This window comes from Papio anubis, chromosome 18 (assembly GCF_008728515.1).
Source record: "Papio anubis isolate 15944 chromosome 18, Panubis1.0, whole genome shotgun sequence".
Classification (NCBI taxonomy): domain Eukaryota; kingdom Metazoa; phylum Chordata; class Mammalia; order Primates; family Cercopithecidae; genus Papio; species Papio anubis.
The window spans coordinates 358,896-427,438 of record NC_044993.1 but is presented as its reverse complement, the minus strand read 5'-3'; the positions used below and the strand labels follow the sequence as shown (position 1 = coordinate 427,438).

Genomic DNA, 68,543 nt, shown 5'->3' with positions numbered 1-68,543 from the left:
TACAGGCATGAGCCACCCGCGCGCAGCATTCTTTTTTTTTTTTTTTTTTTTTTTTTGAGACAGAGTCTTGCTCTGTCACCCTGGCTGGAGTGCAGTGGCACGATCTCAGCTCACTGCAACCTCCGCCTCCCGGGTTCAAGTGATTCTCCTGCCTCAGCCTCCCAAGCAGTTGGGATTATAGGCGCCCACCACACCTGGCTAACCTTTGTATTTTTAGTAGAGACAGGGTTTCACTGTATTGGCCAGGCGGGTCCTGACCTCAAGCAATCCACTCTCCTCGGCCTGCCAAAGTGCTGGGATTACAGGCGTGAGCCCCTGTGCCCGGCCCCAGCGTGGATTCTGACGCTCTGCGGTAAGGATGCTGGGCGCTGCTCCCATGCTCAGGAGACGGGGCTCCCGGGAACCTCACTGTGCTGCCGGCAAGTCCAAGCACCCCCCACCCCAGCTGAGCTCCCGGCTGGCAGCCAGTGCCAGGGCCACCATGTGTGTGCACCACCTCGAGCAGCTCCTGCCTTCTGGGGGCCGCAGCCCTTCCTGCACCCTCATGAGAGGCCTGAGCCAAAGCCCGAGCCACACAGCAAGTCCTCGTGCGGATTCCTGGCCCAGGTCGTGGCCCGGGCTAACCCGTGGTTGCTGTTTGAAGCCACTCAGTTTGGGGGTGCTCAGGCGTAGGGCAGGAGTAACAGACGCATCTTCTTTCCCAGGGATCCTGTAAGGACTGAATGAGGGATGCAGAGCCCGGCTTGACAGATAGGTGTCAATTTCACAAGCAGAGTCGACGTCTCCTCATTCTCAGGGACTGCCAGTCACAGCTGCATCCTTTTATGCTGAACTCCCCCACCCTGTCCTGCTGGACACCGGCTGCCCGGGCCTCACAGGCTGAGGACTCAGGGCCAATCCCTGTCCACCCATTCGCAGAGTGGGACCGGGGCTCTGACTGGAGGGGGGGGGCAGCTGGAGGGAGTGGGAAGAGCAGCAGCTCCGCGTGCAGGCTGTTCTTTCTCCCGCTGCTGAGGGGAGCACAGGCAGGAAGTTGTGACTAAGTGCTTGTAATTGGTGCGGGGGCTGTGGCAGGGCTGTCAGACAGGAGCACCGCCAGCCCCTGGCACAGCAGGGCCGTGGGCGAAAGCTGTCTTCCTTGCCACCTCACGCCTCACCTGTCCCTGCACTGGGGCCCCACCCCCATCGGAGCCCACCCAGGACCCCTGTCCAGCAGGTGCCTCCCTGCCCCCACCCCACCAAGACCCACCACAGCCCAGGAGTACTGAGTATTCCAGTACTCACTGAGCTAAGTTCCCACAACAGCCCCACCTGGCTGACTGGTGAGTGCATCTCACTGAAGGGACAGCCGACCTCAGAGAAACCCTAGGTGCACTGTGGGGAGGCAGGGCAGGGTGGCGAGCTGGGCCTGCTCCCTGGGTTCCCAGGACTCAGCCTGGAGCCCCCAGGTCCTGGCTGAGCACATGTACGTGTGTTTGTTAGACGTGTGTGTGTGTGCATAGGCATGTATGTGTGCCTGGATGCATGGGTGCATACGTGTGCACAGGTGTACATGTGTTGCTCTGTGTGCATAGGCGTGTGCGTGTGTGTGTGCATGCATGTGCATGGGTGTATGGTGCATACGTGTGCACAGGTGTAGATGTGCTGCTCTGTGCATGTGGGAGAGGCTGGAGTGGGGGTTTTTGTCCTCACTGCTTTACTGAAACCTCTTTAGGAGCCCCCGCTGCACTGGGACTTGGCTGCACTGCCAGCCCTCCCCATCCCAGGCAGTCAGCATCCAGACCCCACATAGAGCATGTGACGTGCAAGGTCTGGGTGCTCCCTTACTGCACGGGGACAGTATGTTACCATCCCACTGTGCAGGGAAGCCCTGGGGGATTCTGGGAGGCACTGGGGGCGGGAGGGAAGCCCTGGGGGATTCTGGGAAGCAGTGGGGGCGGGAGGGAAGCCCTGGGGGATTCTGGGAAGCAGTGGGGGCGGGAGGGAAGCCCTGGGGGATTCTGGGAAGCACTGGGGGTGGGAGGGAAGCCCTGGGGGCTGGAGGCCAAGGCTGGAAGGGACTGTTCTCTCATCCCGTGGGTGAAAGCCAGGGCCTCAGGTTGGGCACACAGGGCCTTCCTCGGACAGCCACAGCCCAAAAAGTTTCCATTTCACAGCCACAGGTGGAACCCCATGCCCGCTGGGACCCCCGATTCTGGGCACACACCCAGTTCACGTCCTTCCTGCAGACACACAGATACACGTCCATGTCCACACAAAAGTCCAGACAGACTTATGGGCCAACAGACACACAGGAGCGGGTCGGGTGGGGAGCAGGGGCTGCTGGTGGCCCGGGGTGAGGATATTGCGGCCGTAGAGTCGGGCCTCGGCGGCCAGGTTGGTGGGGACGTGCTGCCAGGGAGACCGCGAAGGCTCTGGAGGCCCTGGGTGCTGACTGGTGCCTGACATTGACCACGGCAGACGTCCTGCCTTACGTAGAACGCCCTTCTGTTATAAGGCTGGAGAGGCAGCCCTTGGGCTCCCGTTGGCTGCACAGACGCCTATGAGGGGGTTTGGGTGGTGGGGTTCACTCCCCAGTGTCTGGGGGGACTGAGGCCTGCTGGGGCGGTGTGGATGGTGGAGTAGTGTGAGCCGTCCTGCCCAGGCCCCACCCCAGCCGCCGCGCCTCACCCGACTTGAGCAATGTCAGCAGGTGGATGTTGGTGTGCTGGATCAGAAGTTACGTGCGTCCTCCCAGGACTCCTGGGCGCGCACGTTCTCTGGCAAGCAGGTGTGGGTGAGGGCCTGGACCACGTCCCTGTCTGCTGCATCCTCTGCCGGGGGTCGGTTCCTGCTGGGCGGTACAGGCTGGGAGTGCCGCCGGAGGGCTCTGTGGGGGGTCTCTGGGCGAGTGCCTGCTAGGCCCCAGGGCTGTGGGATTCCGCCGCTGGCACCACCCACGGCCCCTGTAGGCTGCTCTTCAGTGGCCAACGGGAGTGGCTGGGATGTGTGGGCCTCTTGTGGGAAGGGCCCTTGGGAGTGCCTGTCTCCCTCCCAGAAACCTCAAAGCCACGGTGGGGCGGCCGTCGTACATTCTACCACAGTCCTCACCTCCCAGGCAGAAAGCTCCATTCCATCTTCGAGTAGCCGCTGCCCGGCCTGGGCTGGCGTGAGGGGGTCCTGCAGCCAGTGGTGGATCTGGAGCCCCAGGCAGCCCCTACCATCAGGCCTCATCCTGTTTTGCCTTCCCCTTCCCCTGCCTCCAGGGAGGAGAGCAAAACAGCCCGGGCGCCTGAGGTCGGGTCCCCACACTCAACACCAGGTCACCTCCACCGGCCGTGCCAAGAAAGCTCGTCTCTGGAACCGTCTGTGCCACAAAGCCCTAGAGCAGGTGGTGGCCGAGGCAGGGGCAGGGCCAGAGTGGGGAGGGATGGGATTGGACTGACCTGGGTCAGAAGGCTCGGTGGCGGGGCGCGGGGGGAGGATCTGTGATGCCTCCGGGGCCAATCCCCTAGCCCTGGGTGTCAGCTCTGCTCCAGGAGGGGCAAAAAACAGACCCGCCTGCCAGGATGAGGTAAGAATTATTTATTATTTATTTATTTAGAGACAGAGTCTCACTCTGTCACACAGGCTGCAGTGCAGTGGCGTGATCTCGGCTCATGTCAACGTCCACCTCCTGGGCTTAAACGATTCTCTTTTCTCAGCCAAAGCAGCTGGGATTGGCTGGACACGGTGGCTCACGCCTGTAATCCCAGCACTTTAGGAGGCCGAGGCGGGTGCATCACAAGGTCAGGAGTTTGACAGCATCCTGGCCAACATGGTGAAACCCCGTCTCTACTAAAAATACAAAAATTAGCTGGGCGTGGTGGTGGGCGCCTGTAATCCCAGCTACTTGGGAGGCTGAGGCAGGACAATCCTTGAACCGTGAGCTGAGATCACGCCACTGCACTCCAGCCTGGGTGACAAGAGTGGGACTCTGTCTCAAAAAAAAAAAATGTAGCTGGGATTATGGGCACACACCACCACACCCGGCTAATTTTTTTGCATTTTCAGTAGAGACGGGGTTTCACCGTGTTGTCCAGGCTGGTCTCGAACTCCTGACCTCAGGTGATCCACCCGCCTTGGCCTCCCAAAGTGCTGGGATTACAGGCGGGAGCCACGCCACCCGGCCGAAGGTGAAAATTATTAAATCACAAGGGACACCAGGCCTGAAGAATCCTGCACCGAGAGAACCAATTAGGCCTCATAAGTAACCTCAATGTTGTTTGATTTGTAAACATAATTGAAACTTTACTTGAGCTAGAAGAATAGGACTTAGGCTTAACGCATCAGAAGCAGCCAGTATGTGTATACAGTGGTGTTGGGAACAGAGACCCTAAGCCTATCATAAACAGGCCTTAAAGAAATGGCCATAAACAGGATTTCTGCAGCAATGTGACATGCTCGTGGTGACGGTCATGCACACTGATGAAAGTTGTTGGTTTACTTGAGCAGGTCAAGGAACACCGGGCCTCACCCGGAGCAGAAAACTGCTCAAACCACAAACGACAGCAGGCGTGGCCTGGGCTTAACAACATGTTTTTGCTGCAGATAATCGGCCAGAGCCTGTTTCTCTGTTCCTCGCTGAGAATGCTTTGTGTCCCATAAGGAATGCTTTTAGCTAATCTATAATCTATAGAAGCAATGTTTATCAGTGGCTTTCTGTCAATAAATGCGTGGGTCAAGCTCTGTTCAGGGCTCTCAGCTCTGAAGGCTGCTGGCCCCCTGATCCCCACTTTATACGATATTCCTGTGTCTTTGTCTTAATTCCTCTAGTGCCGCTGGGTTAGGGTCTCCGCGACAGAGCTGGTCTCGGCACAGGGGGCCCTTGGTGTTTGTGGGGACGGGTTCCAGGACCCCAGTGGATCATACAATCCGTGGCTGCTCAAGTCCCTGACAGAAACTGTGCCATTTTTGCACGTAACTGTCTCTGTGTGTCCCGTCATCTTCAGATCAGAGGTGCTCATGGCCAGCGGGACACCCGCACGGCACTTTCGGACGGATATGCAGCAAATTCAAATTTTGCTTTTTGACACTTTCTGGAATTTTTTCCCAAAAGTTTCAATCTGTTGGTTGACTCCACACATGGGGAACCCTCAAACTCAGAGGGTCAATTGGAACCGCGTGGCCTCCAAGGGAACCAAGCAACGCAGCCACTGCCACCTTTGCCAGCCAAGTGTTGTCTTAGCTCTGCCCTGTCCATCCTGGCTCCCTCTGCAGTCGCTCAGAGACATCCGGGACCACTGCTGGTTTGGAGCTGCCCGGGTCATTAATTGCTGTTTGCTAAACAAACACTTTAAAAATTATTGTGGGCCGGGTGCAGTGGCTCATGCCTGTAATCCCAGCACTTTGGGAGGCCGAGGCGGGCGGATCACCTGAGATCAGGAGTTTGAGACCAGCCTACCAACATGAAACCTGCCTCTAAAAGCTGTGGCGCGTGCTCACGCCTGTAATCCCAGCACTTTTGGGAGGTCGAGGCAGGTGGGATCACAAGGCAGTCAGGGAGATCGAGACCATCCCGGCTAACACGTGAAAACTCCTCGCCTCTACTAACAATACAAAAAACAGCCGGCGAGGTGCATGGGCGCCTATAGTCCCAGCTACCAGGGAGGCTGAGGCGTGAGAACGACGTGGAACCCGGGAGACGGAGCTTGCAGTGAGCCGAGATCGCGCCACTGCACTCCAGCCTGGGCAACACAGCGAGACTCCATCTCAAAAAAAAAAAAGTTATTGTGCCTCAGTTTACTCATTAACACAAAGTGACCCCTCCTAGGACAATTAAGCAGAGCAACCCAGAGCCCGGGACACCCAGAGCCAGGCCAAAGTGCAGGTGTTGTGTTAGCAACGCTTGAGTGTCTTTGATTTCTAAAAGATAACACTGGTTTCCTGTTAGGAAAATGCTGCTGACTCAGGGTGGCGTGGGCGTCAGAGGTGGGTCCACCTCCTCGGTGTCCTCAGGACAGACGCAGGTTTGCCTCTGCCATCCTAGAACCATGATTTTTATATAATTTTTAGGCCGGGCGCGGTGGCTCAAGCCTGTAATCCCAGCACTTTGGGAGGCCGAGGCGGGTGGATCACGAGGTCAGGAGATCGAGACTATCCTGGCTAACATGGTGAAACCCCGTCTCTACTAAAAATACAAAAAATTAGCCGGGCACGGTGACGGGCGCCTGTAGTCCCAGCTACTTGGGAGGCTGAGGCGGGAGAATGGCGTGAACCCGGGAGGCGGAGCTTGCAGTGAGCCGAGATCACGCCACTGCACTCCAGCCTGGGAGACACAGTGAGACTCCGTCTCAAAATAAATAAATAAATAAATAAATAAATAAATAAATAAATAAAACCAGCCTGGCCAATATGGTGAAACCCCATGTCTACTAAAAATACAAAAACTAGCCAGGTTTGGTGGCTCATGCCTGTTTTTCCAGCTACTTGGGAGGTGGAGGCAGGAGAATTGCTTGAACCCGGGAGGTGGAGGTTTCAGTGAGCCGAGATCACGCCACCGCAGTCCAACCTGGGTGACAGAGTGAGACTCTGTTTCAAAAAAAAAAAAAAAAAAAAAAAAAGGGGAAAGTGCTGGGATTAAAGACGTGAGCCAGTGGATCCAACCCATGGGTTGTTTTTTTTTTTTTTACCAATTATCCTCCAGATGGACCTTGGTGGTTCACACTCTTTTCCTCTTATACATGTGTTAGTTTATTATCTTTTTTATGTTATCTCCTTTATTTGCCTTTGAAATCTTTATTGTCACTTTGGTTAAACAGATAACGAAATATTGTTTCACAATGACATATGATCCTATTGAGTTTTCACATCTTTTGATATCTTTGACCACTTCCCAAAATCAAAATCAAATTCTAAATTAAATCTTCTGACCTCAAACTGACTTTGAAGTTTTCTAGAGGGTCCCTGGAAAATCTCAAACCTCAAATCTTTGACCATTTCAAAGGATTTGTTTTACCACCTTGTTAAAAGAGAGATGTTAAACTAATTCGGTTTATTTGGTAGAACATTGTGAAAGAAGAATCACTTCACCTTCCCTACATTATATTTATATAGTTAAAATGTTGCTCTTTCAGAAATTATATAAATTTCCTAAACATTTGTCAATGCCCTTGTTATCTGATCTGTTCTATGTTACTGTTCGTGATTTCAGTTTTTAAAACATCGTATGTCACAAAAACCACCAGAATTTGTTGTGTGTTGTTTTTATAATGAACTCTCATCAGATCTTTCATTATTTTCAGGTTTGCTTGTTTTTTTTTTTTTTTTTTTGAGACGGAGTCTCGCTCTGTCACCCAGGCTGGAGTGCAGTGGCCGGATCTCAGCTCACTGCAAGCTCCGCCTCCCGGGTTTACGCCATTCTCCTGCCTCAGGCTCCCGAGTAGCTGGGACTACAGGTGCCCGCCACCATGCTAATTTTTGTATTTTTAGTAGATATGGGGTTTCACTGTGCTAGCCAGGCTGGTCTTGAACTCCTGACCTTAGGTGATCCACCTGCCTTGGCGTCTCAAAGTACTGGGATTACAAGCGTGAGTCACCACACCTGGCCCATAATTTCTTTTTTTTATTTTTATGTATTTGTTTATTTTGAGACAGAGACTTACTCTGTTGCCCAGGCTGGAGTACAGTGGCACGATTTCAGCTCACTGCAACCTACACTTCCTGGGTTCAAATAATTCTCCTGCCTCAGCTTCCTGAGTAGATGGGACTACAGGTGTCTGTCACCACATCTGGCTAAATTTTGCATTTTTAGTAGAGATGGGGTTTCACCATGTTGCCCAGGCTGGTTTCAAATTCCTGACTTCAAGTGATCTGCTCACCTCGGCCTCCCAAAGTGCTGGCATTACAGGCGTGAGCCACTGCACCCAGCCTCTTTTTTATTTTTTTTTTATTTTTTATTTTTTTTTTTTTATTTTTTTTTTTTTTTTTGAGACGGAGTCTTTGCTCTGTAGCCCGGGCTGGAGTGCAGTGGCCGGATCTCAGCTCACTGCAAGCTCCGCCTCCCGGGTTTACGCCATTCTCCCGCCTCATCCACCCGAGTAGCTGGGACTACAGGCGCCTGCCACCTCGCCCAGCTAGTTTTTTGTATTTTTTAGTAGAGACGGGGTTTCACCGTGTTAGCCAGGATGGTCTCGATCTCCTGACCTCGTGATCCGCCCGTCTCGGCCTCCCAAAGTGCTGGCATTACAGGCGTGAGCCACTGCACCCAGCCTCTTTTTTATTTTTTTGTTTTTTAATACTGCTCCTTGCGGAGCAGGGCTACTGGCCAGAATACCCCTAAACCATCATTTATTTTTTATTTTTTATTTATTTATTTTTTTTGGACAGGAAGTAGAATTTATTGGTGAGTATTAAGTGGGGGCAGCATATTGGAAGCCCTCATGAGTGCAGGGCCCGCCATTTGTCCAGAGGACCACGATTGGGGATGTACTTGACCCCACAGCCATCTGGGATGAGCCGCTTTTCAGCCACCATGTCTTCAAATTCATCAGCATTGAACTTGGTGAAGCCCCACTTCTTTGAGATGTGGATCTTCTGGCGGCCAGGAAACTTGAACTTGGCCCTGTGCAGGGCCTCAATCACATGCTCCTTGTTCTGCAGCTTGGTGCGGATGGACATGATAACTTGGCCAATGTGAACCCTGGCCACAGTGCCCTGGGGCTTTCCAAAAGCACCTCCATGCCTGTTTGGAGCCTGTCAGCCCCAGCACAGGACATCTTGTTGATGCGGATGACGTGGAAGGGGTGGAGCCGCACCCGGATATGGAAGCCATCCTTGCCACAACTTTTTACCATGTACTTATTGGCACAAATTCGGGCAGCCTCCAGGGCTTCGGAGGACAGCTGCTCATATTCATCTGACACCATGTGGCCACAGAGCGGAAACTCATCCACTTTTGCCTTCTTCCGCCCCAGGTCAAAGATGCGAATCTTGGCATCAGGGACACCTCGGCAGAAGCGAGACTTTGGGTACGGCTTGTTCTTACAATACCGGTAACAACGGGCGGGGCGGCGGCCCATGGCGACACCAGGATCTTCAGTGGTCACCGCGCCGAAGGGAAAGAGCTATTTTTTATTTTTTGGGGGAGAGGGGGATGGAGTTTTGCTCTTGTCGCACAGGCTGGAGTGCAGTGGCGCAATCTCGGCTCACTGCAACCTCCACCTTCCAGGTTCAAGCGATTCTCCTGCCTCAGCCTCCTGAGTAGCTGGGATTAGAGGCATCTGTCACCACACCTGGCTAATTTTTTGTATTTTGAATAGACACTGGGTTTCACCATGTTGGCCAGGCTGGTCTTGAACTCCTGACCTCAGGATATAAGGATATTAATTCTAGTGTGAGACTCCACCCTCATAACCTGATCACCTCCCGAAGGCCTCATCTCCAGACGCCATAAAGCTGAGGACCTGAGCATCCATGCATGGATTTTGGAGAAGCACAAGCATTCCATCCATAGCACAGGCTCTGCCTTGATACTGGGAGTCAATCCTTCCACATCCTACAGGCTACAGGCAAGTCGCAAACCCACACAGAGGGACACAGACTCTCTCCCCCATGGAGGAGTGTCAAGGTTCCCTACAGGTGCACGGCTGGGACGGGTGATGTGGCTGTGGTCACCCTCGCTCACCCGAAGGTCCAGCATCAGAGACCAGACAGCACAAGAATGTCCGGACCATGGACTGTAGCTCAGCACCCAACACGAACAGCTCTAGTCTCATGGAACCACAAAGAAAATCAGAGACGGGGCTGGGCACGGTGGCTCACGCCTGGAATCTCAGCACTTTGGGAGGCTAAGGCAGGTGGATCACCTGAGGTCGGGAGTTCAAGACCAGCCTGACCAAGATGGTAAAACCCCATCTCTACCAAAAATACAAAAATTAGCCAGGCATGGTGGCCGGCGCCTGTAATCCCAGCTGCTTGGGAGGCCGAGGTAGAGAAGTGCTTGAAGCCGGGAGGCGGAGGTTGCAGTGAGCCGAGATTGCACTACTGCACTCCAGCCTGGATGATGGAGGAAGACTCCATCTCAAAAAAAAAAAAAAAGAAAAAAAGAAAATCAGGGAGGGGGAGATACGAACGGAAAAAAAACAATCAGGGAGGGGGGAGTTACAAACAGAAAAAAAAATCAGGGAGGGGGGAGTTACAAAAGGTAAAGGGTCATGGAGGGCTCCAGGGGCTAGTGACTGTGTCTTGACTTGGGTAATAGCTCACCCTAATAACTCCTTAAACTGTGTGTGTGTGTGTGTGTGTGTGTGTGTATATATATTTTTTTTTTTTGAGACAGAGTCTTGCTCTGTCACCTAGAGTGGAGTGCAGTGGCGCAATCTCGGCTCACGGCAAGCTCTGCCTCCTGGGTTCACGCCATTCTCCTGCCTCAGCCTCCCGAGTGGTGGCTGGGACTACAGGCGCCTGTCACCACGCCTGGTTAATTGCTTTTGTATTTTTAGTGGAGACTGGGTTTAACTGTGTTAGCCAGGATGGTCTCAATCTCCTGACCTCGTGCTCCACGCGCCTTGGCCGCCCAAAGTGCTGGGATTACGGGTATGAGCCACTGTGCCCAACCAACTGTACTTATATTTTTATGGAAGCTTTATTGAGACAATTCACACACCGTAAAATCCGTCCCTTTAGTGTGTACAGTTGAATGTTTTTAGAACATTCAGAATTGCACAGTCATCACCACTATTTAATTCCAGATTTTTAATTTAAAAATTTTCATTTCATTCATTTCATGTTTCTTCATGTTATAGCATGTGTCAGCATGTCACTCTTTTTTTTTTTTTTTTTTTTTTGAGACGGAGTCTTGCTCTGTAGCCCGGGCTGGAGTGCAGTGGCCGGATCTCAGCTCACTGCAAGCTCCGCCTCCCGGGTTTACGCCATTCTCCTGCCTCAGCCTCCCGAGTAGCTGGGACTACAGGCGCCCGCCACCTCGCCCGGCTAGTTTTTTGTATTTTTAGTAGAGACAGGGTTTCACCGTGTTAGCCAGGATGGTCTCGATCTCCTGACCTCGTGATCCGCCCGTCTCGGCCTCCCAAAGTGCTGGGATTACAGGCTTGAGCCACCGCGCCCGGCCAATGTCACTCTTCTTTATGGCTAATGCTCCACTGCATGAAGAGACACATTTTATTTATCTGTCCCTCTGTGGGCATCTGGGCTCTTTCCACATTTTGGCTATATTAAATTGTCCTGCTACAAACACCGGTATTGTTTCTGTGTAAATGTACGTAGCTATGTGTTGGGGTGATGAGACCCAACACAGGTCGTGGGGGTGACAAAGTCCGGCGGACTCAAAGAATTGAGCAAAACTTTGAGACAGAAAAAGGCGGGACACCAGGGGACCATCGCTATCACGGAGGCGAGCTGTGGGAGCCCACGGTATTTTCTGGTAATCCAACAAAGAAACAGGTGGTGAGAACGTGGAGATCAAAAGAGCACGCTGCATTAAGCACATGACTTACAGCTGAGACGGTTTAGCATTTATATGGAGCAGGTTCTGCTACTTGAGATAACGGGAACAGGAGCCTAGGAGGGCTAGAAGCAAGGAGCCAGCAAGTCTAGACACATTCCAGAGGGCTTTATGCAAGCCTTGCCTCAGTTTCCCTCCCAACACCTATCTGTCTTACTTGTTGGTATATATGTTGTATTTTCACCACTAAAATGCATAAGAAAAGGACACGGATGGCTTACGTGTCTTGGTGTGCAGCATTCTCTAAGCTCTGACATCACAGAGCTGAACAGCACAGCTGTGCACACACGGCCCTGGCTGTGAGGTGGCACGTCCACACGAGGGAAAAACACTGCCGGGACATCTCAGGGCACTCTCAGGAAATGAGGAACCTGCTGAAGAAGTTTCTAGCCTTGGGGGAGGTCAAGACATCGAGTCATCTCCTGGAGCCAAGTTCCCTCCTCCTCTCTCCCTCCTCCGGCCCTTCCTTCCGACCCCTGGCCCTTTCTCTCCAACCTTCCCCTCCCCTCCTCCATTTCCCTCCTCTTTCTACTTTCAGAGAACACAGGGTTCCTGCAGGAAATGGGGCAGTTTCACCTTCCTGAGGAGGGGCCTGGGAGGGGCAGCAGGTGGCCGAGTAGGGCCAGCCCAGCTGTGAGGCTGGCGTGGGAGCTGCCTAGGCTGGGGCCTTGCTGGGGAGCAAGCCTGCATCGCAGAGGCCAGGGTGAGTGGACTGGGGAGTTGGTGGGTCAGGGTACTGGGGTGCCCACCTGGGGTGGTACAGGCCCGGGGACCCCAGGACACCACTCAGGGTGGAAGCTGGGATCAGGTGTTTGGGGCAGGGGACGCGGCGGCTTCCCGGGATTCTAGGAGGCTGGGACCAGGTGTGCGGGGCAGGGGACGCGGCGGCTCTCTGGGATTCTAGGAGGTGAGAGAGCTGCTCTCAGACCCGCTGCTGTCCTCTCACTGGCCCTCCCCGTGGTCCCTAGGATGAGGTCTGGACCCGCCGGGCCCTCCAGAGGCCCCACACCCCCGCTTGTCCACTGTGCCGGCTGTTCCTTTCTTGCGGACCCCGGTGCAGTCCTAGGCACCCTTGGGACTCAGCTCACGTGCCCCTTCCTCCAGGGAGCTCCCAGAGGCTGTGTGAGGAGCGCCCAGGCCCCGGACTTACTCTCTGTTTTGGAATCCTGTGCGCAGTCATCTGCCCTCCTGCCCAGCTGAGAGCAGGGCCCCGTTGTCCGGACCCACATTTTTCTTCCAGGTGGAAAGAATTTGCTGAATGAAAATCAAAGCTGTGGCCGGGCGCGGTGGCTCAAGCCTGTAATCCCAGCACTTTGGGAGGCCGAGGCGGGTGGATCACGAGGTCAGGAGATTGAGACCGTCCTGGTTAACACGGTGAAACCCCGTCTGTACTAAAAATACAAGAAATTAGCTGGGCGCGGTGGCGGGTGCCTGTAGTCCCAGCTACTTGGGAGGCTGAGGCAGGAGAATGGCGGGAACCCGGGAGGCGGAGGTTGCAGTGAGCTGAGATCGCACCACTGCAGTCCAGCCTGGGGGAAAGAGCGAGACTCTGTAACCAAAAAAAAAAGAAAAAGAAAAAAAAAAAATCTGCGCCCTGGTTGGGGTTGGGGGAGCTTCAGGGTTATCACAGGACATTCTAGAGAGAAAGCCTCGGGCACGGGGGACGTTGGAGTCTGGAGTTGTGGCGGGAGTAGTGAAGGGCAGACCCTGCTTCGGCCAATGGCTCTCATACAGCAAAGCCATTTTCATGGTGAGGGTCAAGTAGCCCGTACATCTCTTGGTGAATTCTTGCTGATTGGCGTCTGACCCCCATGGAGCCTCTCAGTGGGTGTCATGGGGCCTCCAAATGTGTACCTGTCTCTAAAACGCCTCCCGCTGGGCCTCAGCTTCGACTGACGAATCCCCAGGTGGAGGCCAGCAGCAGACGGGGAGGGTCCCTCCGTCCCTGCGAGCAGCTTCACGGGGAGGACGTCGCTGCGGTGGACGGGCAGCTTCACGGGGAGGACGTCGCTGCGGTGGACGGACACTGAGCCCCAGAGCAGCCTCTCAGAGCTGCCCCGAGGGGTGGCTTCAGAGGTGGGGCTGAGGCTCCCAGCTCCCACTGGGGACAGAGCGGGCAGGCGGGCCTGGCAGGGCAGTGGTGCCTGTCTACACGCAGCCCTGGAGTCTCTGGACCTGTGTCCAGTGTGTGCATCCCGGCTCCGTCTTCCATGAGCCAGGCGGGCTGGGCCTGGCTTCTCTGCCTCAGTTTCCAAGACTAGGGGACAGGTAGCAGCTGCCTTGCTCTCGGGGGTGGCAGGGTGTGAGTTAAAGGGCAGGACAGCCATGGAGGCAGTGGTGACTCCGAGCACCTGCTCCACCTTCCCAGGTCCTCGGAGCCCGCTCTGAGGGATGAGCAGCTGGTTCTTGGGTGAAGGGAGCCCCTAGGACTCTGCCTTGCAGGACCCCGCCTTGCAGGACCCCGCCAGGCCCCAGCGAACCGGCCCCACGGAGGCTGGTTGGGATTTGGCCACCAGAGGGCAGCAGCTGCAGCAGCCAGGCAGGCGGTCAGCACGGGGGCCACCCGCTGTCCTGGCCAGCCGTGGGGTGTGAATGGGAGAGGAGGGGGACCAAGCCCGAGGCCCGCCTTGGCCCCTGAGTGTCCACCCCTTTCACAGATACTGAGGCCCAAAGGCGTGGGGCTCAGGCATCCCCCACGTGTCCTGTCCCCAGGCAGGAGAATCGCTTGAACCTGGTGGGGCAGAGGTTTCAGTGAGCTGAGATCACACCACTGCACTCCAGCCTGGGTGACAGAGCAAGACTTATCTCAAAAAACAAAACAAAACAAAAAAACTGAATTTAAAATGCTCCCTAACATCCAGCTGGGGTGTGCAGCAGGAGGCTGGGTCCACGGGGCTTCGGCGACTGGGCTGGGGGTTCAGGTGGGTGAGGAGTCAGTGCTGTGGGGATGGGGCTCAGAGCCTGGAGACAGGCAAGCCAGGAGAGGCTGGGACCTGTGCCCTGGAAGGACGGAGGCAGCGGGTCCAGGGGTCACCCACTGAGAGGCTGACTGAGCACAGTTTCAGGGAGCAGTATGGCCCAGCCTCCTGTGAGAGGATCAGAGAGAGACGGGCGGAGAGGAGGGGAGACAGCGGCTGTGCTGGGAGCTGTGCCACGAGGGGTCGTTGGATGGAGGAGGGGGTCGCCATGAGGCATCCGCACCCCCGGGACAGTGAAGACCCAGCGTGCGCAGCTGACCTTGAGGACAGGGCAACTGCTCCACCAGAATGTTCCCAGAGGGCGCGGATGCTTCTAGTCCTAGCACTGGGAGCTGCAGCAGGATTCTCAGGTGGTTTAAAGAGGTTCCTTGAGGTTTGTGATCCTGAATTCAAAGTAGCACCCATCGGGACAGCTGGGCCTTCCCTCAGCACACTCAGTGAAGGGCAGTGCAAACGCAAAGCTGGCAAGAAGTGGGCAGGAAGCGGGCAGGAAGCGGCCAGGTTTTACCGAGAGGCCTGACGGCTCCAGAGGAGATGATGGAGTCTGGCAGGGAATGGGGCAGGCGGCTGGAGGTCCCGGGCGGGCCCTGGAGCAGAAGGGGAAAGGAGGGGTGGGCTGTAGGGACTGCAGTGAAGGTCAGGCCCCGCCCGAGCAAGGTGGGAGTAGCACAGGTCATTGCAGGTCAGGGAATTGCTTGGCCAGGGCTGGGGACAATTCTTTCTTACTGAAATTGCCAGGAGTTGAGACGGGGTGGAGCTAGAACAAGGGAGAGGGGCAGCAGAGAGGTGGGGTGCTTAGGGCTCACACGTGAAGCCCCAGGGGCACGGCATGGAGACTTGTGGCTGAGGTAGGAGAGGGAGGTGGGCACCAAGGCCCGGGGGCCCTGAGAGGTGAGGGGGAAACTGCTCGTACCTCACGAGGCCACAGGAGCTCCCTCAGCACGGTCCCTGTGTAGAGGAACTGCTCAGGTAATGTGAGCTCTGAGGCTTGTGCACGTGTTGCACAGAATGAGGTGGAAACATCCATGCTGGGAGGTCTCCAGGCCATCTGGTCAACAGAAACCAACAGCATGCAAAGGCCAGGAGCCCACACCCGTGCCGGTCTGTGCCTGGAAACGCTGGAAGGCGCCCGGGCGCTGTGGCTGACGCCTGTAATCCCAACGCTTTGGGAGGCTGAGGCGGGCAGATCACTTGAGGTCAGGAGTTTGAGACCAGCCTGGCCAATATGGTGAAACCCTGTCTCTACAAAAAATACAAAAATTAGCTGGGTGTGGTGATGCGCGCCTGTAATCCCAGCTACTCGGGAGGCTGAGGCACAAGAATCACTTGAACCCGGGAGGCGGAGGTTGCAGTGATCTGAGATTGCACACTCCAGCCTGGGTGATGGAGCAAGACTCAGTCTCAAAAAAAAATTCATTCTAAGTCAAGAAAAATTAAAATTTTAAATTATTAGCATGTGTTTATAGGATTTAACTCGGCCGGGCGCGGTGGCTCAAGCCTGTAATCCCAGCACTTTGGGAGGCTGAGACGGGCGGATCATGAGGTCAGCAGATCAAGACCATCCTGGCTAACACGGTGAAACCCCGTCTCTACTAAAAAATACAAAAAACTAGCCAGGCGTGGTGGCGGGCGCCTGTAGTCCCAGCTACTCGGGAGGCTGAGGCAGGAGAATGGCGTGAACCCGGGAGGCGGAGCTTGCAGTGAGCTGAGATCCGGCCACTGCACTCCAGCCTCGGCGACAGAGCGAGACTCTGTCTCAAAAAAAAAAAAAAGGATTTAACTCATGCAGAATCTCCAAAATTGCACAATTTGCATTTTTATTATAATTAGTTTATTAGTTTATTTATCCATCTTGACAAGGTCTTGCTCTGTCAGCTAGGCTAGAGTGGTGAGATCATAGCTCCCTGCAGCTTAAACCTGCTGGGCTCAAGCCATCCTCCTGCCTCAGTCTCCTATGTAGCCAAGACCACAGTGTGTGCCACTTCGCTTGGCTAATTTTTGTATTTTTTGTAGGGACAAGGTCTCCCTATGTTACCCGGACTGGTCTCAAACTCCTGGCCTCAAGCGATCTTCCCACCTTGGCCACCCAAAGTGCTGGGATCACAGGCACGAGCCACCAGGTCTGGCCTACATTATTTATATATTTACTTTTGAGACAGGCTGTCATCATGTTGCCCAGGCTGGAGTGCAGCCTCAGCCTCCCAGGCTCAAGCAATCTTCCCACCTCAGCTTCCCAAGTAACTGCGACTGCAGGCACACACCAGCATGCCTGGCTAGTCTTTTTATTTTTTGTAGAGATGAGATCTCCTTATGTTTCCCAAGCTGGTCTCAGACTCCCAAGCTTAAGTGATTGCAGCACTGTTCCCCGGGCAAAATTGCACAATTCACATTTTGTAATTTATAGATTAATATATATTTTATTTTTACCAGAACAGTGGGAACCCTGCACAAAGCTGGTTTTATTTTGGTCTTTACATGTGCACATCTCACCAGCACCCTCTACCTTTGGCTTCCATAGGGTTGCCCCCCTTGCTCCCCCTCTGCAGCCCCTGCCTCCCTCTGTTCCCCTCCCCCCCCCCCCCCCTGCCCCCCTGCCCTCCCTACCGCCGCCTGCACCCCCTCCCCTCTCTGCAGCTCCCACTCTTCCTCCCATTGCTCCCCACCACTGGCTGCTTGAAGACGTCAGACTCCAAGGGTCCCTGTGACTGGCCCAGCAGCAGCCCTGGGTCTCCAACCCCCGGATAGGGTCAGGGACAGGCCTGGCCTCCCCCGGCCTGCTGGAACCCACGGAGGATGCCCCCCTCCCACTGCAGCCTCAGAATTCCAAAGCCAGCCCGGTCTCCAGCTCAGTGCAGTCCACACGCAGACCCTCCTCTGATTTCGAAAGCCCCTGTGGCTTTGCCAGAGGACATTCCGATCCTTGACCGTGGCTGGGGACGGAGGGAGATCAACCCATCGCACTTACAGATAGAGAAACTGAGGACAGAGTTTGTCCCAGCTCCGAGGCCAGGGTCAGTCTCCCTCAAGGGAGTCAGGGAGGTGGCTGGGGTCTGCCAGTGGGGAGAGAACACATGGCCTGGGACCCCCAGACCACTTGAGACTCTCTGGGTTCGTTGGGATGGGCACAAGCTCCCAGACCCCCTCTTCTCCGTTTCCCAGCCTGCTGCGGCCTGAGGGTGATACCCTGCACTACTGCCTGGGGGGCCCCAAAGGGTGGTCACGGAGCTCTCCTGCCTGGCCTGGGACCGAGTCCCAGAAACCCCTGGGCTGGCCGGATGCTCACGGCCTCACTGAGGGCACAAGTATGTTCGGAAACAAGAACCAGCTGACGTGTGCGAGGCTTTAGCCCAGCTCTCCCTGGGGTCCTGTGCAGGCCCTTTCTTAAGGAGGTGGCTGTTTTGTAGCTGGAGAGCTCTGTGGGTGGCAGGACTGAGCTTGAAAACCAGAAACAGCCCCCAAGCCTTGTGACCTGGGAGGCAGGAGGCGGGTCTGTCTCCCTGGGCCTGGGGTGGCTGAGCCAAGGTACTCAGCATTCTGTCCCACTCGTGGTGAGTCTCGGGGAGCCAGGAGCCAGGGGTTGTGGTTTTGGGGAGCGTGGAGCAAGGCTGAGGCCAGGGCTGTAATGAGGGCGGAAAGCCCCTCTCCAACTGCCTGCGATCCACCATCAGTGAGGGAGAACCTCAGTGAGCAGGCGCATAGCATGGAGCGCCATCGCGGGCAGCAAAGGGTGAGGGTCTCAGCTCGTGCCATTGCGGGCAGTGAAGGGTGAGGGTCTCAGGGGATGGAACCGGGGGTGGGGGTCTCAGCTCGTGCCATCGCGGGCAGCGAAGGGTGAGGGTCTCAGGGGATGGAACCGGGGGTGGGGGTCTCAGCTCGTGCCATCGCGGGTGCAGCCGGGCGGGTGAGGGTCTCTTGTGGGGATGGAACCGGGTGGGAGGGTCTCAGCCGCGCCACGCTGGGCAGCCAAGGTGAGGGTCTCAGGGATGGAACCGGGTGGAAGTCTCAAATGGCACACGGACAAAGTGAAGGGTGAGGGTCCAGGGATGGAACCTGTGGGGGTCTCAGCCAGGCCATCAAGGGCAGTGAAGGGTGGTCTCAGAGGATGGAATGGGGGCTCAGCCCAGGTGGGGGTGGAATGGGTGGACTGGGGTGGGAGGAAGGGGCCTGACCAAGGGAGCTGGAGCCCTGGAGGGGGGCCTGGGCAGGCAAGGAGGGATGCGGGGAAGCCACTAGCCTCAGGGTGGGCTGGACGCTGGGAGGGAGGCGTTGGGGGCAGAAGTGGGGTGCCGGCCTCGCGGCTGGGCCTGCAGTTTGAGGGGCCTATGGACTCCCCCAGTGCAGACATCAGCCTGGTCAGGAGCCGGAAGAGAGTCCAGAGCTGCTGAACTTGCTGTGAGCCACTGGGGCCTCCGAGGGAGAGAGACAGGGCCGGGCTCCCTGTGGAGCCGCAGGTTCCCAGATGTTCCTTCCTCAAGGCTCATTTGGGGGCCCCTGTCCCAGGCCTCGTGGGTGGTCAGATGGGCCCCACGCTGAGTGTGGGCTCCCGTCCCTCGCACGTGCAAGGAGGGGCTCACGTGAGCAGGTGCACGTGTGCGGCTTGTCTGTGCACATGTGTGTCTGTGTGCACATGTGCAGGTACCTGAGTGTGTCTGTGCGCACACGTGTAGGTACCTGTGTGTGTGCACACGTGCAGGTACCTGAGTGTGTCTGTGCACACGTGTAGGTACCTGAGTGTGTGTGCACATGTGCAGGTACCTGAGTGTGTCTGTGCGCACACGTGTAGGTACCTGAGTGTGCGTTTACTCATCACGTGGGAAAGTCTGCGTGTGTCTGTTCTCGGTACGTGGACGTGTCTGACCACGTGGGCTTGGGATGTGTCCGGGTATTCTCGTCTGCGATGATCTGTGGTAGGGGGCGTGTTGCCTGTGGCTACTTGTGCAGAAGTGGTAACATCCGACATGGCCGTGGAGGCGTCTGCGTGCTGGCTGTGGATGGGGCTGACGTGCGGTTCTGGGGGACAGGGCCGGGTGGAAACACAGACGTCACTCTGCGTCTGACCCGCCGCCTTCACTCGGGCGAGGCTGCCTCTCGACAGAGCCAGGTCAGCACCACCCTGCGAGGAGAGCCTCGAGGTGGGGGCCTCGGTGCACCCGTCTCTGGAGATGGACCCAGGACTCTGATGCAGGAGCCCACGCTCTTCGCAGAGCACTGCTCCCACCCCCGGGGTCTCCCAGGACTACGAACCCCGGCTCTCTCCCTGAGCCTCACTATGGCCAGGGGAGGGAAGGGGTAGGAGGGCCTGGGCAGGACGAAGGGCCCTGGTCAGTCAGGGACATGAAAGATGCACAACTAGAACTGGCGGAAGAAACAGAATTAAACACACCCTGAGCCTTTCCCACCACGACTCTGCCAGCTGCACCCTCTGTGTCAAGATGTGAGCCAAGGCACAAGCACTTCCTCCTGCTCCTGTCCACGAAGGTGAGAGGAAAGGAATTAGAAAAGAATAACGCCCTCGGGCCGGGCGCGGCGGCTCACACCTGGAATCCTGGCACTTTGGGAGGCCAAGGTGGTGGATCATGAGGTCAGGGGTTCAAGACCATCCTGGCCAACATGGTGAAACCCCGTGTCTACTAAAAATACAAAAATTAGCCGGGCGTGGTGATGGGCGCCTGTAATCCCAGCTACTTGGGAGGCTGAGGCAGGAGAATCGCTTGAACCTGGGAGGCGGAGGTTGCAGTGAGCTGAGATTGCGCCACTCAGTCCAGCCTGGGCGACAGCAAGACTCTGTCTCAAAAAAAAAAAATTAACACACTCGTCAGACAATAGAAAGGTCTCTGCTGTAGGCACAGATTCCGACCCATTTCTGGGAATGAGGAAGTTAACGGAAGAGTGTGTTTGTGAGGCGGACTGGAGGGCCCATTGGGAACATTCCAGAGTGTTCCAGCGAGAGACCAGGGAGCCAGAGAGGAGCTCAGCTCAGACGTCACGGGCACAATGGGCCGGGAGTGAGGAAGACACTGAGGTCGGGGTTTGTTCCCAGCTGGAAGAACTGGCCCCAGGACCACCCAGACAGACACACCCGCCTAACCCCCCTACAGCCAGAGGAAGGTCAGGAGGCCCTTCCCTAAACATGTTTTTGAGAATCGGGGTAGCTATTTTAAAAAACGCTGCTGGGCGCGGTGGCAGTTACTTTAAAAGTAGCTGCTGTGGACCCAGCTACTTGGGAGGCTGAGGTGGGAGGATCGCTCGAGCCTGGGAGTTGGAGTCCATCCTGGGCAGCATCGCAAGACCCCATTTCGTTAAAAAAAAAAAAAAATGCTCATGCTTGCATTCTGGCTTCAAGGACTCCTGGTAACCGGGCGTCTCTGGAGCTCGGCCCGCACAAAGCCTGGGGTCGAGAGCCCGCTCACACGTACGGCACTGCCCACCTTGCTGTCGCTTTATTTTTAAATATGAAATTCGAGGTGACAAAGATTACCAGCTGCCGAGGGAAGTCTGCAAACGCAACAAAAGGTCCAGATGAACAATGGGAGACGCGCCTGCATTCCACTGGGTAAACCACAGAAGAGAACAGAATGCAGCGGACTCCAAGCAGCTCGGCTGCTCTGATGGACAGGACACAGCAAAGCCTGGAAACCGCCCTCCGGAGACCTACACGCACAACCCCCGAGAAAACACTAAAGAACCGTGCTGGGAGACAAAACAGAGGAAATGGAGTGTACGGAATAAGCATGAGGAAACCCAGGACAGGAGGCAAAAAGGAAGCTCAAACAGTCCAACCCCTGCCCGAAACCCTCGCCAGACGGAGCTCCGAAAGGAGGGAGGAATACCGGCGACTGGAAATTCCCTGGACTGGAGGCAGAGGGACAGCCCCAGGGAGTGAAAAATATGAAGTTGGCCGGGCGCGGTGGCTCAAGCCTGTAATCCCAGCACTTTGGGAGGCCGAGACGGGCGGATCACGAGGTCAGGAGATCGAGACCATCCTGGCGAACACAGTGAAACCCCATCTCTACTAAAAAAAAAAAAAATACAAAAAAACTAGCCGGGCGAGGTGGCGGGCGCCTGTAGTCCCAGCTACTTGGGAGCCTGAGGCAGGAGAATGGCGTAAACCCGGGAGGAGGAGCTTGCAGTGAGCTGAGATCCGGCCACTGCACTCCAGCCTGGGCGACAGAGCGAGACTCCGTCTCAAAAAAAAAAAAAAATTATGAAGTCACGGCGTTCTGGGGGACGAGGGGTTGCCCACACAGCGCTGGGCGCAATGTGGCTCCCATCAACCAAGCATGCACAGACGGACGGTGGCGCGGTCACCTCCTGAGGGAAAAAGGTTTACCACCCAAAGTGCACATTCAGCGAAACTACTGATCCGTGATGAGGGCAGAATAAAGACACGGACGGGAGGACTGGGGAGTGAATTCCCGCAGACCCACAGTGAAGGGATGGTTGCAGGGCCCACGAATGGAACAGGGCTTAGTCTGCTTTGCACTGCTCCAGAGGAATCCCCGAGGCTGGGTGATCTATAAAGAAAAGGGGTGGGTTTGGCTCATGGTTGTGGAGGCTGTACGGGAAGTGGGAGCCGTGGCACCAGCATCTGCCTCTGGTGAGGACCCCAGGGAGCTTCCCATCACGGCAGAAGGGGAGGGAGCAGGTGTCACAGGAAGGATGGCCTGGAGTGTAATTGTGCCCGTCTTTGGTGCTTGAACAAATAAGTAGTAGACAAAACATACAAAGTAAGAACAAAACACAGGAAGGAAGCCGCGAAAGCAGGGAGTTATTAAAGCGAGAAAGCTCGGAGTAGGGTGGGAGTGGGCGCTGTTACAAAGTTTTCTGGTTTTTTTTTTTTTTTTTTTTTTTTTTTGAGAAGGAGTCTCACACCGTCGCCTGTCGCCTGGGTTGGAGTCCACTGGCGCCGTCTCGGCTCACTGCAACCTCCGCCTCCCAGGGTCAAGCAATTCTCCAGCCTCACCCTCCCGAGTAGCCACCACACCTGGCTAATTTTTGTGTTTTTAGTAGAGACGGGGTTTCTCCATGTTGGCCAGGCTGGTTTTAAACTCCCGGCCTCAGGTGATCCGCCCACCCCACCCTCCCAAAGTGCTGGGATGACAGGTGTGAGCCACCACACCCGGCCAGTTTTCTGGGTCTTAAGTTCACCTTTCATGATTCCTGTCCCCCTTATCTGGATGAAAGATTTGGTCCATGGCTAATCAAAGCTGCGGTGAACTGGTGTCTGCAGGTGAAAGGATGGCCCACAGCCAGTCCACAGCACTTTCCTTGCCATCTGGGACATGGTGGGGGTTGGGGGCTGTAGGGAGAGCAGCCTTTGATCCTTTGCTACTGGGCGTGGGGCTTTTCCTTATGGTGCAGTTTTTGGAAGTTGATTGTTAATTGGCCCTGGGTTCCCTGCCCCAGAGCTCGGTGTTTTTCCTGGATCCACCGTGCATTGGCCTCGGACTCTCGCCCCCCTGACCTTGGTGTCTTCTCTTTTAGGAAGTCAGCACAAATTAGCGTCCCATTCCCTGCCCCAGGCCTCGCTGTTTTTCCTTGATTCCGCACGAATTGGCCTAAGTTCACTACCCCCAGAGCCTATTCTCCTGTTCACAGTCATCACCGGCGGCGAGGGAGCCAGAGAGTGACGGGGGAGGTGCCAGGCTGGTTTTAACAGTTCTCTTCCGAACTCACTCATTACCTCCAGAACTGCACCAAGCCATTGATGAGGGGCCCGTCCCCATGACCCCAAACCCCCCAACACTGGGATCCAGTGTCCATGTGAGATTTGGACAAGCGTTCAAACTCCACCAGGACTGTAAACCAAAAAAAGGGGGGAGACCTTCCGTGCAGACGTTAAGTGGGCACAGAGATTCCAAGCTGGGAGCAGCAGGTTGGACGAGGGAGGCTCTGGGGGCAGCGAGGGAGGTTGCAGAGTCCAGACTTGGAAGATGGAAGATAAGAGCACCCCGTGTAGGGCAGGAGAAGAAGGGCAACTGGAAACTCTGGGACAGACTGTAAAACCCCATGGGAAAGACAGGTTTAAGGTCTTGATCTGAGGCTGGTTCTGAGTGGCTGGTGCCTTCGCGCTCACGGCAGGACTGTCGTAAAGTAGGTACCTCCGTGACTTCTACAGACAAAGAGACTGAGGCCGAGAAATCTAACCAGCTCACCCACGCTGCCCTTGGATGGTGGCCGTGAGACGGGAACCCACAGCCTACCAGGCCCAGCCCCCAGGACACCCTCTTGTTAAGTTAGTGGCTTTGAGCCTCAGAAATGGTGCAAAATGCAGCCCACGCAGGGTCTTTGACCCCGGTCTGGTGCTCGGAAGACATGCACCTGCTTCTACCCCCACCCCACCCCCCGCTGCGAGGCCCTGAGATTCTTGTGATGTCTGAAGAAGGGTGCTGCATTTTCATGTTGCACTGGGCCCTGAATGGTGAAGCTGAGTGATACGGTTTGGCTCCGTGCCCCACCCAAATCTCATCTCAGATTATAACCCCCACGTGTCAAGGGAGAGACCAGCTGGAGGTGGGGACCGTTCCCCCCATGTTCTCGTGGTAGTGAGCAAGTTCTCACAAGATCTGTTTGTTGTTGTTGTTGTTGATGCTGTTTTTTAAGACAGAGTTTCGCTCTTGTTGCCCAGGCTGGAGCACAGTGGCACGGTCTCGGCTCACCGTAACCTCCACCTCCCAGGTTCAAGCAATTCTCCTGCCTCAGCCTCCTGAGTAGCTGGGATTACAGGCACCCGCCACCACACCCGGCTAAATTTTTTGTATTTTTAGTAGAGACGGGGTTTCACCGTGTTAGCCAGGATGGTCTCGATCTCCTGACCTTGTGATCCGCCCGCCTCGGCCTCCCAAAGTGCTGGGATTACAGGCGTGAGCCACCGTGCCCAGCTATTTTAAAGTTTTGTACTTTGTTCGTTATGGACTTTTTTTTTTTTTTTACATGAATTCTGATGTTTTAAAAATATTGAATGAAAATACTATTTATCATGACCTGGGCATAGTGGCTCATGCCTGTAATCCCAGTAGTTTGAGAGACCAAAGCAGGCAGATTGCTTGAGGCCAGGAGTTGGAGACCAGCCTGGGAAACATGGGGAAGACCCTGTCTCTACAAAAAATAAAAAAAGTAGCTGGGCGTGGTGGTGCACACCTGTGGTCCCAGGTACTCAGGAGGCTCAGGCAGGAGGATTGCTTGGGCCCAGGAGGTGCAGGTTGCAGTGAGCTGAGACGGAGCCACCGCACTCCAGCCGGGCGATCCTTCTGCCTGCTGGTCTCCGTGCTGCGAAGCCTCTGACCAGTGTTCCCTCCTGCTCCTCCCAGCAGGCCTGGTTTAGCCCCAGTACTCAGCCCACCGTCCCCCAGAACCCCAGACACCGCCTAGCCCTGGGATGGAGACTCTTCAGACAGGGCACCACCTGGGAACTGTGTTTCCAGGAGCCCTCGGACGACTTCAGTGTGCTCTGCCCAGGCCTAGAAAGGCCCCAGTTCTAAGGACATGTCCAGCTGCTTGGCCTGAAGTCTGTAGCCGCAGTGTGGGTCCCTGTGACACTGGAGGGCTGCAGGGCGGGGTGCAGACCCCTCAGCGTTAGAGCAGGCATCAGGGGCACACCTGGGCTGTGCAGCAGCTTCCTGAAACGCCCAGATGTTTTCCCCTACGGCAAGCCACGTGAGATGATTTTTATGCGGAAAGAGGTGCTTCATGAGAATGCACTATTTGAATGACTGTTTTCTTGCTTGCAGATCTAGGCCCCGGGTCCTGAGGGAGGTGGTAGTAATAAATAACAGCAGCAGCACAGCGAGGGCTGACAGCCACTCACCATCATCCTGTGCTGGGCCTGCTCTCAGCCTGCTGTCCTTTCATCTGGGCTCTAGCCCCACCCCTGGGTCTGGGTTCCCAGCTTCTTACTATGCCTCCGCCTAGCCCAGACAGCAACGCCCAGTCACTGGGTGTCCGGCCTTCCATCCCACCCACGCTGGCAGGGAATGTGCTGGTTACTTATTGAACACGGGAAGCTATAAACAGGACAACGGCCAGCTATCATCACTTCCACCCAACGCCTCTGGTGCCTCTTCTGGCAGGCAGAGCGACTCCACACAGCCTGAAACTCGTCCTCCTGCACGGGCCGGCCAGGCCAGCACAGAGGCACCAGGGCAGCAGCGCACGCAGGTCCCCGGGGACCCCACCATGTGGACCAGATGGTGGCTGTGGCCCCTTGTGGCCGTCTGCACTGCAGACTTCTTTCGGGACGAGGCAGAGAGGATCATGAGGGACTCCCCTGTCATTGATGGGTGAGTGCCCACCTAAGCCAGGTGCTTAGGGAACCAGGACTGGGAACTGGGGCTGGGGGAGCCAGGGCTGGAGGAGCCGGGGCTGGGGGAGCCGGGGCTGGAGGAGCCGGGGCTGGAGGAGCCGGGGCTGGGGCGCCCGGGGCTGGGGGAGCCGGGGCTGGGGGAACCGGGACTGGGAACTGGGGCTGGGGGAGCCGGGGCTGGGGGAGCCGGGGCTGGGGGAGCCAGGGCTGGGGAGCCGGGCTGGGAGCCGGGGGTGTGCCCTTGGCTTGGGGCTCAGTTCTGCGATGATACTGGGGCCCTTGCCTTTCCTGGCCCCTGCTTCTTTGTGGGGTCTCTCAGGGCCCCCAAAGACTTCAACAGATGAAGGTCTGCAGGGTCAGGGCAGGAGGGAGGCAAGGCCCCAGCTCCCTCACCCTGAAGCTCAGCGTGAGCTCTGCGCCTGGGGACGCTGAGGCCCTGTGCCCCGTCTCTCCCTGTGCCTCAGCTTCTCCCGAAAGCTGCAGACGTGGGTGGTGCCCTACAGGCCCTCTCAGCCAGCATCTTTTTGGCCATCTTCCCACTCCCCTTGGCCTGCCTTCTCCCGGGGGAGGCCCATGCGGCTCGGCCCCTGTCTGTGCTGCCCTGAGTGCCCGCCTGGCCCCACCCCGACCTCGCTGGGGTGCTGGGGTCACCTGCTTCTCTCCTGGTCTCCGCAGGGTGGAGATTCCCACTGCCCGGGAATCTGACCCTCCTCCCCGCCTCTTCCTGGCCCAACACCCCGACACGGGGTCTCCATGGAGGCCTCCTGCTCCCAGGCTCCAGATCGGGGTCCACACTGGCTCCGCGTTGGGGTGGGAGGGTCACTGAGAGTTCGCCCTGTGCCTGGCACGGTGTCTCCTCCTGGGAGATGCCTCTGGGCTTTGCGGGGGAAACACTCTGAACAAAGCAGGGAAACCTGACGTCTTGTTGTGTAAGAACTTCAGGGAACCGGCCAGGCTGGGCGGCTCACGCCTGTCATCCCAGCACTTTGGGAGGCCCAGGCGGGCAGATCACCTGAGGTCAGGAGCTCAAGACCATCCTGGCCAACATGGCAAAACCCCCTCTCTACTAAAAATACAAAAAACTAGCCGGGCGTGGTGGCGGGCGCCTGTAGTCCCAGCTACTCAGGAGGCTGAGGCAGGAGAATCACTTGAGCTCGGGAGGCGGAGGCTGCAGCGAGCCGAGATCGGGCCACCGCACTCCAGCCTGGACAACAGAGCGAGACTCCGTCTCAAATTTAAAACACTTAAGGGAACAGAGGCAGCTCCAGAAAGGGAGTTGAGGGTGGTCCCTTGCATCCTCATGGTTTAAAATGGTCACGCCAGCTCCAGCCCTCACATCTGTACGGCCAGCAGGGAGGAAGGAGAGATAAGGAAGGGAAAAAGGACAAGCAGCAGATGACTGTCAGGGTCAGGTTTTGTTTTGAGACAGTCTCTGTCGCCTGTCACCCAGGCTAGAGTGCAATGGTACGATCTGGGCTCACTACAACCTCCACCTCCCAGGTTGAAGTGATTCTCCTGCTTCAGCCTCTCGAGTAGCTGGGATTACAGGCGCCCGCCAACATGCCCCGCTAATTTTTTTGGTATTTTTAGTGGAGACGGGGTTTCACCATGTTGGCCAGGCTGGTCTCGAACTCCTGACCTCAAATGATCCACCCGTCTCAGCCTCCCAGAGTGCTGGGATTCCAGGTGTGAGCCACCACGCCCGGCCAGGGGTCAGTTGTTAGAAGCTGTTACAGGACCCACCTTCATCCCTTGGCCGCGGCCAGCAACACAGGCAGGAAGTAACTTCAATCCAAACAGCTGTGTGCCCGCTAAATATGAGGGGTTTTCAAGTTACAAAGTAAAACAGGAGAATGGGTCCCGGGGGCAGCCAGCAGTCTCCCCCACAAACAGCTGCCTCAGTGTGTCCTTGCTGCAATTCCAGCACTTTCCAGCACTCCTTGGAGCAGGATGAAGGATTCCATATCCCAGCTAAGGGCACTGCCCCAGCCGCCCAGATAAGGAGGGTGGGTCTGATTAGCTGCAGTTTGACCTGGCCATGAGGCAGGCAGGGCCCGTGTCCCACTGAGAAACCAGAGGCCCCACCTTCCCATCGCTTTCTCCAGCAGGAGTGGAGAGGGCTGGCCAGGCACGGCGACTCACCTGTGGTCCCAGCACTTTGGGAGACTGAGGCGGGAGGATCGCTTGAGCCCAGAAGGTTGGGGGCTGCAGTGAGCTCTGACTGCACCCCTGCCCTCCAGCCTGGGCAACAGCAGACCCTGTCTCTCTTTTTCTTTTTGAGATGGGAGTCTCACCTCACCTTCAGTTTGGAGCAGGCACTCTCAAGTCACTGCAAGCCCGGCCTCCCTGCTCCACTATTCTCCTGCCCCAGCCTCCCAGCTTGCACCATGGCCCACACCACACCCGGCTAATTTTTTGCATTTTTAGTGGTGAGACTGCCTCACTGCCAGCCAGGATGGTCTCCCCATCTCCTGACCTCGCGGATCCCGGCCTGCCTGACCTCTCCCAAAGTGTTAATGGTGCTGAGCCACCACCACCGTCGAGATCCTGTTCCCCAAAAAAAAAAAAAAAAAAAAAAAAAAAAAAAAAAAAAAGAGGAGGGGCTGCAGGAGGAGGAGGAGGGGAGAGCAGACAGCTGCCCTGTTGCAGCCTCTCCTCCCTCCAAGTGGCGCTGCTGCTGGGAATTCCCTGCCCATCCCAGGCTAATGTCTTGAGACGGGCTACCTGTGTCCTCGGCCAAGGAGTAAGCCTCCTGGAACCCTGCTCTTAGCCCCGGGCCCCAGGACAGTGCTCGGGTGTAGGGGCTGCACCCTAGCAATGAGGTTGTTGCCTCCGGCAGGGTCTCCTGGTTGGAGCTCATTCCCACTGCTCCTCAGCAAATGCAGCCCTGAGCAATCTCGCTTCTGTGCCCAGGGCCAAGCAGAGGCCAGGCCAGTGCAGGCTGTCAGCGTGGACTGCCAGGCCAGAGCACCCCATGCTGCAGGAGTTTTAGGAGACCAGTGATTGTGGGCTCCGTGCCTTACCCATCTGCCCAAGGGCTGGGCTGGTGTGCTACCGCTTGCTTGGGGACAAACCCAGCCTGTGGGAGGTCAGGAGCTGCTGGGACCCAGAAAGGCAGACTCCTCCCCTCATTTCCCCCGAGGAGCCCTGTGGCAATGTCTGAAACCTCATTGTATGCTCTTGTAGATTTGGGTTGGGTCACCAGAGCAGGCCCACGGCTGGAAAACCATGGAACACCACTGTTGGGTCCCTCTGCCTCCCTAGATGCCCTGCAAGGAAGGCACCAAGACACCTTTCAGCTGCCCAGATGGGAAACTGAGGTGACAGAGTGGGGAGTGGTCTGGAACTGGATAATGGAGGGGTTCTCAAGTGCTCATCCCAGCACACACTCCTCCGAGGGTGTCTCCCCGAGACGGGGTGCAGCTTCCACATCACAGGAAGGGTCTGAGGCCCCAGACCCAGTGACGGGAAAAGGGGAACCCTGCTGCCCAGGGTGGGGTCAGGCCCAGCCCCCTTCCCAACCTTCTGCAGCCTCCGGTCATGGGATCAGGGACGAGGCTGTCAGGGCTGCAGGGCCTGAGCCGATCCTGCAGGAGTCAGGATCTGTTGGTTGGAAATACAGATCAACTGAGCCTGCCTTGGGCCTGAGATGTGGGATTCTTTCTTTTCTTTTCTTTTTTGAGACGAGTTCCGCCTGTCGCCCAGATTGGAGAGCTGCAGGCTATCTCGGCTCACTGTGCCCGGCCCGGGCTTACGCTTATTCTCCTGCCTCTCTGTGCCTCCCAGCTGGTGGCTCACACCACTGCAATTTTTTGTGTCCATATCTGCCTCATGCTAGCCAAGATGGTTCTCATCTTCTTGACCTTTAGATCTGTCCGGGCCTCAGCCTCCCAAAGGCTGGATCACAGTGCCTGAGAATGGTGCTCTTTTCATACAGACCTTCCAGCTCCGGGTTGGAGTGCAGTGGCCGGATCTCAGTTTCACTGCAGCCCGGCCCCAGGTTTCACGCCTATTTCCACCAGCCTCCCGAAGCTGCGACCAGTATGCCTCGCCACCGCCTCGTTAGTTTTGTATTTTTAGTAGAGATGGGTTTCATTTGTTGCCAGGATGGTTCGATTCTGACCTTGTGATCCTCACCGCCGCCTCCCAAAGTGCTGGGATTACAGGCGCGGAGCCACCACTGCCTGAGAATTAAGTGCTTAACGAGTGGATTCCCTTTGCTCCTGGTCTCTGCCGGGCGCTGCTGGGCAGCTGTATTCGGACCCTCTGAGGCCCTCACTCAGGCTCTTCCCTGGAGACAGAGGCAGCAGAGAGGCCTGGGTGGCCCCCAAAGCCTGTACCTGACGCCCTGCTCCCCAGAAGGATGGGAGTGCCAGGCCCCCGAGGACAGGCCATTGCAGTTATCCAGCCGCCCACCGTATTCCCCAGGAGGCAACTGGATTTTTAAACTGAAAACTCTCAGAAACAGTATCACCCCCAGGCCCTTGCCCCTTTGCCCATGTCTCCAATCCTGTCCATTGAGGTCATTTGACTGGTGGTGTCCCACCCTCAGACAACGTGTCCTCCCGCCAGCCTCGTCCACAGAGAAAGGCCGTGGAGGGGATGGGCTACCCAGCTCCCTGAGCTCGTGGCTCGGGGCTCCCTGCCCTGGGGGTGGGCACAGGTGGGAAGTGCAGCCTTGCACAGGTGTGTTCAGGTGGCCAATGATCCGTCACCCCTGCGGCCTGGACTTCAGTCCGGCGCCTGCCGTGAGGAGCAGGAAGTGGGGAGCACAGCCCGGAGTTCAGGAGCTCACAAGCCCCCAGGTCCCAGTGGCCTCCCTGACTGCCTGGCCTCCCCCCGGCGACTCCAGGCACAACGACCTGCCCTGGCAGCTGCTGAGGATGTTCAACAACCGGCTGCAGGACGCGAGGGCCAACCTGACCACCTTGGCCGACACACACACCAACATCCCCAAGCTGAGGGCTGGCTTCGTAGGAGGTCAGGTACCGCCCGCCCTGCCTTCACTCACCCTGCGTGGGGTCATCCCGTCTCCTACCTTGGGCCTGGCTACAGTGTGGCCGTCCCTGTGGCGTTGTTCCTCCAGGGTCCCTCAGTGCCACAGGCCCTTGTAGAGACAGACACCAGGCCGAGGGAGGGCTTCCCAGGGGGTGGGAAACCAGACTCCCACAGGCATGTGGGGGGTGGGCTGAGACCTGGTTGCATCAGCTCCTGGTATCCCCTGTGGCCCCCAGTTCTGGTCCGTGTACACGCCCTGCGACACCCAGAACCAAGACGCTGTGCGGAGGACGCTGGAGCAGATAGATGTGGTCCACCGCATGTGCCAGATGTACCCTGAGACCTTCCTGTATGTCACCAGCAGTGCAGGTGGGGTCCTGACCTGGGCCCTCCAGGTCCTGCATCCTCCCACCCAGCCCTCGTCCTGAGCAGCAGGTACTGATCAGGACACCTCCCCTCCAGACGCCAGGTGCCCACTCCCCTGCACCCCGACTCTCCCCGCAGGCATCCGGCAGGCCTTCCAGGAAGGGAAGGTGGCCAGCCTGATCGGTGTGGAGGGCGGCCACTCCATCGACAGCAGTCTGGGCGTCCTGCGGGCGCTCTATCAGCTGGGCATGCGGTACCTGACCCTCACCCACAACTGTAACACGCCCTGGTGCGTGACTCCCCACGGGAGGCCCCCGGGCTGTGGTCAGGAGGGAGGGGCAGACACTCCCCGCCGCCCTCCTGAGCCCATCCCCTCCACCTGTGAGTCCCGGGCCGGGCCTCGCCTGCTGGGCTGATGGGAGGCCGAGACCACCGCTCCACCCCTTGAGCACCTGCCTTTTGCTCCCGCAGGGCTGACAACTGGCTGGTGGACACGGGAGACAGCAAGCCCCAGAGCCAAGGCCTGTCACCCTTTGGGCAGGTGAGTGGGGTGGGAGGGGCCAGTCACCCCCGAGGAGAAGGCAGAGGCCCTGGAGGGTGACCGGAACAATGAATCTCCCCACGTGGGACCTCAGTGTCCTCATCTGTAAAATGGAGCTGGCAGCCATCCCCCCAGGGTGGGTGCTCAGCCCTGAGTGGCCCCAGACTTCCAGCCATGAAGGACGATGACTCACACCTGGTCCAGCCTGTCCACCTCCTCAGCCCCGACCCTGGGGGCTGTGAGGGTGGACGGAGCCCTGTCTTCCCAGCGTGTGGTGAAGGAGCTGAACCGTCTGGGAGTCCTCATCGACTTGGCTCACGTGTCTGTGGCCACCATGAAGGCCACCCTGCAGCTGTCCAGAGCCCCCGTCATCTTCAGCCACTCCTCGGCCTACAGCGTGTGCGCAAGCCGGCGCAACGTGCCTGACGACGTCCTGAGGCTGGTGGTGAGGGCCGAGGCAGCCACCCCCACCCCACCTCCCTGGACAGGCCCTCCCAGCTCTCAGCTCCACCCTGTCTTCCTGTGCAGAAACAGACAGACAGCCTGGTGATGGTGAATTTCTACAACAATTACATTTCCTGCACCAACAAGGCCAACCTGTCCCAAGTGGCTGGTAGGTGGGGTGTGAGTGGCCAAGGGGGCTGAAGCGGGAGGGCCTCACTCGGGACCCATACCTGCTGCTCCCTGGACAGACCATCTGGATCACATCAAGGAGGTGGCAGGAGCCAGAGCTGTGGGCTTTGGTGGGGACTTTGATGGTGTTCCAAGGTAAGGGGGTGAGAGCTCTGTCCCATGGATGAGCTGGGAGGTTCATGACCCCGTCAGAGGGATGAGGCGGCTGGAGGAGGGACGTGGGTCCTAGTGTGGGGGCCCAGGTTCTCCTGGCCTCAACACAGGGTCCCTGAGGGGCTGGAGGACGTCTCCAAGTATCCAGACCTGATCGCTGAGCTGCTCAGGAGGAACTGGACAGAGGCGGAGGTCAAGGGTGCACTGGCCAACAACCTGCTGAGGGTCTTCGAGGCTGTGGAGCAGGTGAGGATGGGGTGGCCGCCTGAGCCTCCCCCCCCAACCACCAGCAGACAGGCTGCCCCACCTGTGTCTGTCCCCAGGCCAGCAACCCCACGCAGGCTCCCGAGGAGGAGCCCATCCCGCGGGACGAGCTGGGCGACTCCTGCAGGACGCATTACGGCTACCCCTCCGGGGCCTCCAGCCTCCATCGCCAGTGGGGGTTCCTGGTCCTGGCCTCCCTCGCTGCCCTGGTCCTCTGTCTGTGTCTCCTGTGAAAGCTGGGAGACCAGAGCCCCCTTTAGGGCTCCTGGAGTTCAGGGAAGACCTGCCCATCCAGGACTCCGGATGCCAGGAACCCTACTGCCCGCATGCAAGGACCAGCATCTCCTGAGCGGGTGTCTGGCCTCACCTGGGGGGCAGGATACCTGGGGACAGCTCAGGACACACACACACACACAGGCCCTCAATAAAAGCAACATCCCTTCACATCGGGGTTGCGTGTCGTCGGCATCCAGCCCAGGAGGGGTGTGGAAACGGCTCCTGGCTGGACCTGGGGTGCAGGAGGGCCTGAGTCTTCGGTTCAGGCCAGAAGGACCCAGGAGCTGTGAACAGGGCTTTGTACAGATGCTGCTTGAACATCTTTCGGGACACAGTCTAGGCTCCAGTAGCCACCTCCAGCCATGCACTGGTGCACACACACCCCACCCCTGTACACACACACCCTGCACACACGCATCCCCCACCCCTATACACACACACTACACACACACACCCCACCCCTGTACACACACACCCCTGCACACACACACATACCTCTGCACACACGCACCCCTGCACACACGCACAGCAGCCCTGCACACACACACCCCACCCCTGCACACACACCAACCCTGCACACACACACCCCACCCCTATACACACACACCCCTGCACACACACACACCCCACCCCTGTACACACACACACCCCTGTACTACTACTACTACACTTCTACCCCTTGTACACACACCCCACCCTGTACACACACACCCTGTACACACACACCCCACCCTGTACATTAATAATTCCCACCTCCTTTGTACACACACTCTGTGCACACACGCACCAGCTCCTGCACACACCCCACCCTGTGGCCAATAATGCACACCTCAATTCTGTAATACACACCCACCCCCTGGCCACCACACCCCACCCTGCACACCACCACCCTGCACACACACACCACCCCCACCCTGTACACACACCCCTGCACACACCACCCCACCCCCTGTACACACCGCTGCACACACGCACACCAGCCCTGCACACACCCCACCCCCACACACACACCCCTGCACACGCACACACCCCATCCCACACCCCACCCCTGCACACCACACACCCCTCTGCACACACGCACCAGCCCTGCAATTACCACACACCCTGCACACACACGCACACCAGCCCTGCACACACACCACCCCCAGCCACACACACCTCCCACCCCTGTACACACACCCCCACCCCTGCACACACACACCTCTAATTTCTTGTACATTAATAATCCCACCCCTCACACACACACACACACCCCCAGTGCACACACGCACACCTGTTCTGCACACACCCCCTGCACCCCCACCCCATCCACACACCCTGTACACACACACCCCTGCACACACACACCCCACCCCTCTGCACACACACCACTCCCACCCTGCACACACACACCCCACCCCTGCACACACACACCCTGCACACACGCACACCAGCCCTGCACACACACCCCTGCACACCCCCACCCATCCACAAACCCCTGCACACACACACCCCACCCCCTTGCACACACACACCCCACCCCTGCACACACCCCACCCCTATACACACGCACCCCTGCACACACACACCCCACCCCTGTACACACCCCACCCCTATACACACCCCTGCACACACACACCCCACCCCTGTACACACACACCCCACCCCTGTACACACGCACCACTGCACACATGCACACCAGCCCTATACACACACACCCCTGCACACATGCACACCAGCCCTGCACACACACACCTCTCTGCACACACACACACCCCACCCCTGCACACGCACACACACCTGCACACACCCCACCCCTGCACACGCACACACCTCTGCACACACACACCCCACCCCTGTACACACACACCCCACCCCTGTACACACACCCCTGCACACACGACACCAGCCCTGCACACACACACATACCTTCTGTACATTAATTCTGCACACACACACCCCACCCTGCACACATTACATACCTCTAAAATACCTGCACACACACACTTCCACTCTGTACACATGCACACCTTCTGCACACATCAGCATACCTACAGTTCTAATATTAATCCCTGCATCATCACACTCACCCCTGTATTTCATTAATAATTCCTGCACACCACACCCAGCCCTGCACACACACCCCTGCACACACACACCCCACCCCTATACACACCCCTGCACACACGCACACAGGCCCTGCACACACACCCCTGCACACACACACACCCCCACCCCTGCACACACACACCCCTGCACACACACACACACCCCACCCCTGTACACACACACCCCTGCACACACGCATACCAGCCCTCCACAAACACACATACCTCTGCACACACTCCTGCACACACACACCCCACCCCTGCACATGCACACACACCAGCCCTGCACACACAAGCCTTGCACACACCCTACCCCTGCACATACACCAGCCCTGCACACACACTCCACCCCTGCACACTCCCCAGCACTCCCAGACACACTCTGCACACGCTGCATTCCCACCCTCTGGCAGCACACACCCCTGCACACACCCAGCCCTGCACACACCCCTGCACACACCCCACCCCTGCACACACAACCCACCCCTGCACACACCTCTGCACACACACCTCTGCACACATGCACCCTACCCCTGCCCACATGCACATCAGCCCTGCGCATACACACCCCTGCACACATGCACACCACCCCTGCACACACCCCCACACACATTCCCCACCCCTGCACACACCACCCCTGCACACACGCACCCCACCCCTGCACACATGCACACCAGTCCTGTGCATACACACCCCTGCACACACGCACACAGCCCTGCACACACCCCCACCCATCCACACACACCCCTCTACACACACACCTCTAAGACACACATACCTCAGTTCTGTATCAATAATAAGTTTTACACTCCTTACCTGCACACACCCCAGCCCTGCACATACCCCTGCACACACACACCCCCGCACACACATCTCTGCAGCACACACACCCTGCACACATGCACACCAGCCCTGCACACACCCCTGCACACACACCCCACCCCTGCTCATTCTGATTCTGTAAACATGGCTAAGGGCCTAGGAATCTGTACTGGCAGAACCATTCCCTTTATCCAGCCTTTTTTTTTTGAGATGGAATCTTGCTCTGTCGCCCAGGCTGGAGTGCAGTGGTGTGATCTTGGCTCACTACAACATCTGCCTCCCAAGTTCAAGTAATTCTCCTGCCTCGGGCTCCTGAGTAGCTGGGACTACAGATGTGCCCTACTACACCCAGTTAATTTTAGTAGAGACAGGGTTTCACCATGTTGCTCAGGCTGGTTTCCAACACCTGACTTCAGGTGATCCGCCTGCCTCAGCCTCCCACAGTGCTGGGATTACAGGCGCGAGCCACTGTGCCCGGCCCAGCCTCTTCTGGCAAATGGGGAGGCAGGGTCTGAATCAGGGTGGCCCCAGGGCTCCCTTCCACTGTGGGCAGCAGAACCAGGCTGACCACAAGGACAGATGTGGTCCAGGTGTGAGCTGCCCAGCACCAGGTCCTCCTAGGTGGAGCCTAGGGCTCAGTGCCTTCCCATATGGGCCTCTAAGGGTTTGTCTTGAAATGCACACAGGGCAGGATAGGATCCCCCACGCTGCTGCTGCCCCACCCTGGAGGGCCCTGGGGGTGAGGGGACCGCCCGCACAGCCCCCATCTCCCTCAGCTTCCGTTAGTGAGGAAGTGTGAAGCCACTGGGCCCAGGTCACTTCCAGATCTGACTTCGTAGGGAGAAGGTTGGGTGGAGGTGATCACAGCATCGGGGGTGCAGGCAGGGCAACCACAGCGTGGGGGTGCAGGCGGGGTGACCACATGGGAGTGCGGGCGGGTGACCACAGTGTCCGGGGTGGAGGGGGGGCGACCACGGCATCGGGGGTGCGGGCGGGTGAGAGGCTTCACTCCCCACTGGCCGGGCCTTGGCTGGGGGCCCTGAGTCGGGGACCAGGGGCTCCGGCGTCTGTGCCCTTCCATGGAGAAGCAGCCCCCGCAGGTGGCTCTGAAGCCTCCAGAAGGGACTGTGCTGATCTTCCAGGATCCCCTTATCAATAATCGTCCTGTCGGTTCCCCTCCCAGCCTGGCATTTTCCTTCTGGGACTGGAGACTCCGGGGGTCCCTGCTGGGCTGCAGGGGTATTAGGACTAATTTTATTAACAGTATTTATAGGGTCCAGCCCTACAGGGTCTGTGGGTTTTTCTCCTCATGTGTGGAGATGAGAGATCATAGAAATAAAGACACAAAACAAAGAAGAAAAGACAGCTGGGCCCGGGGGACCACTAACACCTAGACGTGGAGACCGGTAGTGGTCCCGAATGCCTGGCTGCGCTGATATTGGATACAAGGCAAAAGGGGCAGGGTAAGGAGTGAGAGCCATCTCCGATGACAGGTAAGGTCACGCGAGTCACGTGTCCACTGGATGGGGGCCGTCCCCTGTTCAGCAGCCAAGGCAGAGAGAGAGGACAGCTTACGCCATTATTTCTTCTATGCATTTCAAAGACTTTTAGTACTTTCACTAATTCTGCTGCTGCTATCTGGAAGGTGGAGCCAGGTGTACAGGGTGGAACATGAAAGTGAAACAGGAGCGTGACCGCTGAAGTACAGCATCGCAGGGAGACGGTCAGGCCTCCGGAGGGCTGTGGGCGGGCCTGACTGATGTCCGGCCCTCCACAAGAGGTGTGGAGAAGTCTTCTCTAAGCCCCCCGGGGAGTAAGAGCAAGGATTATGATATTAGAATAAAGAGTAATGCTACAAACTGATTATTAATAACATCATCATAGCTATAATCCATTTCTAGTATAACTATTCTTATGTATTTTCTTTATGATACTGGAACAGCTCGTGCCCTCGGTCTCTCGCCTTGGCACCTGCATGGCTTGCCGCCCACAAGTATTTTCTCATGAGAAGAGCTTTAATCCTAGTCTGAAAATAATCCTAACAACATTAAATCCACACCAGTGTCCAGAAAGACAGCACCTTAATTGCCATCCCAGGAACGTACCTGCTTCCCAGAGTCCTTCCCGCGTGCCGGTCACAGACCTGTCCAGAGGAGGTTGGGAAGGAGCACGCCCAACCCTGGAGGGCTGGGAATTCCGGCAAGAGGTGACACGGAGGCAGGAGGCGGAGCTGGAGCCTCCCCGCGGTGCAGACCCCCATCCTGGGGTGCAGGCAGACCCCAAGCTCCACCCCTCTGGGCCCTCTCTCTCTGGGAAGCCCCTTGAACTCCGTGGACTGTGAGGACGTGGGAGGCGTGCCTGGGAGCGACGGGGCTGGCTCCGTGGCTGGAGCTGAGGGGAGGGACGCAACCCCTCCCAGTCCACATCCACATCCACAGTGACGCTTCACACCCAAAAAGTACTAATGAAAACCTATCAGGATGGTGGCACCTTAATTACTACTGGAATTCAAAACCGTGGACCTACCACGTAATAGCCACTGTGAAAGGATGTGGGGAGTGCTTAGAGCTGTTTTTTTTTTTTTTTGCTTTTTGTTTTTTTTGACACATTTTCGCTCTTGTTGCCCAGGCTGGAGTGGCGCTATCTTGGCTCACCCCAACCTCTGCTTCCCAGGTTCAAGCGATTCTCCTGCCTCAGCCTCCCGAGTAGCTGCGATTACAGGTGTGCACCACCACGCCGGCCAGCTTTTTGTATATTTAGTAGAGACAGGGTTTCTCCATGTTGGCCAGGCTGGTCTCGAACTCCTGACCTCAGGTGATCTGCCCGCCTCGGCCTCCAGAAGTGTTGGGATGACAGGCGTGAGCCGCCGCACCAGCCCAGAGCCATTCTCTAGCTAGGGGCCTTCACAGGAGTGTGGCTGGCAATTCTGAAACTAATTGGTGCACAAATGAGCAGAAAGGTAGTGTGCCAGAGCCAAATTTTCAGAGAAGCTACAAATGAGGGGGAGACTGGACCGAATTCTACGGAACGGTGTGGACCTGTGGCTCTAGTGCATGCAGAGGGCTGTACCACCATGCACCGTGGTGGCTGCAGACGCCTCTTGGCTAGCGGCACGCAGCACTGAAGCCCACACTTTGTACCCAGGTCTTGGTTTTCTGGTTGGTTTTTTTGAGACAGGGTCTCGCTCTGTCACCCAGGCTGGAGTGCAGTGGTGTGATTCTCACTCACTGTAGCCTCAACCTCCTAGCCTCCCACATAACTGGGACCACAGGTGCATGCCATCATGCCTGGCTTATCTTATTTTTTGTAGAGATGGGGGTCTCACTATGTTGCCTAAGCTGGTCTCCAACTCCTGAGCTCAAGGGACCCTCCTGCCTTACCTCCTGGACTGCTGGGATTACAGGCGTGAGCCAGCACGCCCAGCCTCCAGATTCTGGTTTTCTTTTTTTTTTTTTTTGAGACGGAGTCTCGCTCTGTCACCCAGGCTGGAGTGCAGTGGCCGGATCTCAGCTCACTGCAAGCTCCGCCTCCCGGGTTCACGCCATTCTCCGGCCTCAGCCTCCCGAGTAGCTGGGACTACAGGCGCCCGCCACCTCGCCCGGCTAGTTTTTTTTTTTTTTGTATTTCTTAATAGAGACGGGGTTTCACCGTGTTAGGCAGGATGGTCTCGATCTCCTGACCTCGTGATCCGCCCGTCTCGGCCTCCCAAAGTGCTGGGATTACAGGCTTGAGCCACTGCGCCCGGCCCAGATTCTGGTTTTCTAAATACCATTCCCCGACTCAAAGGAAGCGGAGCTTCCTAGAGAAAGGGCTGATTCCAGGGCTGGGGCAGGGAGGGACCAAGATGAGCCGAGAGCCTCCTGCAGTGCTGGGGGTCAGCCCGTGCCAGGGTGGGGGAGGCTGACCTAAATGCCGTCAGTACGACACTCCGAGTCACAAAGTCAGCAACAGCAACCACTGCAGCCCACGCCAAGAAACAAACAGGTCCAGATATAAATAATGGAGAGTGGGGGAGGGGTCCTCCTTAGAATCCCAAATAGAACCAGTGATTTCATCGACGCCCAGGGCAAAGTGGGTTGAGGTTTGCACGACCTTCAAGGATCTTCCCAAGAGGAACGTGAATTAAAAAGGGAAAATGAGGCCAGGCGCCATGGCTCACGCCTGTAATCCCAGCACTTTGGGAGGCCGAGGCAGGCAGGTCACCTGAGGTCAGGAGTTCGAGACCAGCCTGGCCAACATGGTGAAACCCCGTCTCTACTAAAAATACAAAAATTAGACGAGTGTGGTGGCGTGCACCTGTAATCCCAGCTACTCAGGAGGCTGAGGCGGGAGAATGGCGTGAACCCGGGAGGCGGAGTTTACAGTGAGCCGAGATTGCACCACTGTGCTCCAGCCTGGGCGACAGAGCGAGACTCTGTCTCAAAAGTAATAAAGGGAAAAAGCTAACTTCCCAGTGGAGACGCCTGAGGATGCTGCTGCACCCAGTGGTGAAGGTCACAAATTCACCTGCACCAAGACACAGGGACGCCACACCCCTGCCACCGAGAAGTCATGAAGACCTCCCTACATCGTGGGAAAACCGCACCCCCAGGCAGAGGACAATTCTACAGAATAGCAGCCAGCAGGTTTCAAACCATTCAGGTCACGAAAGAAAACCGAGCAGCTGTTCCAGATTGGAGGTGGCAGCACCAGGACGTGCAGCGGGGACGTCAGACTAGAGACTGCCAGGAGCACCACGGTGCCCAGCAAGCGTCCCGGTTTGGCCGAGGCGCACAAAGACCATGTTATGCAAATTTTAAGTTATTTCAAAGTAAGAACCTAACACAGCAGATTCTGTCGGTTTGGACAGGGTCTGAGAATGAGCACTGCCATCTGCCCAGCCCCCCGCAGTGAACACTCCAGGTGCCCGTCCTCAGTTGTGGGGAGATGGCCACATCCAGAGGCTCACCCAAGGCTCCAAAGCAAAGCTTGAGAAAGTTTCCAGGGATCCATTTGTTTATTTACAACAGCATTCTAGGAAAAAGATGAACAGGCCCCTCTCCCCAGTGCCCAAGAGGACAGGACTGAGGCAGCCCCCACCCGGCCATGGCTCTGCAGAGCTCTGCGCCCTCCCCAAGGCTGTTACCCACGACGGACAGGACGTTCTCTCAACGCCAGGGTTGATTTTGGGGAGGCTGGAGGGAACCACATCCAGGACCTACCAACACCAGCCCCTCCCTGGGGCTCCCAAGTTCTGAAAAAAAAAACACCAAACGCAGTGAGCCAAAGTTGGGGTCTCCACGTTCCTGCACGTAACAGCCACGACACCGCTGCGGCCTCCGCGTGGGCTGTGAGGGATGGGCGGGACTGAGGGGGCGGGGACCCACACTCCCCACCAGCCGCCCACCACCTGCCTTTTCTACTTTGGCAAAAAAACAAAAAATCCTGGAAGCCTCAAGACAATGACGTAAACTCTAGGAAATGGAAAAGACAGCAGGTCCAAAGTCCCTCAGCCTCCCAGCAAGTCCGTCCCAAGAGCTGCTGGCAGCTCTCCAGGGCCACACTGGCAGGTTGTCCTCAAAGGAGCCCCAACCCCAGCCCAGCTAAAGACAGCTCTCCTGAGCGCCCTTCACCAGCTGCTGTGGCTTCCACGCTGGGCAGGCACCCCGTCGTTCAGACGGCAGAGGCGACACAGGCAGCATCGTCCGAAGCGAGGCCCCAGGGACAGGTCCTCTGGGAGACCCAGGCTGCCCAATGGGAGGAGCCGCAGACACATCCTCTCAGACTGCGCCAGCCCGCGGAGGGGCTCTGCCGAGGAGACAGACAGCACAGCCCACGTGGCCAAAGGCACCTCCAGAGGCAGCAGCTGAGTGAGGATGAAGACGGCAGGGTGGGCACACTTGGATGTGGATCTGGGTGACAGTTCTGTCCCCATGGACTGGGCAGCTTTAGGAACTGAGGGAGCGCAGGAGGCCAGGGGGCTCAGCCAGCTGGTAGGGGCAGCCGAGACCCCACTCCTGGAATCATGGAGGAGGAGGGTGTCATTGTAAATGCCACCAGGATGGCGCGGGGCGGCACCTGACATCCCCCAGCACACACAGGCCTGTGGTACCTCCTTGGGCTATGTCTGTGCACATGGTGGGACCTCCTGCCCGCTGAGGGGGTGTGGAGAGGCCTCAGGGAGTTGCTTGGCAACAGGGTAGCCCTGACCCCCTCTGGCTGATGAGGAAGCAGCATGTCTGCTGCCCCAGAGTCTGAAGGCCCCCACAGTGCTGGGTAAAAGTCCACAGGGCCCCTCCTGGCCTCCTCGCTGTGGGCCCAGAGTCACAGAAATCACCCCCACAAATTTGCAGAAACTCAACACCAGGACGCAGACCCACCGCCCAACCTAAAGGAACAGGAACACCCTGAGGCCACGCAGGCCTGGCAGGCGAGACACACAGAGTGGCTGCCGGTCACAGCTCCGCAGGGCCAGCACAAAGGCAAGACGCGGTGGGGAGAGGACAGGAACCTTCCAGCACACCACGGGGCAGAGGTGGTGCACTGCGGCGGGGCGCGGCTAGTTCCTCAAGGCGGCCAACCTGGAAACCAACACGACTCGGGTCAGGGCGGGGAAAGGGGTCTCTGACCAGCACGTGCTCCCGGTGAAGGTGTCTGCTCCGTGTGGTGTGCAACGACCCTTTTCCTCCTCAGTGTGCTGAGAGAACGAGTGACAGGCCTTGGAAACAGACATGCCCATCCCACTTTTACCTGATCCGTTAGGAAGGGCGCAGTATTCTAAAGTGCACTGCAGACGTGCGTAAACGCCACGCCCGACACACACTGAAGCCTCCAAGCCAGCTGGAGCAAGACGGGGCAGCAGCGGGCGGCTTGGCTCGGGGGCAGCTGCGGCCGGGGCCTCTGAGTTGAGATCAGGGCTCCCTGGTCGGAGCCTTAGCCCAAGCTCTCCTCCAGCCTCTAACCCCCAATGCCCTCTCCCTTCCCACAGGACCAGAGTACAGGGCACACAGCGTTTTGGGGACTGACCCTACCTCCGTGACAGCTGGTCCTCCTGGCTGCGCACAGAGCTCTCGCCCACGGCAGAGGCGCCCTCGGGCAGCTGGCTGAGCTGGTCCAGCACCTCCAGGCCATTCTCCTCAGCGATCTGCATGATGAGGCTGTCCACCTGCTCCTGCGGTGTGGTCAGCGTGGTGGCCGAGCTCATGGAGTCCTCCATCACCTGGGGGCAGGGGCACGCTCTGGACAACAGGTGGGGCTCAGGCCCACGAGGCCCCACTCAGCTTCACAAGGGTCCGACCACACTTTTCGTTCCCTCACACAGCCAGCCACCTTCTTGCCCTGTTCTCTCAGTGACTCTCTCTGCCTCACCTTCCACCAGGAGCCTTTCCTGCCCCCACACCCAGCCCCACCCTCTGACTGCGCCATGCCTGCTGCCTTGGCTGGACATCTTTCTACACCTCTGCATGCTTCTTTGCTGTCTGAGCCTCCCCACAAGGAGCCAGGTGCCTGCAGGAGGCCACTGCCACCCTGCCCACCCTACCTGTCAGGGTCCTGGCAGGGACCCAGCACAGAGGATGCTTGGTGACGTCAGGGAGCAACCACAGGTATGCAAAGACAGCATGTCAGCCTGTGGGCCACCCCCCACGAGCTGCCCACACACCCTCCATGTCCCCAGGCCACAGCCCAAGGGCAGGGGCACATACCGACGTGTGGACGTCCAGGTTCTGCACCTGCTGCTCGAACCTGTCCATCACTGAGGAGACCTTCTGTAGGTCCATGGTGCTCAGGGCCTTGTCCAGAGCTTTGGTCACCTGGGCCATGTTCTTGGTCACCTGAGACAGGAGAGGGTGCAGGAGGGAACGGGATGAAAGGCAAGCGGAGCTCACGAACCAGGGATGGGTCCCCTGGGCTCTGACAGGAGAGCTGCAGCACCCCAGCCCTGACCCACAAAACCCCAGCTCTGGGCTGAGCCATCATCTGGGTCCTGTGGAAAGACCAACTCCACGGAAAAGGCTGTGGAGACCCAGGGCGGGGTCCCTGGAGAAAAGGCTAACGACGTGGGGTTTCCAGGACCCCTGTGCCCTCCTGGCCACCTGCACTGTGGGAAGGAAATGCCTGCGACAGCAAAGGCTCTGCTGTGACGTTCCCTGACCCAGCAGATGAGCCTGGCCATGCAGGCTCCATCTCTTGTGGCAGCTGCCAAGACCGAGGCCTGGCCGGGCACAGTGACAGTGAGTGGTTCACGCCTACAATTCCAGCACTCTGGGAGGCTGAGGTGGGAGGATTGCTCGAGGCCAGGAGTTTGAGACCAGCGTGGCCAACACAGACACCCTGTCTCTACATAAAAATGAAAAAAATCAGCCGGGCGTGGGGCTGACATCATGGTCTCAGCTACCTGGGAGGCTGAGGCAGGAGGATCGCTTGAGCCCAGGAGGTTGAGACTGCAGTGAGCTGAGACTGAACCACTGCACTCCAGCCTGGGTGACAGAGCAAGAGAGTCTCTAAAAAAAAATATTAAAAAAAAAAAAAGCCCAGGTCCTATCAAGAGGCCCTTCCTGAGGCATCAGTGCAAGTGACGGTGCAGCCTCACCTGTGTCCCCGCCAGCACTGCCCATGCTGACCCAGCTTCCCTCAACTCTGAGCTGCCCCAGATCCAGACCGCAGAGCCCATGTTTGCCTCAGTTGGCAGACGCCACCCACCTGGCACCAGGGCCCAGCACTCACCCCCTTCATGGTCACGGCCGTCTGCACCTTGGAGGCCACTGCGTCTACGCGGGACGCCATCCGAAGCCAGTTCACACCTTCGTTCTTCTTGCGGATGGCGTTCTCGGCATACACACGGGCACACTCTACATTTTTCTGCTGAAGGGCCTGAAACACGGGGAAAAGCGGCTGGAAGAACTTGGTGGTGTGTGTGCCCCCTGCAGAAGAGCCCAGTGGGTTTTTTTTTTGAGACGGAGTCTCGGTCTGTCGCCCAGGCTGGAGTGCAGTGGCGCGATTGCAAGCTCCGCCTCCCGGGTTCACGCCATTCTCCTGCCTCAGCCTCCCGCGTAGCTGGGACTACAGGCGCCCGCCACCACACCTGGATAATTTTTTGTATTTTTAGTAGAGACGGGGTTTCACCGTGTTAGCCAGGATGGTCTCGATCTCCTGACCTCGTGATCCGCCCGCCTCGGCCTCCCAAAGTGCTGGGATTACAGGTGTGAGCCACCGCGCCCGGCCGCAGGAGCCCAGTGCTGACTGCTCCTGGACGCCACTGGCTAGGGTGGGCGGGCCTCTCCCCAGAGATGTTTGAGCTAAAAATGCAAACACTCAGGCCCCAGCCCAGCCCCACAAGCAGGCTTCTGCTCCCTGCTGCACCCCTCCAGCATTCCACCGGGCACAGGACACAGCGGGCGACACCCAGAGCCTGTGGCAGGCAGTTCTCCGAGCTCCTTTCTCCCTGGGAGCCTGGTTGTGGGTGAAGAATTATCGAAGTCCAATACCCTGGGACCTACTTCACCGATTACGCAGTCTTAAGAGCTGCACAAGATCCCATCTTCTCTTCTTTTTTCTTTTTGGAGGTGGAATCTCGCTCTGTGGCCCAGTATGGAGTGCAGCGGTGTGATCTCCGCTCACTGCAACCTCCACCTCCTGGGCTTAAGCAATTATCCCGCCTCAGTCTTCCGAGTAGCTGGGACTACAGGTGTGAATCACTGCGCCCGGCCTAGATCCCTCCTTTCCTTCTGCCCTGTCCATCATGGGGAGGGGGCCCCTCCTGGAGAGGCACCCCTGTGAGCCTCCCGCCCCCTCCCACCCCATGATGCCCCAGGCACCAGCTCTGTAAGGAGGAGGGAGAGAAAAATGATAGGATCCGCTGGGCCTGGTGGCTCAAGCCTATAATCCCAGCTACTCAGGAGGCTGAGGCAGGAGAATCATCTGAACCCAGGAGGCAGAGGTTGCCGTGAGCCGAGATGCACCTCTGCACTCCAGCTGGGTGACAGCGAGACTCCATCTCAAAAAAAACAAAAAAACAAAAAAACAAAAACAAACCAAAAGATAGGATCGTGGCAGGCAGCTAGCTAGAAGCCCTCTTCCTGTAGTTTATGGCAAAATCAAGTTCAGAATGTTGGAAATGGAAAGAAGGAAAAGAATGAAGGCAATGCACTCATCTCTATGCTCTGGACGCCCTCGGTGGGCTGGGAAGGTCTGGCAGGGGCTGTAGAGCAGGACAGAAGCCACTCCGGGCTCCACCACACACAGCACCTCCCTTCCTGTTTGTCTCATGTGGGAAGCAAATACTCTGAGGCTGAGAAATCATGGTGAGGATTAGGCTGGGCACAGTGGCTCATGCCTGTCATCCCAGCACTTTTGGAGGCCAAGGCGGGCAGGTCACTTGAGGCCAAGAGTTCAAGACTGGCCTGACCAACATGGCGAAACCCTGTCTCTACAAAAAAATTTAAAAATTAGCTGGGTGCGGGCCGGGCGCGGTGGCTCAAGCCTGTAATCCCAGCACTTTGGGAGGCCGAGACAGGCGGATCATGAGGTCAGGAGATCGAGACCATCCTGGCTAACACCGTGAAACCCCTGCCTCTACTAAAAAATACAAAAACTAGCCAAGCAGGTGGCGTGGCTTCAGTCCCAGCTACTTGGGAGGCTGAGGCAGGAGAATGGCGTGAGACCCGGGAGGCGAGGCTTGCAGTGAGCTGAGATCCGCCACTGCACTCCAGCCCGGGTTACCGAAGCAAGACCGCCTCCCAAAAAAAAAAAAAAAAAAAAAAAAAAAAAAAAAATTAGCTGGGTGCAAGCCTGTAATCACAGCTACTTGTGAGGGTAAGGCCCTAGAATCACTTGAACCCGGGAGGCGGAGGTTGCAGTGAGATGAGATCGCACCTCTGCACTCCAGCCTGGGCAACAGAGCGAGACTCTGTCTCAAAAAAACAAAACAAAACATATATATACACACACACAAACACACATACACACACATATATATATCTCAAGGTGAGGATTAAATTATGATGTAGAAAGTGCCCTGCCCCTCCCCAAAAGGCATCAAAACAAAACAGAACACAAAAATAAGGGCAGAAGAGGACAGAAGACAGACCAGGAGAGTCATGACCCCACGGCCCCCAGGGTCTCACCTTCTTCACTTTGGCCTGCTCTGCCTTGGAGTCCTTCTCCGCCTTCTTGGCCAGCTTCTCCAGCTGCTTCGCCGTGAACTGAGCAGAAGCCAGGACGTCCTGGGTCAGACACGTGGAGCCCATCCCCCAGGCCTTGCTCTCCACACCCCCACACCTGTGCCCACGCAGGTTCTAAGCACCCATCAGCCAGCCTGGGCCCAGCACACGGCAGGGAAGGCACGAAGCCTGCGGACGTGCATCCTGGGCGGCGAGAGAGAGCACCAGCTGGAGGAGGAAGCTGTCTGCTCTGCCTCAGGCGCTGTTTGGGTTTTCTCCAGTGTCTCTTCTCCGTCAACACCCTCACCCAAGGCCTCCTCCAGAGCGAAGGGTCCAAAACCTCTCGCTCTGGTCTCAACCCCTGCTTAGAGATGGATTTCAACGTAAAAGAAAGACTCAAGAAAACTCATTTCAGGCTACCCCCAAGTCGTAAGACGGAATTCCAGGTAAAAACACACCTGAAAATGATATCCTGAGAGAATGCTGTGGATGCAACAGGTTGCTGGGCAGCACACACAGCTGCTGGGGGCCTAACTGCTCTGCCAGCACCACAAGGAAACAGGGCCTCTGGCGACCCATCTGGAACCACAGACGCCACAGGGTTCAGGACACAAGCAGGCCTCAGCGGGTCCCCTCTGCGCCCAGCAGCATCTGACAGACCCACCATGATGGCAGAAGATCCCAGGAGCTCAGAGCCAGCGACAAGGATGAAGCCGGCCACGGAGGAGCAGCCAGGAGCACGTCCCAGGGAAATGCACAGAAACCTGCCCTGGATTACTGGAAGCTGCAACCACCACCCCACATGGAAGGAATACTCAGAAAGCTCTCCTTCAAACGATCTCAAAGAATGAGTCCACACAGCGGAACACCAAGGCCTAATATCCAAGTTGTCTTTCTTAAGATAACACTCCGGGCCGGGCGTGGTGGCTCACGCCTGCAATCCCAGCACTTTAGGAGGCTGAGGTGGGCAGATCACGAGGTCAAGAGATGGAGACCATCCCGGCCAACATGGTGAAACCCTGTCCCTATTAAAAATGTAGGCCGGGCGCGGTGGCTCAAGCCTGTAATCCCAGCACTTTGGGAGGCCGAGACGGGCGGATCACAATGTCAGGAGATCGAGACCATCCTGGCTGACACGGTGAAACCCCGTCTCTACTAAGAAATACAAAAAAATAGCCGGGCGAGGTGGCGGGGGCCTGTAGTCCCAGCTACTCGGGAGGCTGAGGCAGGAGAATGGCGTAAACCCGGGAGGCGGAGCTTGCAGTGAGCTGAGATCCGGCCACTGCACTCCAGCCTGGGCTACGGGGCGGACCCCCAACCCAAAAAACAAAAAAAAAAAAAAAAGTAAAAAAAATTAGCCAGGCGTGGTGGTGGCGCCTGTAGTCCCAGCTACTCAGGAGGCTGAGGCAGAAGAATCACTTGAACCCGGGAGGCAGAGGTTACAGTGAGTCGAGATCGCACCATTGCACTCCAGCCTGGGCGACAGAGCGAGATGCCATCTCAAAAAAAAAAAAAGGTAACACTCCGTCTTTCATACATGACCCTAAGGATCTGCCTCCACTTAGCCTGATAAGAAAAGAGCTAATATGTCACCAAGCTGGCTCAATAATCCCCTCCTTGGTCAGCAGTCTGAGCCCTGTGTGGTGGTCACTCAACTATTACATCATCTGCCCAGCTGTTTCTGTGGCTCTGAGTGAGTGTGGCTTACACTATCTGTCCTCACCAGAACAGGGCTGGGGTGAACGGCCGTTCGGTACATACCTTCAACTGGAACAGGGTATCTGCAAAGAGAGAGGGAATGGTTTGAGGATTGGGAATGGGATGTTACACTTCTAGCAGGCGGGACTTACTAGGATCCTTCTAGACACCAGGAGCTAGAACACAGACACAGACCACACCTGCCTGGGGCCTTCGGGGAGCCCCCCAACAAGGGAGGCACAAGACAGATTCGTGTGCCAGCCCTGGCCCCTTGCTAGCCACAGGGCCCAGCAAATGCAGACGCTCCCTCCCCGTTGCCTTGTTAGGAACATGAGGACGGCACCAGTCAATCTTAGAGGGTTAGTGTGAGGATGGAAGAGGTCGTGGACGCAGCATCTTTTGGCCATGGTTAGAATCCAAAAGATGGTGGTTTATAATTAACGCAACTTTGCAAAAGCCCCTTGGGATTCTTTCCCAATTTAAAAGTTCACCTGTAATCCCAGCACTCTGGGGGTGCCAAGGCCAGTGGATCATTTGAAGCCAGGGGTTTGAGGCCAGCCTGGGCCAATTTAAAAGTTCAGTACTTGACAGTTCACTTTTTACAGACTCTTTCTCCCCAAAGGTAAATGGACAAAAATAGCAAGGTGGTAACTCTTAGGCATCAAAGAGCTGATTTCCACCGGGCAGTCGCTCACGCCTGTAATCACAGCACTTTGGGAGGTGGAGGCGGGCAGATCACTTGAGGTGAGAAGTTCGAGACCAGCCTGGGGAATGTAGTCAGACCTCATCTCTATTAGAAAAAAATATTTTTTTTTGGCCAAGTGCAGTGGCTCATGCCTGTAATCCCAGCACTTTGGGAGTCCGAGGCAGGTGGGTCACGAGGTCAGGAGACCGAGACCATCCTGGCTAACATGGTGAAACCCCATCTGTACTAAAAATACGAAAAATTAGCCGGGCATGGTGGCAGGTGCCTGTAGTCCCAGCTACTCGGGAGGCTGAGACAGGAGAATGGTGTGAACCCAGGAGTCGGAGCTTGCAGTGAGCTGAGATCCGGCCACTGCACTCCAGCCTGGGTAACAGAGCGAGACTCTGTCTGAAAAAAAAAAAAAAAGAGAGAAAAAAATATATTTTTTTAAAAAGTAGGACTGATCTGAATTCATTCAACTGCTAAATTTGGAGAGTGACCCCTGATTCATGAAAGGGCTTCACCACACCAGCCAGAATGAGGAAATGGAGCCTGTAAGAGAGTGAGGTTACGGAGTGTTCACAAATGCAAATCAAGGCTCTAAGACAAGACTCCTGGGGTTCCAGTGAGCTCGGGCATCGTTCAATCTATCGCCTGTCCGTGCAGGTGTGGTCAAGGCCAAGTTCAATCTGTCATCTATCAGTGCAGTGTGGTCAAGGCCAAGGTTATCTGTGACTGGAAAACAGCCAGCCTGACCCAGGTGACACAGTGCAGGCCACGCAGGCCTTCCCACCCAACTCACTGTGGGATGCCAGCCAAACCACCCCTCCTCACCCTAGCTTTCTTCTCCAGCCGTGTGCGGCAGCACAAAAACCCAGCTAAGGCAAAATCTGACTCTGTGGAAATCTGACATGGGCTTGAGAGAAGTCCCCTCAAAAGAGTGAGTGAGCTGTGGAGTGAAAAGTCACATTTTTTTTTTTTTTTTTGAGACTGATTCTTGCTCTGTCACCCAGGCTGGAGTGCAGTGGCGCAATCTCGGCTCACTGCAACCTCTGCCTCCCAGTTTCAAGTGATTCTCCTGCCTCAGCCTCCCAAGTAGTTGGAATTAAAGGTGCCTGCCACCGCGCCCAGCTAATTTTTGTATTTTTAGTAGAGAAGGGGTTTCACCATGTTGGCCAGGCTGGTCTCAAACTCCTGACCTCACGTGATCACCCACCTCGGCCTCCCAAAGAGCCGGGGCCCTGAGCCACCCCGCCTGGCCTCCCAGAGTGCCGGGGTTGCAGCCCTGAGCCACCCTACCCGGCCTGGCCAGCATTATTTTTTTGTGGTGGGAGGTAGATGCTATCTTTCATCTTCTCTGGAGGCAATCTGTAGAAAATCTGTACACATTTCCTTCATGATGACACGGTGGTACTATAGCTTCTCACACTTGAAAAAGTATTTTTTTTTTCTTACACAGAGTCTCACTCTGTCGCCCAGGCTGGAGTGCCTCGCGCGATCTCAGCTCACTGCAAGCTCCGCCTCCCTGTTTCACACCATTCTCTGGCCTCAGCCTCCCCAGTAGCTGGGACTACAGGCGCCCACCGCCACGCCCAGCTGTTTGTATTTTTAGTAGAGACGGGGTTTCACCATGTTAGCCAGGATGGTCTCGATCTCCTGACCTTGTGATCTGCCCACCTACGGCCTCCCAAAGTGCTGGGATTACAGGCTGCGCCGCTGCACTGGGTCCTGCAAAAAGTATTTTTAAAAGCATGCCCATCACACCAGCCCAACGTTTCAGCAAATGCAGGACTTCAATCTGCCAGATTCATCCTGTTCTTTAGTATCCCTGAGCACAGAGCCGGCCCCAGGTGGAGAAGGTCAGAACCAGGGTGTTCCATTGCCTGGAGCCCCTTGCCTTGGGCTGGCTCCTGCTCAGACCTCTGCCTCTCCATCTGGAGAATGGACCCAAAGAGCTGCTGTGACCAGGGCCTGGCACTTAGGGAACACTTTTGTCTGAGCTCTTCTCATTCGTCCTGATGCTGTTTGGAGGGAGGGGGTGCAACTGTCACTTTTTCTTGTGCCCTCTGACCCGATATTCCAGGGCCCGAAAGGCCGAACAGGCATCGCTCAGTCCCCTCTACCGAGCTGGCGGGGAAGGGCACCTGACGCTGAAGAGTGCCAGGGGCGGAGAAAAGGGTCCTGGGTCGGTGGTCAGGGGTCGAGGCTCAGGGCAAGGGATCCTGGGTCAGGGGTCTAGGTCTTGGGTCCATGGTTGGGGGTCGGATGTCGAGGCCCCGGGGAAGGTGTACCGGGTTGAGAGTTGGGGGTGGCGGCCTGGGGAAAGGGGTCCCGAATCGGGGGTCGAGGCCCGGGAGGAGGGGTCCCAGGTCGAGGGTCGAGGCCCGGGGTAAAGGATCCTGGGTTGGGGGTCGGGGGCTGGGGAAGGGTCCTGGTCGGCGGCCGGGAGTCGAGGCCCGGGAGAAGGGGTCCCGGGTGGGTGGTCGAGTCCCCAGGGGAGAGGTCCCGGGTCGGGGATCGAGGGTCGAGGCCTGGGAGAAGGGGTTCCGGGTCGGTGGTTGAGGCCCCGGGGAAGGGGTCTGGGTCGGGGATCGGGGGTTGAGGCCCGGGAGAAAGGGTTCCGGGTCGGTGGTCGAGGCCCTGGGGAAGGGGTCCCGGGTCTGGGATCGAGGGTCGAGGCCCGAGAGCTCTCCCGAGCCCCGCCCGCGGCCCCAGGTGGGCGGAGCCCACGCCAGTGGGAGAAGCGGCCCCGCCCCGCGCGCGAGTCCCCGGAGGACGGCCGCGACCTCTTACCGTCCATGGCCACAATGACAGGAGCAGCACTCGGAGAGAGAGAAGGGACGCCGACTCCGGGCGGCGTCAGGTCCCGGCGGCGATCGAACCGACCAAGCCGCGCCCGGCGGGGACTTCCGGGGTCACCGCCCCGCTTCCGGTCGCACGGGCTGCTCTCGCGAGAGAATGTGGCCGGTCCCGCGAGAGGGGCGGGGCGGGGCTGCGCGGCGCGCGGTCGCCATGGTGACGCGCGCCGCGGCCGCGAGGACCGCTTGTCGGTCGTTCAGGGCTGCGCGGCCGCGGAGGTGCGGGGACCCGGGCTTGCGCCGGCGGGGGCGGTGGGCTCACCTATGGGCCTTTCCAAAAGCAAACAGAAACCCAGCAAAGGTAAAGGGGGCGCAGGCGCTGGGCTCCCCGCGTCTCCGCCCCTCGGCGCGGGCCCAGGGCGGGGCTGGGCGGGGCGGCGCGAGCGCAGGCGCCGACCTCGGCCCGGGGCGAACCGTTCCTGCCGCCGAGTCCGCCACGGACGGCGCCTTAAGTGTCTTCCCGCCTGAGGCGGTTACGGAAACGGAGAGACTCGAGACTGAAGCCAGCTTATTCTAGACCCAAACAGGCGACTGAAGACGTTGGGACCCACTGCCCTGGATTCGGTAAGTCCCGGGTCTGACGGGTGATCCGTATGTTTCAGGTGAGGAGCAAAAGAAGGAACCCATCCATTCGGTTCCAAAATCTAAGGATAAGTTGATGGAGAAGCATTCGCAGGAAACCAGGCAGGCAGACAGGGAGTCGGAGAAGCCTGTGGACAGCCTCCACCTGGCGTCCGCGACAGCCAAGCACGTGTCGCCGGCAGCTTCGCAGGAAGGTAGGAGACGGCGGGAGGGAGCGAAGCGAGGTCAGCGGCTTGGAGGATCTGGGGCTGGGGTGAGGAGCCTACTTCGGAGACCTTACCGGATGGACACTAGTAGCAGGCACGCGCCCTAAAGTTGAAACTGGTTTGTTTTAGGAACTTTATGTAGGAGGTAAATATCCAGAATTCTTGGTTGAAAACATAAGTTTAATGAAAATGTAGGTCAGTTCCCGAGTGATAAGTGGGTACCAGGTGGTCGAGGGGCTGAAGCAGTGTGCGTGTGTCTCACCTGAGGTTCTCCTGGAGGGCTGGGTATGTTGGTGCCACCGGGAATCCCTCAGCCTCCGCACACTAGAACAGAGCCTTGGGAGGCCGTCCCAGGCTGGAGTGTAGCTCTCCGAGGGCTGCTGGCGCAAGCACATTGTGGAGGGTGACTGAGGAGTAGAACCTGGGTGCGACAAAGGCGTCCTTTATAACAGCCTAGTGGCACCAGACCTTTGGGTGTGTGTGGGGAAGATGAGGCCCTAACAGTAGGAAGAAGCTAGAATACAAAGTTTTCCATCAGTTTTACCACATGGAGCTGGAAGTGTTAAATAGTTTAAACAACGGAGATGCTGCCTGGCGCAGTTAAACCTGTCGTCCCAGCTACTTGGCGGACTGAGGCAGGAGGATCTTTTGAGCCCAGAAGTTCAAGACCAGTTTGGGCAACATAGTGAGACCCGTCTCTACAAAAAACAAATATTTAAAAATAAAAAACGAGGGCGGTATGATGGGGTCTGTGCCTACCAACAGGGAAGCAAGTTCCCAGGGGAGGTGGCCCCATCAGAGACCCATTGCTGTTGGCCCAGTGGGAGCCAGCGAGGCCTTGCAGTACGAATTTCAGAAGGGTCAAGCAGGCAGAACCCGCAGAGCCTGTCATCTGAGGAGACTGGGGGCCTGTGCGAGGAGGAAGTGTTTCAGTTTCATCACAAGAATGAACCACTCGGCTGGGCACGGTGGCTCACGCCTGTAACCCCAGCACTTTGGGAGACCAAGGTGAGTGGATCACTTAAGGTCAGGAGTTCAAGACCAGCCTGGCCAACATGGTGAAACCCCATCTCTACTAAAAATACAAAAATTAGTTGGACATGGTGGCATCTGCCTGTAATCCCAGCTACTCAGGAGGCTGAGGCGGAGAATTGCTTGAACCGGGACCTGGGAGGCGGAGGTAGCAGTGAGCGGGATCGCGCCACTGTACTCCAGCCTAGGCTATAGAGTGAGACTGTTCCAAAAAAAAAAAAAAAGGCTGGGCGTGGTGGCTCAAGCCTGTAATCCCAGCACTTTGGGAGGCCGAGACGGGCGGATCACGAGGTCAGGAGATCGAGACCATCCTGGCTAACACAGTGAAACCCCGTCTCTACTACAAAATGCAAAAAACTAGCCGGGCGAGGTGGCGGGCGCCTGTAGTCCCAGCTACTCGGGAGGCTGAGGCAGGAGAATGGCGTAAACCCGCGAGGCGGAGCTTGCAGTGAGCTGAGATCCGGCCACTGCACTCCAGCCGGGCGACAGAGCCAGACTCCGTCCCCCCCCGCCGCAAAAAAAAAAAAAAAAAAAAAAAAAATGAACCACTCGGGTCAGACAAGAAAGAGTGTCGGGAATGACTGGCCTGCTAGGCAGAGGAGCTGGGTCTGGACTGGTTCAGATAGGCTTGTGGGATCAAGAGCTGGAAGTAGGAGGCTCTGGGCCTTGGACTTGGAAAAAAGGCCTGGATTTGAATTCCTAGCTTTGGAACCCCTCACTAGAGGGTGGACGTCTGCAGGAATAGCATCACCTTAGGGTGGCAGTTTGGAAAATGCTACCTGTCTGTCAGGGTGCTTTTAGCTGAAAGTTACAGAAAAGCTAAGTAAACACAGTTTTAACGCAGGGATTTAATGTCTCACAAATAAAGGGTCAGAGGCAGGGCTTCCAGGTTGGCTTGTTAGCACAGCCGTGACATCAAGGGCTTTGCATGTCTCTTCGTGACCACTCTCAGTGTCCACAGCCCCCAGTGAGTGTACAGCCCCCACACGCAGGCAGGACTGCGTCTACTTCAAAGGCGTTGCTCCTTGCTTTATATTAGCAAGAAAACCTTTCCCAGGAAGGCTTCGCCTGCCCAGCCTCTCTAGGACACACTCAACAGTGCAGATTCCGCAGGGGCTGGAGGGAGCTGTGAAGCACAGCAGTGGGCAGGACCTCTACCAGCAACGGAAGTGGGGGAAGGAGGACCGCCTGTTGGAAAGGCCCCAGCAGTGTCTGTCACACCAGAGGTGTGGGAGGAAGGTGGACATGAAGGGAAAACAACAGAGTGAGGACAGAGTTTCAGGAGAGAAGATGAAGTGTGCACACTCTCCGTGTGGTGACGGGCTGCGCGACGGTGAGGAGCAGGCTGCTGACTCCTTTGTCACACCGTGAAGGATCCTGAAGGTGGGACGCTAAGTGAGAAAAGCCAGAGGAAAGACCACTCATACTGCAATTCCCTTTACATGAAATGTCCAGAAAAGACGAACACATTGCAGAGAGAAGCAGATGAGTGGTTGCTGGGCAGGAATGGGAGTCGACCACAGCTGAACACAAGGGGTCTTTGGAGGGTCACGGAAGTGGTTTAACCTGAATCTGAGCCTGGGAAGCAGTGCAGTTAGCAGTCCTGGTCCCTAAGGCCGTCCTGGGGACTTTGGAGGGTGACGGAAGTGGTTTAACCTGAATCTGAACCTGGGAAGCAGTGCAGTTAGCAGTCCTGGTCCCTAAGCCCTTCCTACAGGAGCCAGACTTCTGAGTGAACAAGCCGTCAGTGATTCCAGGCTCTGGCTGGATCCTGGAGTCGTCTCAGCTTGGGGCGTGCACCTCAGGGGGAGCCAGCATCCGTGTCCAGCCCCAAGAGCCGCCCTGGACGTCTCAGTGAGTCTTTAGATGCCTGCAGCTGCCTGGGCAACCACAGGTGATACCTGTCCTGCCAAACCTGTCCTGAACCCATAAAATCCAGAGAAAAGCAAGTAGTTGTTTTAAGCTGCTGAGGCTTGGGGCAAATTACTATGGAGCAGTAGTGACCAGAACAGAAGGGCCATGATGGGGAGACAGTTTGGCCATGAGTTAATCACTATGGCAGCTGTTGGGATATTGATATGGCTTGGCTGTGTCCTCACCCAAATCTCATGTTGAATTCCCACATGTGGGAAGAACTGGGTGGGAAGTGATTGAATCATGGGGGCAGGTCTTTCCCATGCTGTTTTTGTGATAGTGAATGAGTCTCACGAGATTCGATGGTTTTGAAAATGGGAGTTTCCTGCATAAGCACTCTCTTCCCGCTGCCATCCGTGTAAGACGTGACTTGCTCCTTCTCCCCTTCCGCTGTGATTGTGAGGCCTCCCCAGCCATGTGGAACTATAAGTCCATTAAACCTTTTTCCTGAATAAATTATTCAGTCTCTGGTATGTCTTTATTAGCAGCATGAAAACAGACCAATACAGATATATTATACTGTTATCATAACCACTGCTGTATATGCTTAAATTTTTGCATTACAAAATTCACAAACATACAAACAGATCTAACACATCACAGATTTACAGTCAGCTTATTCCACAGTGTTGGAAATTCTACCACAAATAAAGAACTTGGGAAAAAAGGAAGGAAATGTTAGAAGGAAACCTGAGAGACCTAGAACCTGGGCTCAGTCACTCCTGAGACAGTCAGATTGGGTATTTGGGGATGAGTCAGTGTTAATTTTCTTAGATGTGGCAGTGCTATTGTAGTTATGCTAAAACACAATCCGTATCTGATAAAGAGGTATACTGCAACATTTATGGGTAAAATCATGTCTGAAATTACTTAAAGATACTCAGGATGCTGGGCGCGGTGGCTCATGCTGTAATCCTAGCACTGTGGGAGGCCAAGGCGGGCGGATCACTTGAGGTCAGGAGTTCGCAACCAGCCTGGCCAACATGGCAAAACCCCGTCTCTACAAAAAATACAAAAAAATTAGTTGGACGTGGTGGTGTGCACATGTAATTCTAGCTAGTTTGGAGGCTGAGACAGGAGAATCGCTTGAACCCAGGAGGCAGAGGTTGCAGTGAGCCAAGATCATCCCTGGGCGATGGAGCGAGACTCCATCTCAAAAAAAAAAGATAGGAAAAAAATGAAGAAAGAACAAGACAACAAAATACTGATTGAGGCTGAGCGCTGCTTAGGTGCAATAGAAAATATTCTATTTTCTTGTGTGTTTGAACGCTTTCTTTTTTCTTTTTTTTTTTGAGATGGAGTTTTACTCTTGTTGCCCAGGCTGGAGTGCAGTCGTGCGATCTCAGCTCTTAGCTCACTGTAGCCTCTGCCTCCCAAATTCAAGAGATTCTCCTGCCTCAGCCTCCCAAGTAACTGGGATTACAGGTGCCCGCCACCATCCCCAGCTAAATTTTTTTGTATTTTTAGTAGAGATGGGGTTTCGCCACACTGGCCAGGCTGGCCTTGAACTCTTGGCTTCAGCTGATCCACCTGCCTCAGCCTCCCAAAGTGCTGGGATCACAGGCGTGGGCCACCACGCCCGGCTGGTTTAAACACTTTTGTAACTTTGTTTGTTTTGAGACTTCTACCTCCCCGGTTCAAGCAATTCTTCTGCCTCAGCTTAAGGCAACCGCCACCATGGCTGGCTAATTTTTGTATTTTTAGTAGAGATGGGGTTTCACCATATTGGACAGGCTGATCTCAAACTCCTGACCTTGTTATCCGCCCGCCTCGGCCTCCCAAAGTGCCAGTATTACAGTTTGAGCCACCGCGCCTGGCCTGTAACATTTTTATGAAGGTAGAGTATGCTTGATTGCAAGAAAATTTTGAATAAGAAGAGAAATGGAACACTTCTATGAGCTATTAAAAAATATCATGCTGAGTGAAAAAAGCCAATCGCAGAAGGTCACATGCTGTATGATTCCATTTCTTCTTTTTTTGAGACGGAGCCTCGCTCTGTCGCCCAGGCTGGAGTGAGTGGCGCCATCTCGGCTCACTGCAAGCTCCACCTCCCGGGTTCGCGCCATTCTCCTGCCTCAGCCTCCTGAGTAGCTGGGACTACAGGTGCCTGCCATCACACCTGGCTTATTTTTTGTTGTATTTTTAGTAGAGACGGGGTTTCACCGTGTTAGCCAGGATGGTCTTGATCTCCTGACCTCGTGATCCTCCTGCCTCGGCCTCTCAAAAGTCCTGGGATTACAGGCGTGAACCACCGCGCCCGGCCCAAAACAAAAATTTTAAATGAGGTGGGAGGATCACTTGAGTCTGGGTGGTTGGGGCTTTGTTGAGTCTTGGTCGTGCCACCACCTGCTGCTGTCACGGGAGCCTTAGGGTGTCACTTTGCTAGCCAGAAACCTCTGTGACCGCAGCACTTCTGCCTGGGTTTTGCTCACACCTGCTGGGCTTGTACTGTCCACTCAGCCAGCAGACTGCACTCGGCTCACACTCCTAGTCCAGATCCCACACCTGCAAATGGCGAGCCAGGTAGGCAACAGTGAGTGGTGTGTGGGAGAGCAAGTGTGGGGTCCGGCCGCTGCGCACGGCCAGGCTTTAGGCCATCCCTGGCTTGAAGGTGGGGCTTCACTGGGGCCCTGCTCCTTTCTGCCCAAGAGCCTTTCTGCCTCCCGCTGCCATTAATCATGTTGTCCATGGTGTCCAGGCTGTTTGTGCTGAGGGATGCCTGCAGGCTCAGGCTGAACTGCCCTCAGGTCCCCGTCACCTTTCTCCTCATGCTCGTCAGGACCTGAAGTCTGGAGGGGGATCGAGACGGCGGGGGCTGGCTTGTCAGCATTGCCTTGAGTGCATGTACACCTGGCCAGGTCATGGCAGTGCCTGGGCTTGGCCTCAACTTTGCTCTGAAATTGGAGTGGGCAGTGGGAATTGGAGCGGGCAGTGGGAGTCGGAGCGGGCGGTGGGAGTCGGAGCGGGCGGTGGGAGTGGGAGCGGGCGGTGGGAGTGGGAGCGGGCGGTGGGAGTCGGAGCGGGTGGTGGGAATTGGAGTGGGCGGTGGGAGTGGGGAGAGGCCAGACAGTGGGAGCAGGCACTGCTGAGCCTGCAGGGGTTGGGGGTGCTTCCTCGGCCCTGAGAGCACAGGGATGCCCAGGGCCATGGCTGTGGCTGGGTTGGGCCCCTGCCGCATCAACTCAGGAGAGGGGAGGCTCCTGCCTGTTCCTGTCTCCCGTGGGATCTGTGGAGCACGCAACCCTGGCCACGCCTTGTCTGCTGCAGCTGGTGCCTTTGCAGTGGCTGCTCCAGGTGGGCTGTGCCTGCCCTCACTGCCTGGGTCACCGGAGTGAGACCCTGACCCCCCCCCCCCCCAAAAAAAAAAGAGAAAAAGTGGAAAATAGGCAAATGTTTTTATAAGTTTGGAATAGGGAACACCTTTCTAAGTTCATAGTCTCTTTGTGGAAATGTAAGTTGACGTAGTCTCTATAGAAAAGTTTGACAGTATTTACCAAAATTTGAAGTGAATTATACCCATTTACCCAGAAGTTCTAGTAATTTACCAATAGATAAACCCTCCAAAGAGTGTGAACACATAAATGCAAGAATGTTCACTGTAGCACTGTCTGAAAAAGATAAAAATTGGGAATAGGCTGGACGCAGTGGCTCACACCTATCATCTCAGCACTTTGGAAACTGAGGCAGGAGGCTCCCTTAAGTCCAAAAGTTTGAGACCAGCCTGGGCAACACAAGGTGACCTCATCTCTACTGAAAAGAAAAAAAAAGTGAGCCAGGTATGGTGGTGTGGGAATAATATGGTCCCACAGGTGAGATCTGTGGTCCCAGCTACTCAGGAGGCTGAGGTAGGAGGATCACTTGGGCCTGGGAGGTCAAGACTGTAGTTTGCTGTGATCACATCTACGAATAGCCACTGCACTCCTTCCTGGGCTACAGAGTGAGACCCTGTCTGTAAAAATGGAAGAAAAGGGCTGGCACAGTGGTTCATGGCTGCTGTAATCCCAGCGCCTTGGGAGGGTGAGGTGGGAGAATAACTGGAGCCTGAGAGTTTGGGACCAGCCTGGGCAACATGGCAAAACCCTGAGTGTACAAAAAATTTTTAAATTAGCTGGGTGTGGTGGTGCATGCTGGTGGTCCCAGCTACTCGGAAGGCTGGAGTGGGAGGATCATTTGAGCCCAGGAAGTTGAGGCTTCAGTGAGCCATGATCATGCCACTGCATTTCAGCCTGGGCCACAGACTAAGATCCTGTCTCAAAAAAAGAAAAAGGGACATTTCTCAGTGCTTAATACAGCTGTGGGGCATTCGGCAGCTGACACAGATGAGGCTCTGTAACACAGCACCGCAGGCAAAGGGAGAGGCCGAGGCCTGAATACCCCATCAGACGAGCCTTGGGCAGGTGACTTGGCCTCTCCACCTTCCCCATCTGGTTAGCCTTGGGCAGGCGAGTTGGCCTCTGTGGCTCCCCAGTCTGACGAGCCTTGGGCAGGTGGCTTGGCTTGTCTGTGCCTCAGTTTTGTCTGTGAAATGTGGGTTGTCAGAGACTATAGCAGAAGCTGCCGTGTGTCATTTTTCACTGTTCTAGGGCTCAGAACAGGTACACGATAAAAGCCAGCACTGTCGGCCGGACGTGGTGGCTCACACCTGTAATCTCAGCACTTTGGGAGGCCGAGGCGGTGGATCACCTGAGGTCGGGAGTTTGAGACCAGCCTGGCCAACGTGGAGAAACCCCATCTCTACTAATAATACAAAAATTACCTGGACGTGGTGGCGGGAGCCTGTAGTCCCAGCTGCTCGGGAGGCTGCGGCAGGAGAATCACTTGAACCCGGGAGGCAGAGGTTGCAGTGAGCCGAGATCACACCACTGCACTCCAGCCTGGGTGACAGAGCGAGACTCCGTCTCAAAAACTAATAATAATAAAATAATAAACCGGCACTGCCATTGCCAGCTGTCCATCTACCTCGCATCCAGGTTCGTGAGCTGTCAAGTGTCCCCACAAAGCTGTAGAACAACATACCCATTGTAGTTATGTTTCTGTGAAAAGGTGACTGTGAGTCTTCTTTTTTTTTTTTTTTTTTTTTATACGGAGGCTCTCAGTTTTTCCCACGTTGGCGCGCAGTGGCACCCACGCGGGACGCTTGCAACTCCCCCTCCCGGGTTCATGCCATTCTCCCGCCTCAGCCTCCGAGTAGCTGGGACTACAGGCGCCCGCCACCACGCCCGGCTAGTTTTTTGTATTTTTAGTAGAGACAGGGTTTCACCATGTTAGCCAGGATGGTCTCGATCTCCTGACCTCGTGATCCACCCGCCTCGGCCTCCCAAAGTGCTGGGATTACAGGCTTGAGCCACCGCACCCGGCCGACTGTGAGTCTTCTAACCCTGTACCACACACGTGTGTGCAGAGAGAGCGAGCTCCGTCCTGCCCTCCCAGAAGTCCATAGCATGACAGTCCAGGAAGGGGGCGGGTGGCCGGCCATTAGAGCAGCCGGCAAAGGAGCACTTCTGCTTCGTACTTGGCAATGCTCGGCAGGCTCAGCAGTTTCACAGGTGTCAGGCGTTCCTTGTAACCTTAACAAGTTTAAGAAAATGTGAGAGGCCAGGCGCGGTGGCTCAAGCCTGTAATCCCAGCACTTTGGGAGGCTGAGATGGGCAGATCACGAGGTCAGGAGATCGAGACCATCCTGGCTGACACGGTGAAACCCCGTCTCTACTAAAAAATACAAAAAACTAGCCGGGCGAGGTGGCGGGCGCCTGTAGTCTCAGCTACTCGGGAGGCTGAGGTAGGAGAATGGTGTGAACCTGGGAGGCGGAGCTTGCAGTGAGCTGAGATCCGGTCACCGCACTCCAGCCTGGGCGACAGAGCCAGACTCCGTCTCAAAAAAAAAAAAGCAAAAAAAAGAAAATGTGAGCAACATCAGAAATGTCCATTTCTAGAACATTCTAATGAATAAAGTTCTGGACAGAGGGCTTTACCAGAATTAGAAAGCTTTGAAGTGGAAATGATGTCTCTGAACCTTGAGCTCTGAGGCGGCCCCTGCCGGGACGTGTGCCCTCTCTCCTGGTGCCGGTTGCCCTGACGCCACCCTGCCGCGGACGGTGGAAGTGTTTCTCCCGTTTTCTTCCCTGAAAAAGGGTGTCCAGCATCAGCAACCCTCATGGCTGAGTTGCAAATCCATGAAGCCCTGGAATGTTCATGGACAGTTTTGATCACTTTTGGACTCACCCATTTCTTCTGCTAACCATACATCTAATTCCTTTCCTCTGACCAATGGCAGGAGGTGGAAGGAGCTTTCCACACATCTGCTAAATGCCTGGATGTTTTTTCCTCTAGAGAAACCTGATGTAAAGCAAAAGTCCAGCAGGAAGAAAGTGGTCGTTCCACAGATCATCATCACGCGAGCGTCAAACGAGACGCTCACCAGCGGCAGTTCCAGCGGGAGTGACCAGCAGAGAACCATTCGGGAGCAGGAGGACTGGGGCCCCTACCGGCGGCACAGGAACCCCAGCACCGCAGATGCCTACAGTTCACGTCTCAAAGAATAAACAAGCACCCTTGCATGGCACTCGTTACTCCCTGCAATAGGCGTCTCAGGAAGGGCCGTCCCACCCTGTGAGAAACCAAGGCCCCTTCTCCAGTGATCTCGGGGAGGGTGCACCAGGCCCGCCCCACCCTGTGAGAAACTAAGGCCCCTTCTCCAGCGATCTCGGGGAGGGTGCACCAGGCCCGCCCCACCCTGTGAGAAACCAAGGCCCCTTCTCCAGTGATCTCGGGGAGGGTGGCACCAGGCCCGCCCCACCTGTGAGAAACCACAGCCCCCTTCTCCAGTGATCCCGGGGAGGGTGCACCAGGCCCGCCCCACCTTGGAGAAGCTGCGGCCCCTTCTCCAGTGCCGTTTGGTCCTGCCTTCCCCAAAGCTGCTTACAGCTCAGTCGAGGCAAGAGTGGCTGGCTCAGAGGGCAAGCTTTGTGGTGATAAATGAATAAATTAGTATGTTCATGTTGGAAGTGGCTGGCTGTGCAGAGTGATGAACAGCAGATGGCATCTTACATTCTGATTCACGGTGGACAGTTAAAACACTTGCCTTTGTTTCAGAAGGAGACGATGTGAATACTTGGAAGTTATAGTGAATAAGATGCCCCCAAACTTGAGGAAAAGGTCAGATTCTAAGAGCTAAACATTAAGATGTAATGTTCCAGAACAAAGAGGTACAAAGTCGACTAACGGGCCCCAGGGCTCCTTGCTTGACTGTAATCTGACTCAGCTTATTAAAAGGCCCTAAAGAAGAATGTGGAATGTGTGCTGGGGGCATGGGATAGCCATAGCACTGAGACTTTGGAAGTGGCCTTGCCAGCGCTGTCCTGTCTTTCTGCCCACAGATGAGGGCTCCTGAGTGTGGAAGGCCGTGGAAGGGACCTGAGTACAACGGCATGAGACAAGTTATCAGGTGGCTGCACCCTCTCCAGCAACCCTCAGCTCAGGCTAGACTTCCCCCTGTGTTGAGAAGGCTCTGCCCTGTCTGGAAGCCTGATGCGTTTAGTGACGGTGTGGTCACTTTATTAGTTTCCAGTCTGGCCAGCAAGCTTCCCATGCAATCTCCCATTGGCTTGTTTCAGTGGCCAGCGGAGAGTCCTGGACACAGACTTCTCAGGTGCCAGCGGGAGGGAGCCTGCTGCCTGCCACACACATACAATTTCTAATCCATACAGGCCTATATGGTATATACACACATACACAGAGCCTTAGGAATTGGGAAAGGCCAGTCAAAACCTGGGACGCTAATTTCACTCTGCCACAAGAAAAAAAATAAGCTGAAAGATGAGTCACGCAAGAAACTGCTTCCTTTTTGTGCCTAAGCAGAGAGCTACAAATAACAAGTTAAAGTCTCTCCACAGGTAGCTACTCTTTGTTCACCTTGTGTGAAGTGCCAATGTTTTTTTTAATACTTTAAGTTCTAGGGTACATGTGTATAACGTGCAGGTTTGTTACATATGTACACATGTGCCATGTTGGTGTGCTGCACCCATTAACTCATCATTTACATTAGGTGTTTCTCCTAATGCTATCCCTCCCCCCTCCCCATACCCCACAACAGGCCCTGGTGTGTGATGTTCCCCTTCCTGTGTCCAGGTGATCTCATTGTTCAATTCCCACCTATAAGGGAGAACATGCGGTGTTTGGTTTTCTGTCCTTGCGATAGTTTGCTGACAATGATGGTTTCCAGCTTCATCCATGTCCCTACAAAGAACACGAACTCATCCTTTTTTATGACTGCATAGTATTCTATGGTGTATATGTGCCACGTTTTTTTAATCCAGTCTATCATTGATGGGCATTTGGGTTGGTTCCAACATGGAGAAACCCCATCTCTACTAATAATACAAAAATTAGCCGGGCGTGGTGGTGGGAGCCTGTAATCCCAGCTGCTTGGGAGGCTGAGGCAGGAGAATCTCTTGAACCCGGGAGGTGGAGGTTGTAGTGAGCCAAGAACACAGCACCGCACTCCAGCCTGGGTGACAGAGCGATACTCCATCTCAAAAACTAATAGTAATAAACCAGCACTGCCATTGTGTAGTATACACACACAGACACAGTCTTTGCTATTGGGAATAGTGCTGCAATAAACATATGTGTGCATGTGTCTTTATAGCAGCATGATCTTATAATCCTTTGGGTATATACCCAGTAATGGGATGGCTGGGTCAAATGGTACATCTAGTTCTAGATCCTTGAGGAGTCGCCACACTGTCTTCCACAATGGTTGAACTAGTTTACAGTCCCACCAACAGTGTAAAAGTGTTCCTGTTTCTTCACATCCTCTCTAGCACCTGTTGTTTCCTGACTTTTTAGTGATCGCCATTCTAACTGGTGTGAGATGGTATCTCATTGTGGTTTTGATTTGCATTTCTCTGATGGCCAGTGATGACGAGCATTTTTTCATGTGTCTGTTGGCTGCATAAATGTCTTCTTTTGAGAAGTGTCTGTTCATATCCTTCACCCACTCCATCAAAAAGTGGGTGAAGTGCCAATTTACTGAGCATGAGGCAAATACATAATTGACTCCTTTTGTCCTGTGACACGTGGATTCAGGGAGGTACCATGCCCTCCCTCCTTCTCCTCCAGCCCCTTTAAACACTGAAGCCCTCAGCATCATCTTTGGAGGAAGGTACAGACTTGGCTGTCATGCACACATCCTTAACCTTGGCCAAATAAACCTCTAAGGTGACTGAGAGCTGTCTCAGATACTTGTTGGCTTAACAAGTTGGCGACCATGCAGGGACTCAGAGTGGAGGTGGCCCCGCCCTTTGACAGAGTTTCTGCTGGTGCTTAGGACCAGTTTGGGCTTTCTTCATTGCTCAGGACAATGGGACAATTGGCTGAGACTGGGGGCCCTGCCACCCTCCGGAGAATCTCTGATCTCCCGGAACTGGGTTGAGGTCTGAGGTTTATTCTGCGCACAACGCCTTTTCCTTTTCTGGTGTTTCACTTGCTTCCAACAAAGAAGGCGCGTTTCCTGCTTCCGTAATGATGGGGAGCAGGAGAGTTCCCTGGAGCTTCAGCTCGGAAACAACTCGAGTTTTTCCTGATTCCAGGACGGTAGAGAGCAGTCGAAAGCCTGGGCCCCGTTCCTAGGTAAGTAGCAGAATTGGGGTTCTGTCTTGGAAGTCCTCAATGACTAAAGCTAAGATGAACAACTGACTGGTCTTAATTTCTTACTATTAGTATGCTCAGTAAATGTATAAATTGTGGGATTGTTTGTTTTGCTTAACTGCTTTTTATTTGTTTCTGTGTGTGCTATTTTTGCTGTTTCAGTCTTTTTCCCATTGGATTTGATGAACTCTGTTAGGCTTGGTCAGATCTGAAGGAAACTTCCAAATTGTGGGAAACGAGGCCTCTGAATTAACTGAATTTCCACAGCTGGGAAAAAGGAAAAATAAAAAGCCAGAAAAAGGGAAAACGAGATTTTGAACACCTGATGGGCTTTATTTGCATAACAAGGCCACCTTTTCCCAGCCAAGCCCGAAGAGTAAGTGCCATCACCTCATGCTGCAGTTCAGTGGGTAGAGTCTGCCGTTTTTCCACCAGGACAGCCCAGGTTTGCTTCCTACACCGTTTCTGGTTTGAAATTTGTGTTACTTTTGAAATATCAGCAATTTGTCCCAGCTGAAATAAGGTAGTGAGATTTAAAGATTTAAAAGGAATTTTTTTTTTTATTGAGACGGAGTCTCACTCTGTTGCCCAGGCTGGAGTGCTGTGGCGTGATCTCAGCTCACTGCAACCTCTGCCGCCCAGGTTCACGCCATTCTCCTGCCTCAGCCTCCCAAGTAGTTGGGATTACAGGCACTAGCCACTGCACCTGGCTAATTTTTGTTTGTTTTTTTTTTTTTTGAGACGGAGTCTCGCTCTGTCACCCAGGCTGGAGTGCAGTGGCCGGATCTCAGCTCACTGCAAGCTCCGCCTCCCGGGTTCACGCCATTCTCCTGCCTCAGCCTCCCGAGTAGCTGGGACTACAGGCGCCTGCCACCTCGCCCGGCTAAGTTTTTGTATTTTTAGTAGAGACGGGGTTTCACTGTGTTAGCCAGAATGGTCTCGATCTCCTGACCTCGTGATCCGCCCGTCTCGGCCTCCCAAAGTGCTGGGATTACAGGCTTGAGCCACCGCGCCCGGCCTAATTTTTGTATTTTTAGTAGAGACGGGGCTTCACCATCTTGACCAGGCTGGTCATGAACTCCTAACCTTGTGATCCACCCTCCTTGGCCTCCCAAACTGCTGGGATTACAGGCATGAGCCACTGCGCCCAGCCAAGAGGATTTTTAAAAGGGTTTAATGGTCAAAAGTAAACTTAAAGCTAATATCCGACATATTAGCTTAATTAAGTCCGTATGCCACATACACATATACAGACCCCTGTGTAGAAGAGAAGGCACCAGACTCCTTTTTGGGGAGAAAGTTCTGTTTTTCTTACGGAACCCCAAGAGTGGAAACAGACACGTTCCTCTCAGATCTTAAATTGCTTTCTATTGTATTGTGTTACCTCATTTTTTTTTTTTTACTAAAATAGTTGACACAGGACTTTTTGGGGTGCTGCTTCTCCAACTGGAGGCCTGTGTGGCCAGTGGTGCTCCTACCTGGATCTCGCTGGGCTCCAGGCTTGCCACTGGAGGTACCCCGCCCACCTAGCCCGGCCGTGGGATCTGCGCTCAGCCCGTGACTGGACTGCGCTTGCCACAACCTGCTTCTGCCTTGGGCACTGTTGTCTGGAGAGGGGGAATGTGCAGGCACCCAAAACGTGGAGATGCTGGGAGCCACAGAGCCAAGGATGCCACAGCGTCATTGTTCCCACTGCATGCGGTCTGGTGAGTGGGGTGTGTTACAGTGTCACCCCCCCCTTTTTTTTTTTTTTTTTGAGACGGAGTCTTGCTCTGTCCCCCAGGCTGGAGTGCAGTGACCGGATCTCAGCTCACTGCAAGCTCCGCCTCCCGGGTTTACGCCATTCTCCTGCCTCAGCCTCCCGAGTAGCTGGGACTACAGGCGCCCACCACCACGCCCGGCTAATTTTTTGTATTTTTAGTAGAGATGGGGTTTCACCGTGTTAGCCAGGATGGTCTCGATCTCCTGACCTCGTGATCCGCCCGTCTCGGCCTCCCAAAGTGCTGTGATTACAGGCTTGAGCCACCGCGCCCGGCCTCCTTTTTTTTTTTTTGAGACAGAGTCTCACTCTGTCGCTAGGTCAGAGTGCAGTGGCACAGTCTCGGCTCACTGCATCCTCCACCTCCTGGGTTCAAGCGATTCTCCTACCTCAGCCTCCTGAGTAACTGGGACTACAGGTGCGTTGCCACCACGCCCAGCTAATTTTTTTTTGGACAGAGTTTCGCTCTTGTTGCCCAGGCTGGAGTGCAATGGCGTGATCTTGGCTCACCGCGACCTCTGCCTCCCAAGTTCAAGCAATTCTCCTGCCTCAGCTTCCCGAGTAGCTGGAATTACAGGCGTGCGCCACCACGCCTGGCCGATTTTTTGTATTTTTAGTAGAGACGGGGTTTTACCATGTTGGCCAGGATGGTCTTGATCTCTTGACCTCATGATCCGCCCACCTCAGCCTCCGAAAGTGCTGGGATTACAGGTGTGAGCCACCGCGCCCGGCCATCACCCTCCTTTTGTGTCTGTGATTCAGCAAGTCCCAAATTCTTCTCCCGTGTCCAAGAAAAATGAAGTCATGCAGACAACCGGAGGGTGAGCAGGACAGAGTTTTGTTGAGCAACAGAACAGTTCTCAGTGGAGAGGGGAACTGAAGTGGGCAGCCCCCTACTCAAAGTTGGGTAGGCCCCCACTGAAGTCCCCCACTGTGCACAGCTTATAATTTTATGTTTGACTTGGCTTTTTTTTTTTCTGAGAAGGAGTCTTGCTCTGTCACCCAGGCCACAATGTGGTGGTGCAATCTCGGCTCACTGCAACCTCCGCCTCCCGGGTTCAAGCGATTCTCCTGCCTCAGCCTCCTGAGTAGCTGGGATTACAGGTGCCCAGCACACCTGGCTA

At 56.0% G+C, this 68,543-nt stretch overlaps 3 protein-coding genes and 1 pseudogene across 6 annotated transcripts; 2 read left to right on the top strand and 2 right to left on the bottom strand.

Moving 5' to 3' along the window:
• Positions 1–8,339: 8,339 nt before the first annotated feature.
• On the bottom strand, positions 8,340–9,085 carry LOC101017135 (annotated as a pseudogene). The gene has a single exon (XR_163262.5). The product of XR_163262.5 is annotated as a 60S ribosomal protein L10-like (transcript).
• A 3,052-nt stretch (positions 9,086–12,137) lies between these two features.
• DPEP1 (dipeptidase 1) lies at positions 12,138–33,158 on the top strand. 2 transcript variants are annotated; one of them, XM_003917330.3, is made up of 11 exons: positions 12,138–12,182; positions 25,527–25,736; positions 30,612–30,744; positions 30,994–31,126; positions 31,262–31,412; positions 31,595–31,664; positions 31,933–32,109; positions 32,193–32,277; positions 32,357–32,432; positions 32,561–32,696; positions 32,774–33,158. In XM_003917330.3, the coding sequence occupies exons 2-11, from the start codon at positions 25,633–25,635 to the stop codon at positions 32,945–32,947; spliced, it is 1,239 nt and encodes a 412-aa protein (XP_003917379.1). In that variant the 5' UTR covers positions 12,138–12,182; positions 25,527–25,632; the 3' UTR covers positions 32,948–33,158. The 2 variants fall into 2 exon arrangements, with proteins under 2 accessions (XP_003917379.1, XP_031513886.1); XM_031658026.1 differs by lacking the exon at positions 12,138–12,182 and having other exon boundaries at positions 25,483–25,736.
• A 7,718-nt stretch (positions 33,159–40,876) lies between these two features.
• On the bottom strand, positions 40,877–52,410 carry CHMP1A (charged multivesicular body protein 1A). Its single transcript, XM_003917331.3, has 7 exons — positions 52,214–52,410; positions 48,799–48,818; positions 47,002–47,079; positions 44,603–44,749; positions 43,582–43,710; positions 42,910–43,097; positions 40,877–42,459 (listed from the first exon to the last, which is right to left on the bottom strand). The coding sequence occupies exons 1-7, from the start codon at positions 52,218–52,220 to the stop codon at positions 42,438–42,440; spliced, it is 591 nt and encodes a 196-aa protein (XP_003917380.1). The 5' UTR covers positions 52,221–52,410; the 3' UTR covers positions 40,877–42,437.
• A 26-nt stretch (positions 52,411–52,436) lies between these two features.
• On the top strand, positions 52,437–63,016 carry SPATA33 (spermatogenesis associated 33). 2 transcript variants are annotated; one of them, XM_009197078.3, is made up of 3 exons: positions 52,437–52,497; positions 52,881–53,054; positions 62,343–63,016. In XM_009197078.3, exons 2-3 carry the CDS (start codon positions 52,937–52,939, stop codon positions 62,552–62,554), a joined length of 330 nt encoding a protein of 109 aa, XP_009195342.1. In that variant the 5' UTR covers positions 52,437–52,497; positions 52,881–52,936; the 3' UTR covers positions 62,555–63,016. The 2 variants fall into 2 exon arrangements, with proteins under 2 accessions (XP_009195342.1, XP_003917381.1); XM_003917332.4 differs by having other exon boundaries at positions 52,440–52,579.
• Positions 63,017–68,543: the final 5,527 nt, after the last annotated feature.

Excerpts from the sequence above, each read along its gene's own strand:
- DPEP1 (XM_003917330.3), top strand. The coding sequence starts at position 25,633 with ATGTGGACCAGATGGTGGCTGTGGCCCCTTGTGGCCGTCTGCACTGCA. Across the intron at positions 31,665-31,932 it reads GCCTGTCACCCTTTGGGCAG|CGTGTGGTGAAGGAGCTGAA; the intron begins GTGAGTGGGGTG and ends CTGTCTTCCCAG. Across the intron at positions 32,697-32,773 it reads TCTTCGAGGCTGTGGAGCAG|GCCAGCAACCCCACGCAGGC; the intron begins GTGAGGATGGGG and ends GTCTGTCCCCAG.
- SPATA33 (XM_003917332.4), top strand. The coding sequence starts at position 52,543 with ATGGGCCTTTCCAAAAGCAAACAGAAACCCAGCAAAG. Across the intron at positions 52,580-52,880 it reads CAAACAGAAACCCAGCAAAG|GTGAGGAGCAAAAGAAGGAA; the intron begins GTAAAGGGGGCG and ends CGTATGTTTCAG. Across the intron at positions 53,055-62,342 it reads GCCGGCAGCTTCGCAGGAAG|AGAAACCTGATGTAAAGCAA; the intron begins GTAGGAGACGGC and ends TTTTTCCTCTAG.
- CHMP1A (XM_003917331.3), bottom strand. Across the intron at positions 43,711-44,602 it reads CGGCCGTGACCATGAAGGGG|GTGACCAAGAACATGGCCCA; the intron begins GTGAGTGCTGGG and ends CTCCTGTCTCAG. Across the intron at positions 43,098-43,581 it reads ACCTGGACGTCCACACGTCG|GTGATGGAGGACTCCATGAG; the intron begins GTATGTGCCCCT and ends CCCTGCCCCCAG.